Source organism: Labeo rohita, chromosome 9 (assembly GCF_022985175.1).
Source record: "Labeo rohita strain BAU-BD-2019 chromosome 9, IGBB_LRoh.1.0, whole genome shotgun sequence".
In the NCBI taxonomy this organism is placed as follows: Eukaryota; Metazoa; Chordata; class Actinopteri; order Cypriniformes; family Cyprinidae; genus Labeo; species Labeo rohita.
Genome location: NC_066877.1, coordinates 39,498,976 through 39,557,083, shown reverse-complemented (window position 1 = coordinate 39,557,083; position 58,108 = coordinate 39,498,976). Strand labels below are relative to the sequence as shown.

At 38.7% G+C, this 58,108-nt stretch overlaps 1 protein-coding gene across 2 annotated transcripts; it reads left to right on the top strand.

The window, feature by feature from the left end:
* The first annotated feature begins 17,928 nt into the window (after positions 1 to 17,928).
* Positions 17,929 to 40,561, top strand: kif5aa (kinesin family member 5A, a). 2 transcript variants are annotated; one of them, XM_051120163.1, is made up of 29 exons: positions 17,929 to 18,379; positions 18,908 to 18,995; positions 19,175 to 19,248; positions 20,591 to 20,695; positions 20,795 to 20,843; positions 20,928 to 20,983; positions 21,065 to 21,152; positions 21,610 to 21,734; positions 22,146 to 22,250; positions 22,337 to 22,485; positions 22,819 to 22,967; positions 24,769 to 24,983; positions 25,129 to 25,197; positions 25,911 to 26,117; positions 26,210 to 26,356; positions 27,477 to 27,665; positions 28,269 to 28,386; positions 29,146 to 29,204; positions 29,781 to 29,887; positions 29,996 to 30,097; positions 30,235 to 30,295; positions 33,586 to 33,657; positions 33,742 to 33,846; positions 36,533 to 36,749; positions 37,609 to 37,750; positions 37,830 to 37,894; positions 38,813 to 38,840; positions 39,520 to 39,607; positions 39,699 to 40,561. In XM_051120163.1, the coding sequence occupies exons 1-28, from the start codon at positions 18,251 to 18,253 to the stop codon at positions 39,596 to 39,598; spliced, it is 3,099 nt and encodes a 1,032-aa protein (XP_050976120.1). In that variant the 5' UTR covers positions 17,929 to 18,250; the 3' UTR covers positions 39,599 to 39,607; positions 39,699 to 40,561. The 2 variants fall into 2 exon arrangements, with proteins under 2 accessions (XP_050976120.1, XP_050976119.1); XM_051120162.1 differs by having other exon boundaries at positions 22,819 to 22,997.
* Positions 40,562 to 58,108: the final 17,547 nt, after the last annotated feature.

Here is a 58,108-nt window from a genome sequence, read left to right as displayed (position 1 = left end):
TTTTGCGGCCCTTTTTTTTTGGGTTTTTTTTGGTTATGGCCCCCCCCTTTTTGTTTAAAATTTGTTTTGGGGGGTTGTTTGGGGTTGGCCCCCGGGGGGGGTTTTGGGGCCCCGGGTTGTGGGTTTTTTAAAAATCCCCTTTGGGTTTGTTTTTTTGGGCATGATGGGTTTTATATGAGTCCCGCTTTTTCCCTTTTTTGTTTGGGGGGTTTTTGGGGGTTTTTCTTTTTTCCCCAGCAGTTTTTGCGTTTGGCTGTTTTTTGGGGGTTTGTTTTTTTAAATTAGGGGGGTACCCGGTAGGGGGCCCGTTTGGTTGACCAAAACTAAAAAAAAAAAAAGGTAAAATTAAACAAAAAAATTTCAAAAATGAAACAAAAAATTTAAAGATCAGGGCCTTTAAAAAAATTTCCCAAATTTGTTTTTGTTTTCCTTTTCATTAATTTTTGCACCCCATTAAAAACCCACTTTATAAACCCCCTTTTTTCAAAAAGTTTTTTTTTAATTTTTCCAAAAAAAGTGCCCACCCAGATCCAGTTGTAAAAGAAAGAAATTTTAGACACTGAACTTTGGAATTTCACAAAAGGTGGTGTGGCCGGGTGAACCCTAAATGGTTGGGAAAAGAACCCCTTTATCACTGAACATCTTGAAAAAAATTTTTATCACTGAATACCTGGGCCCCCCCAAAAAAAAAGCAAGATCCCCCCATTTTTGATCGAACGCCATGATTTGCTTATACCCCCCTTTTTAGACCTACCTTTTTTTTGCGTGTTTAAATTTTTCCCAATTTTTAAAATTTTTTTTAAACCCCTCCCCAGTTTGGGGAAAAAATTTTTGCCCCGTAGGAAGTTTTCCCTTTTTAATTACCCATTACCCCTATTTTTCCCAACCCAACTTTTTTCTAAAACCAAAAAAAGTATAATAAATTAAAAATAAAAGGTAAAAAATAAAAAAAAACCTTTAAAACTTTTCCTGGGTTAGGGGAATTTTTTTGAAAGGAAAAGGGTTTTTTTTGAAATATTGAAAAATTTAAACATAATATTCCCGAAAAGTTAGTTTTTAAAGGGGTTTTCTTTTTTGCCTAGAAAGGGAAAATGGAAAAATTAAATTTTTAAAAAAAGAACCCCAAAACTTTTTAATTTAATAAATTTCCCCCAAAAATGTTAATTCTATTTTTAAAAAATGATTAAAATAATTTTTAGAAATTCAGTTTTTTTTGGGTTTTCAAAAAGTCCCACTTTTGGGGAACTTTTTAGTGGCCCGTTTTATTAGACTGTGATACAATCTTTTTTACATTTCGTGCGAAGTTGTTAAATTTAATGGTTTTCAAAAGATACATTTTCAGACCCAAAGTTTTGGTGAAAAAAGGTCAGAACTCCTGTTATGATGTAGATTTTGAGGTGCGCCTTGTCATTACTTAATCTATTACTTCTTCCTACATAATTTGTAGCACAAACAGTGGCCAACATCTATTCAGGTGTCTTAGACCTTTCCAACGATATACAGTTTGTCATGATTAGTTTAGGATCTATTTGTGTCACGGTGAAGTAAACTTAGGCGTCCTGCTGAGGAGATGGGTGACAGTTTAATAAAAGTCTTTTTTTTTTTGAAAGTTTATTTGGTTAATTCTTTATCATACATTTGAATTAAGGGTTGGCCCTCTGCTTAACCATAAAACACCAGGGAAGCGGATGAGATAAAACATCATAAAACCACTCAGAAATCAATTAAAGTCAAATCTAACATCTGTTTTGATCTTTTGATTTACACAAACACTGTCATGTCACTCAGAGCTGACAGGACCTGGTGACATGGCAGTCAGAGTGACAGAGGGGTCATAAACACATAAATTCAGCCATAAATCTAATCATGTACACACTAGACATATGTCTACCTGTCCATCAACAATGACAGAGTCATATGTCCGGTCATAAATCCAGTCATAAATCAGGTCATAAATCATATTTGATACGTAAGGTGGATTGTAATACTACTCACATTATAACGCTATTGTCAAAGAATAGGCAACTGGATACCCGGCAAAACTGTCGGCGCTGACAGCAGCTGCAACACAGTGACAGATATTGACACATTGTTTTTCCAAATGGCAAATCAGCATTAGGAAGTGCACACATTTTTACCTCAACGGAATCAAGGTCATAATAAAATGGAATCAGACTACAATTTAACTTAAATTAAATAACTTTGCACATCGAAAAGACTAAACATGCAAGAAATCTTCAGCCACCATTGGATACCTTCTTTGGGCTGTCCGTGTGGACCTTACAGTATTAAGGAGGGGTTTTAAATAAAGTAGGGGTGGGCAACTTGCTCCTAAGTGCCAGTGTCCCTGCAGAGAAAAAAAATACCAACCTGTATTCTGGAAGACCTTGATTAGCTTGTTCAGGTTTGTTTGATTAGGGTTGGAGCTAAACTCTGCATGGACACTGGCCCTCCAGGATCAAGGCCCTACCCCCTGAAATAAAGTTTGTAAAATGAAAAACTACTTGTATTAATATTAAAACAGGATGAATACTTTCAGCAATTAAGAAATGTCATAGATTTATTAACCCTTTAACGGTCACCCCCATTTTGAACATAGACTTGAAAATGCCAAAACTTACATTTTTATAATTCATGAACGAAAACATTTTGTAATATGACTTTGATGTACATTTTCCATGGTAATGCAATGTCTGATTTTAAAATGGTTTTCAAAAGATACATTTTCAGACCCAAAGTTTTGTGAAAAAGGTCAGAACTCCTGTTATGATGTAGATTTTTGAGGTGCGCTCTTGTCATTACTTAATCTATTACTTTTCCTACATAATTTGTAGCACAAACAGTGGCCAAATATCTATTCAGGTGTCTTAGACCTTTCCAACGATATACAGTTTTGTCATGATTAGTTTAGGATCTATTTGTAATACGGTGAAGTAAACTTAGGCGTCCTGCTGAGGAGATGGGTGACAGTTTAATAAAAGTCTTTTTTTTTTTGAAAAGTTTATTTGGTTAATTCTTTATCATACATTTGAATCTTTGCGTTGGCCTCTGCTTATGGTGTTAGGGTTGTGTTAGGGGATTTGTGTCCTTGCACGTGGGGGGTAGATGTAGATGGGCCCCAGTAGGCTGGTATCTAAACATTAGCATATACCGTAGTGATCTTACAACAAACTGATCCTCTTGAGCTGGCAATACACACACATTTGGTCTGCCATTTTTTTTCAAAATCAAGATGAAACCCAAAACCCCAGACTGTTACCAAAAGGTCTGGAAGAAGCTACACCATAAAACACCAGGGAAGCGGATGAGATAAAACATCATAAAACCACTCAGAAATCCAATTAAAGTCAAATCTAACATCTGTTTTGATCTTTTGATTTACACAAACACTGTCATGTCACTCAGAGCTGACAGGACCCTGGTGACATGGCAGTCAGAGTGACAGAGGGGTCATAAACACATAAATTCAGCCATAAATCTAATCATGTACACACTAGACATATGTCTACCTGTCCATCAACAATGACAGAGTCATATGTCCGGTCATAAATCCAGTCATAAATCAGGTCATAAATCATATTTGATACGTAAGGTGGATTGTAATACTACTAATCTCTGTCACTGTACTTGTTCTCAAAAATGTTTTGGAACGACAACTTGAAAAAAGGTGCCCCAGTCATCAGTGACATGACCTGGAGACCACTTACACATTATAACGCTATTGTCAAAGAAGTAGGCAACTGGATACTCCGGCAAAACTGTCGGCTTGACAGCAGCTGCAACACAGTGACAGATATTGACACATTGTTTTTCCAAATGGCAAATCAGCATTAGGAAGTGCACACATTTCTTACTCAACGGAATCAAGGTCATAATAAAATGGAATCAGACTACAATTTAACTTAAATTAAATAACTTTGCACATCGAAAAGACTAAACATGCAAGAAATCTTCAGCCACCATTGGATACCTTCTTTGGGCCAATCGTGTGGACCTTACACAGTGATAAGGAGGGGTTTTAAATAAAGTAGGGGTGGGCAACCTTGCTCCTGAAGTGCCAGTGTCCCTGCAGAGAGAAAAAAAAAAAATACCAACCTGTATTCTGAAGACCTTGATTAGCTTGTTCAGGTTTGTTTGATTAGGGTTGGAGCTAAACTCTGCATGGACACTGGCCCTCCAGGATCAAGGTTCCCTACCCCTGAAATAAAGTTTGTAAATTATTTAAAGATAAAGAAATACATCCAAGAAACTCATTTGCACATCTTTTAATGCCTTTTAAAACATTCCAGCGATTGAACACAATAAAAGTAGAAGAACATATTATATGAGTTTCAGTTTCAGTTACCTTCTGTGTCATTGTCCACAAGCTTTGGTGACAGGACTTTGAAATAGCAAACAGGGAAAACAATAAAGGCATGACTTATTTTGCATCCAGCAAGCCAGCTCTTTTGAAGCTGTTGTCATAGCCTAGTAAATTTTTTATTAGAATAGGAAATAGCAAGGGCCCATAGAAAAATACTGTTGTATGTTTTTTTGCAGCTGGGCAGCTCAAGAACGCCAGACACACAAGTACTCTGGCTCTTTTGCCCCAAAGGCTGCCGAGGCATTGATGTTAGTACTTGTCTAACATCAAAGTTAGTTCACTAACTTTTGCTTTTAGTTTAAATTATTACTTGTCCTGCCAAAATTTTTACTGGCCCCACAGAAAAAAGTAATAAAATGAAATTAAATAAAATAGTTGTTGTTTTCATTGTTTCTGATAAATGTAACCTTTACAAATAAGGTTATGACACCAAAAAGTACTTAACTTTAATAACTTATTTAATTGTTAAATATTGTTAGGCAAGTGAACACACTATATAGTGCTCACTGTATAAATATGGATTTAACCCTTAGTTATTCAGTCAAGAGCAATTACAAATGCAAAAAAAGTTGATGTTTTCAAACAAAAAAGATTAAATATTCAATTTGGAAATTTTTATAAATGAAAAGACACTTTGAATGCGAAATTAAAACTTCCAGTGGGTGGCAGCAAGTCACTGTTAGTGAGTGAGTCACTGTGATTCAGCTGATTCAGTCAAACGGATGATATATTCAGGAGCGAAGCATTTGGCTGACTGAGTGAGTTGATTCAACCGATTCACTAAACAAATTCATTCAGTAGGAAACATTCTTGACTTTACTCAACAATTCTTCTCTTCCTCATCCAGCCTGTGATACTCTCTCCACATTGGTGGCGTGCCTCCGTCTGGAATTCGATTGGTGATTTCAATTATGAAATTTTATCGTATGCTTGGTGAACAGTTTTGGAGAATTTGATGTTTCCTCATTCAAAGAAATAGGAGTAGCACTTGCCTGCCCCAGAGGCGTTTCAAAGATGGCTGCTGAGTGAAATGACTTGCCTTAAAGGGACTTTGGGTTGAGTAATTAATTGTATACTTTCATTTTTGGGTGAACTAAATCTTTAAGTAAATTTGATATGTTTATTCACAATTTAACTTTAGTTTTACTGTAAATTGAGAAAAATATCAATGTTTTGGCAATTCTGTACCACAGTGGGATTGCAGTAATGTATTTCTGCATTAAGATTTTTTTATAGATAGTAGCATCAGTTATATGATTGAAGTCATTTATTTTTTGTGTTTATTGTAGTATAGTTGTATTTTTGTATAAATGACACCATTTTATTTATTCCTTTCAGAAAATGAGTACAGAATACAGTTCTCTGTCCAGGCTACCATCTTTGTACCATTTTGTTATCAGTTACTGTCCAATGAGCATACAGATCACTTATTAATATGTCATCCCCAGTACTTTTCCACAGTTGTTTATGAGTTTACATAATGCTTTCTTTCATTGTAGAAAACCACCTGCTAAACTGCTTTTCAAAAACTAATCATTTTCCGGGTACCCAAGGTTGCAAGGATACATTTTAGGATTTTAATAAGCTGTCCATGCATTATGTAGTTCTGCAATCTCATCCTGTGGCATCTCCCATCTCCAGTACTTCCTTCCAAATGCCCTATTCATAAGCACAGTCACGTAGGCCATGAGGCCTACACAGTTAGTTTGGCCTTGAGGCCTTAAAAATGCACCTGGCTCTCATATGAGATTAACTTACTTTAAGAAACATCCAAAGCATCTTGTACAATTGTTTTATATAGGCTCCATAAAATCTTTCATCACCATTAGGCCACGACTACCCATGGTATGCACTTTGGCTCAGGGCACAGTGGACAGACATACTGGCAAATCATGTCACCAGCACTGTTCTTTAAGTTGTGTTAAGTGAACGCAAATTTGGTTTCTCTGTTAGATTTGCAGAAGAACTTTCTCTCAGATGGGCTGCTGATGGTGCTCTTGCACTCTGGGTTTCTTTCAGACGCCATTGATTTTATGAAGCACTCAGATATCAGAGCACAAGAAGATTGCCAAATGTCCTCTGCAAACTTTAGTAACTAAAGTAACTAGTAACTAAAAGAAGACTCGGGATATATAATGCCGCACAGGAAGTTTTTGGTTTGAATTTCATTTTAATGGAAGGCCTCTATGCAGGGCCACATTAACACCACACTGGGCCCCAGAGCTATGAGGCCCCTCTGTGAATCTGGAACAGACTAATCATCTGGTTGCTTTTTACGTCATCTCTCCCTTCTTTTGTATGTCTGTGATACACATGATGACATGTTTTTGGCTCTCTCTTTACATTTTTATATTGTTGCTCTTATCCAGAGCTGTCATGTTTTGACAAAACTGCGGTCCTCTTTCTGCCCAGGTCATTATTATTAGTATCTACTGTGACGGAAATGTTATCTCCTTGCTTAGTCTCATTATCTCCAGCAGCAGTTGAATTCCGTGTTTCATTTTTCTGGTGATCTGTTGAGGAAAAGCATGCAAAAAAATGGACACATTAGCTGTTAGGTTAATCACAACCTGTCAACATTACTTGCTAATAACAAATAAAGCAGTGGGCGATGATCAAAATGCTATTTCATGATTCACGATACAAGTAATGTAATTTCTCAATAATGATATATCTCACAGTATAGTTATTTTAGCTTTAAATAAGATCCTATGAAGATTTTTGATGGCCCTGAAATTTCATAATTTTTATTACCAATTTCCATATCACAAAAACTCGAGTTTACTGAAGACAAGTAGACAGTCACAACAATTACAATAGAACAAAGACACTTAAGAAATCAACCTACTGGGAAAAAAATTTAAAGCATTGAAAAATAAAAATATTATATTGTATAAAGTAATCAAATGTACAAATACACTGCATAGTCTTCACTGTATAAGTCCATTCTTAACAGCAAAGGGCTACTGTCACTTTAAAACCTCACGATTTCATATACTAATAGTAATACACGTTTTGTCTTTAACTACTGACGTTCATTCCAGACACCACTGAACGACTGTGTTTACGTGGATACTCTGAAAGACAGGCATTTTTACACATAACTATATGTATTTGAAAGTTGGTAAAGAGGAGAAAAAGAACTCAAGTTAAGTTAGGCGCTGTGCTAGCAGCGTGTTTCATCTCAGCACATGTATTTAATAAAATAATTTCTCCCCTTCTGGGGACAGTTTAAAATCATTTGTATATAAACTACTGCTTAAAACGCGTTTAAATGATAAGCTAATCATAATGAGGCAACACGATATTTCAACCGGGTTATCGCCCTGATTCACCCACACCCCTTAAATGGACATATAGCGTTTGTTCAAACACAAAAAGCAATGTACATTATTCATGCATCAAGTTAATAATCAAACTAACCTAAACTCAAAGACACTGCGTTTTCAGTCCTCCGGTCCACTTGCTGTTCGTCAACTTCATCACCAGTTTTAGTAAAATATTCTGATAACTTTGGTAACTGTTGTTTCCTCTGTTGTTTTTCTTTTAATTTTTTTTTCATTTTTGAGCCCCACTCTCTCAATTTTTTTTTAAAGTAGATGACATTTTTACCTATCGAAGACTTCTTATCATTAACATTACCATTTACCATTACCATTACTAATAGGCCCATTTGCGGGTGGTTCAAGAGTTAAATACAGAATAAACGCATTTGACTGGTAAACCAAATTCAAACATGACGCTTTAATTACTAATGATAATGCATGTAATTTAGGCAAAGCTCCACTATGGCATGGTGGGGCGTTCGCGATCGGCACTACCAATGGCCTGTCAATCTGCTCTACAGCCATTCACGGGCCCCCTTCTCGCTCGGGCCCCGGGGCTTCAGCCCCGCCTAGCCCTATTGTTAATGTGACCTTGACTCTATGGTATGTATAAGATTTCAGATGCAAAACCAGCTAAAAGCCATCTCGGTCAAAAATGAGGTAATGATACTAAGTGAATGCTCCTGACACATAGTATATGTCCATCAAATACTTTTACTTCAAACTCGCTACATTTCAGCCTCAGCCCAAACAGAAGTACCAGTACTTACATAGAAACCTATACAAGGTAGCCAGAAAGAAATGCTTATTTTAAAGAAATCAAATGGATTTAGCTGGTTTTTCATCTGAACTCTTTGTTTATTTTTGTACTAGTACAATGTTTTCAAATGTATGCTGTTGTAGGTCACCCAGACAAACTCTGGTTTATCTAACTCCTTGCAAGTTAGGATGAGATGTCTAGGATGAGATGCACCCAGATTTATTACATCTTTTGCATTGTGTTAGAATAGAACAGAGTAGAATAGAATAGAATAGAATACAACAGAACTTTATTGTCATTGTTTAGGAACAACGAAATATGTGACCCTGGATCACAAAACCAGTCATAAGGGTCATTTTTTTTCAAAATTGAGATTTCATATATTCTTTTAAAGAAAGTCTTGTACATCTAGGATGGCCTGGGGTTCAGTAAATAATCAAAGACATTTTCATTTGTGTAAGCTATTCCTCCCTTAAGTTTTTTTAAATATATAAAACGTTTTGTTTTGTTTTCCCCCATATCAGAATTCAGAAGAACAGTTTTCCAGTGAGAACATGACTACATTCCTGAGTCTTGTGACAAATTGGGATCTCGCTTACAGAGACCAATCCACTTTGAATGTAAACTAAACGAGCCAATGCACATTAGCATGCAATGATTGCTGATCGCAGTGTGAGTATAAATAGGCAGCAGGTGCATACATCATATGAAAGCTGAATAAATAAGGCCAGGACAATATTTGGCAGATATACAACTATTTAAATATCAAAAAAATCTAAATATTGAGAAAATTGCCTTTAAAGTTCTTCAAATAATATTCTAAACAATGTATATGACTAATCAAAAATTAAGCTGATCTTTACTTAATTTCCTAATGATTTTTGCCATAAAAGAAAAATCAATAATAATCAATAATAATTTTTACCCATGGCTATTGCTACAAATAAACCCCAGTGATTTAAGACTGGTTTTGTGGTCCAGGGTTACATATAGTTTAGTAGCTCTTCAGATTAGCAGGTAACAAAACAATATAACAGTAATTATCAACAATGTTTACATGACAAGTAGACATACCAAACAGACAGCAACATTCAAGACAAAGGCATAAACATAATTATAAGAATAGACTTACACTGAGGTAGTGAGGCAGTAAGGTAGTGCGAAATATATAATGCAGTATAGAAATCTAATGGGGGGCGGGGGGGCGGGGGGATTATTACACGAGTCCTGAAAGGATGTGGAATTATGCATTTAAGCATCTACTTACCTGGTGAAAGAAGCGATTTTTCAGTCTGTTTGTTTTGTATTTAATTAGTCTGTATCTTCTCCCCAAAGGTTAAGGAGAGAACAGATGATGTCCAGGGTGATGGTATGGGCAGCGACGTACCAATGACATGCTCAGCTGCCTTCACTACCCGCTGCAGGTCCCTCCTGTTCTCTTTTGTACAGCTGGAGAACCACACCGTGCAGCAACAGGTTAGCGGGCTCTCTATGGCTGAACGGTAAAAGCCGGTCAGTAGGTTTTGAGTGAGCTGGGCGTGCTTTAGCTTCCTGAGGAAATAAAGTCTCTGTTGTGCCTCACTTGGTGCTGGTGTAGTATGGGGTTGTTTCCCTCTGGTGTTCTCACTGTTTCAGGATTGATGCTGCCAAAGAACATAGGACTTTGGGCAGACTTTTAAAGATGACCACACATTAATCCCAACAGCAAAGTGAAAATTATCCAAGTAGACAGAAAGCCCCACCTGTTTGCATTAAGGGACATCAGTCCAGGGGAACTTTAGTTTACACTCAAAGTGAATTGGTCTCTCGAAGCGAAATCCCAATTTGTCGGGCACTGACGTAACGTCTCCGTTCCCTTCTTCAGGGAACGAAGGTTACAGACATAACCGAGACGTTCTGAAGACAGCACAGTGTCTTTAGAAAATGTACATCATAAACAAGTTTCAGTCATGTAAAATGTGTCCTGAAGACTGAAGGCAAAGTAAAATTATAAATCAGAAGATTATGTGTATTGCATGTATTGTCATGCATTGTTTGTTCGCAATTGCCGTTCAAAACCAGTGGAAGATCAGGCAGAGCAAGGAAGAACTAGGATCTTGTCTTTGGCAACAATGTCTAATACAGCTCTGTGTCAGCAGATATCACAGGATGTTTGGAAGCTGTTAACTGTGATAAAGGATGATGACATCTCTGCTGCTGTGCGGAGTGACTTCTGCATTCTTGAGCTGGCCCAGTCTTTTTTCAATAAACATGGACAGGATCCCACCAAATACGACTTTATTCGACAGAAGCTCCGGGAAGCTGGAAGACTCCTATTGACCATGCAAAAAGAATTTTACAGACTTTGTAAGACTTGCTGTAAGACCTGAAAATTTTAAGGCGCTCATCCAGGCTGTCAGAAAGGTCTCTGGGTTTTATGAGGAAAAGCTCCCTTTCACAGAGGATGTACAACGTCTTCACCAGCATCTTGAAAAGGTTACTGGTTTAGCATCTGAGAAATGAAAAAGACACCATCAGCACAAGTGGCGGAGGAGAGGCTGCAAAGATGCAACTAAAAAGCTTCCTGGAGAGGGACACAGCTGCCCTACATAAGGATGTTGCTGCTGGCCTAACAAAGTTTGAACCAAAACTTTGTGCACACTTCAGTCAGGTGGAAATCAGGGGTAAATGAAGGATGTTCTGAAAGCATTTAAAGTGCAATAATACTAATTTATAATATTCTGTAAACGACATAAGTTAAAATAAGATTAAATATTAAATTTGAGATTAACTTTTTTAATTTTTAGCAATCAGTACTGGTAAGGACAAAGAGCACAGCAGGAGGGAAGTGTGTGAACAACCTGGGGGGTGTTTCATAAAACAAGTTCACCAAATAAGCCAGGCTTATTTCAGTTAGTCTGAATTATTGTTACTTGATTTGGCTCTAAATAAGTCAGACTAACTGAAATAAGCCTGGCTTATTTGGTAAACTTGTTTTATGAAACACCCCCCCTGGTAAAAGCACACAAACATTCACAAAAACATATCAGTAGAAATAACACGTTAAACATAAACAATACAAGACAAAGGAGCTGAGGGAGACATAGGGCTTAAATTTAAAATGCAGTTTAGATTGCTTTGGTGATAGTGATTTATAAGATTCTATAAACGCCATTAGTTCAAATAAGATTAAATATTAAATGTGAGATAAAATACTGTGAAATAATGAGAACTTTTCAGCTTTGACTTGGAACTTTTACTGAGCAAAGTTTGATAAGAAAGCAAAATGACTGTAAAGATTAACAAAACATAGATGGCTCACAGCAGGCCAATGTCACAGTGTACTTCCTCATCTCTCACGCTGCTGCTCAAGGGAAATGTAGTTCATTTGGATATATTTTGTTAATCTGCTTGTTTGAAGGTTTTGACATTATCTGAGGATATGACCTTGCAAAGTCCCCTCCTTGCTATGAACCTCTTTAATGCTAAAAGGTATTTCTCTGTACTTTGATTTGAGACTAGTTCCAAATGTATGGCCCTAGTGACCACACAAGTGAAGATGCTATGCAGGCTTTACTGGTACCATTTAGGGCTGCCACTAATGACTATTTTTATATCGATTAATCTATCAACTAATTTGTCAATTAATCGATTAATCTTAACAATTAATTTCCCACAGAAAATCAACTATTTTACTTAAGAACATTTTATTAAGCCTTTATTGTGAAACTGTGATCAACAGTTAGCATAACAAACCAAAAAAAAAAACGCTCTATTTAATTTTGCCTGCGTCAACTAACCGGCAAAATGCGCCACTTCCAGTATTTTGCCAGTTAGTTAAAATCAAATACATGAATACAATTGACAAATCGCAACAGCCCTAGTACCTTTACTGGTCTTCACCATGAGTGGCCCAGCACAAAAATCCACACCAGTGGTTTCAAATGGGGGAGATTCTTACTTACCTACTAAGAAGTAGAACAACAACAGAAACATGGTGAACAGCAAAATTATAGATTACTTTCACTAAAACACAGCAGAAAAAAAAACTATGCTGCAAATCCAATTATTTTTCTTACTATTTTACTATTAAGTTTTGATTATTGTAGACATTTTTAGTAGATAATAGTATAGATTTCAGGAAAACCCTGAACCGAAACTGTATTTTTTTGTCACATGGCCTCGCATGTATCTAAATGTACAAATATAATACATGTAAAAATGTTTTGTTTTGGTTTTTGTTCGGACCTCTGCTGGGAAAAAAATATAGAGGCTGTGCCTCTTGGAACTTTAATTGAATACCCCTGACTTGTATCAAAAAGAAATACTTTATTTGTATGGTTTTGTAATATCTGTGTCACATATTTCCTTATGTGTCATGGTAGATAGGACTCTTATTATAGAATCTGATTACAGAAAAACTGTTTTGAACATGGTAATGGATTAAAATATATAAGTAACAGGCTAGATGTACATTAACCTTACCTCTTAACACCTCTTTAAAAAAAAGCAGATCATCTATCATAGACAGTGTTGGGGGTAACACATTACAAGTAACGCAAGTTACGTAATAATATTACTTTTTCCAAGTAACTAGTAAAGTAACGCATTACTTTTTAATTGACAAGAAAATATCTGAGTTACTTTTTCAAATAAGTAACACCAGTTACTTTTTTTTTTTTACCCCATTTCTTGATTAAAAGCTCTCCTGTCCCTGTGTTGAGTAAGATGTTAAAAATCGGGAGTAAGATGTTACTTTAGTTCTAGAATAAATGTGAACATGCATTAATTCATCTCACAAAAAAAAAAACAAAACAAAAAAAAAAACAGATTCAGTATTCCTCAAAATGAATAAAAACAGCGAAATTCAACTCAGACTATGACGCAAACCTGCAATAATTAAATATGTTAAACAATACAAATATCCTTTATGTGTTTAATCCTATTTTATTAACCAGTGTCTTTGATGCCGACCATCAATGATCCAATTCATCCATACTAATAAGCTAAAATTACTAACATTTGTTTTCCTTTTTCATTGCTGAAGAGTTGACATTTTTTTCTTCTGTGGTCCACTGTACAGACGTGCATTTACTTTTCTCTAAGCCTGAGGCTTTTTGTGTGAAAAGGCTTTTACATTTGACAAAAATAGAACTTTTTATATTAAGAGCAAACAAGCAAGCCCTGCCCAGATTTAAAAAGTAACGCAAAAGTAACGCATTACTTTGCATAAAAAGTAACTAAGTAATGTAATTTGTTACTTTTTCTGGGAGTAACTCAATATTGTAATGCATTACTTTTAAAAGTAACTTTCCCCAACACTGATCATGGATAGATATGATCATAGATCATACATTTTATTTTGTCTATAGCCTATAAAATAGCTTAGAAATAGTAAGATTTCAATACATAAGAATTCTGAATGGGATTTTTTTTGTGAGCCATAAAATGACTTGAGACTCAACTCGGACTTATGACCAAAGACTCGAGACTTGACTCAGACTCCAGCGACAAAAACTTCAGACTTGACTCGGACTCCAAGTTAAAGACTTGTGAAGGTCTCTGCTTATCGCATTATAGTTCTTTACATCCACTGCGTTCTCAAAGCTCCGATCATTTGATAATACCTAGAATATCAAAATCAACTGGGGGCAGCAGATCCTTTTCTTATTTAGTGCCCAAACTCTAGAACAATCTACCTAACATTGTTCTGTCAAATCTAAATTAATGACACACCTCTTCAACCTGGCTTACACATAACACACTAACAGTGTTGGGGAGTAACTAGTTACATGTAACGGAATTACGTAATTGTAACAGTTACTGAGAAAACATATGTAATTAAATTAGCTACCTTTGATAATGTTAATGATTACAAAGGGGGTTATATCTGAATTTTCACATACACACACACAGCCACATACCGATTTAATTGACTTCTTTCATAAATTGCATTGACTGGTATAAAATGAGACACCGATGATTCTGGAGTTTAGGACACAGAATAAGACACATGCTTATTCATTAACTGTTTTCTTTCCTATTTGGGTTTATGCATTTTTTAAGATTTTTTTTCCAAGGCATTGTTAGATGCCAGTGTTTCCTGTCATAACTCAGTCATGACATTCCAAAGTATGTTATTCCCCAACAACAACTGGTGAGAGCTAATAACACAGACTCATCCGGGCAACTTAAGTTTGCGCTATAGGCTTAATAGTTTTTCTTGGTGGAAGCTTTGCGTTGTGTTAGCTAATAAAATATTAAATCTCAATTCAATAGTATGTGTAAAATTTCTTAATTCTGTCATCCTGGTATCGTGGCCTTGCTCTATTGTTTCATACAAACGCAGCTGCTGCTATTTTGTTTTGTACACTGTAATGGATTATAAGATAACTAACAAACTAGTACTGTATGTGCTAGTACTTAATTATTTATGTGGTGAAATTTGTAATAAAAGTGGTATGACTGCACTGTATTCCTTAAATGTCTGTCTAGTTTGAACTTGCCGCTGGCTAGTAACTGATTTCTTCATGGAAGATTTGCATTAAAATATTTTAACTCAGATCAGTGTTTCGTGTCTAATTATTTACTTTTGTGGCAAACAGCTGTGTAATAAGAGGGCTAATGTACATCCAGCCAGTTTTTATCACAAAATAAAGATGTATATTATCCCTTACTTGTTATAATCTTAATTCAAGTGATGAAGTCTGACAGTAATCAGTGTTGAGTGCTACTGTAAGGTTAACTCTGCCTGGTTTAAATGTTTCAAAATGATTAACAGTTGAAAATATTAGAAATTAAAAAAAAAAAAAAAAAAACAAAACAGTAATCAGTAATCAAATGTAATAAGTTACATTACTTTAATAAAGTAATTGAAAAGTTACACTGCTTATTACATTTTAAATAGAGTGACTTGTAATCTGTAACCTATTACATTTTCAAAGTAACCTTCCCAACACTGCACACCAACACATTTTTATTATTCAGATCCGTTAAAGGATTGTGTAAGTCAGGAGTCATTAGGTCAGCGAGAACCAGGACCACTTCCTATAACACCCGATGTACTTGTTACATCGGAAAAAGAATGCCATCTACATTAATGTTAGTCGGTTTCATTCTGATTCTGCGGTTACTGTAGACACCCAGATCCAGTCCGTATCCCATGGTCTTGTGTCGATGGCCATCTAAGTGACGAGGTCTTCGCTGGGGATCTGTTTCTAGGGCTCATCTAGTTGTCATGGACTCCGCTGACATTCAGGGCTGTAGAGGTCATCTCTAAGTGCTGATCCATCATCTGGACCAAACAAGTCCTCTGCACAATGTGACTTTGCTGTGGCCTGGAATTATGTGACCTGTATGTCGGCGCACTGCCCACAAGGCTTTCGTGCTGATATGATGGACTGACTTTAACTGAAAACTAAGTGTTTATATTGTCCTTCTGCATTACTGACACACTATTTTCCTGTTTAATACTGTACAGCTGCTTTGACCCAATCTGTATTGTTAAAAGTGCTATATAAATGTGATTTGACTTGACTTATGTATACAAACACACACACACACACACTACTAGTCAAAAGAGTTTTAATGCTTTTTAAAGAAGTCTCTTCTGCTCACCGAGCCTGCATTTATTTGATCCAAAATACAGCAAAAACAGTAATATTGTGAAACATTTTTACTATTTAAAATAACTACTTTCTATTTGCATATATTTTAAAATGTATTCCTGTGATCAAAGCTGAAGTTTCAGCATCATTACTCCAGTCTTCAGTGTCATATGATCCTTCAGAAATCACTCTAATATACTGATTTGCCATTCAAGAAACACTTGTTGTTGTTATCAATATTTAAAACAGCACATTTTTTAAAGAAATTATAGAAATTAATACTTTTATTTAGCAAGGATGCTTTAAACTGATCAAAAGTGATGATAAAGAAATTTATAACATTACAGAAGACTTCTATTTCAGATCAATGCTGTTCTTCTGAACATTCTATTCATCAAAGAAACCTGCTCAGCAGTTTTTAACACAACAACAACAACAACAATAATTATTAATAAAATCTTTTTTAAGAAGCAAAATAATATTAGAAAGATTTCTGAATGATCACGTGACTGGAGTAACAATGCTAAAATTACGCTTTGAAATAACAGGAATAAATTACATTTTAAAATATATTCAAAGAAAAAAACTTTTTTTTTGTATGTATTTCAAAATTGTTCAGTTTTTGCTGAACTTTGAATCAAATAAATGGAGGCTTGGTGAGCAGTAAAGACATAACAAATCTTACTGTTCAAAAACTGGCAAGCTCAACCACCCTACCAAAACCAGGTAATCAGACTGAACACTCAAGTATCACCTGCAGTAGTAATCAGCCAAAGCATCATAGTGAGAAGTTTAAACACACCAGTCTCTAATAGCCATTCAAAATAATTCAGCAACAAGCAAGAACAACTTAACATGTATTCCATTTTTGAAATTTTACAGAAAAATTGGTACACTCTGTGGTCTTCTGGTAGACTCTGTGCTTCAAGAACACATTTTTTATTATTATTTTTTATTTTTTTCTTAATTTCATTTGATAGTAACAAGTCTATTGTATTTACAGTACACATTTTATCTGTTAACACATTTCTACAAATCAAACCCAAGCATTTGTTTAATTAATTAATGAAAATTTTCGTCTAATAATAATTTGGATTTTACTCCTTGAAATCCAATGTCACTGTTGTGTCTTTTGAGAAACCTTTTTTTTTTCGCTCTCTAAATGAAGCTCAACATTCCTGCAACATTTTAAAATATTAATATAATATTGTAATTATTATATATTATACATAACATTATAATGGTATTAAATGTGTTTGTTTTGCATTAATTAATTTTTATTATTTATTGAATATTTGTATGTTACATATTTTCTCTTTATGTTATAGGTCTACAAGTGTAAATAGATTAAATTATTTTTGGCAATACATGCATGAGATTTTGTGTCAGTATGCTGGGGTCTGTTCTCCTATTGCAAGGGATGCAAAATATGTAGATGGAGAATATAAAAGGAGGCATTGTCCTCCAGAGGGCGCTGCAAGCCTCCTTTGCATAGCATTCAAATCTCGAGACAAATTTGATTTTAAGGATGATAATTCTACGATGAAAATTGTAATACTTTCTAGTCTGGCTGCTTGAGATTTAAATGGAAATCCGCCCTGTAGATCTTTATACAAATTAGAAAAAAATGCTCATCCAGTAATCGGCTGTGATTGGTCCATCCTGAGCAGCGCTGAGGAAAATCACAGGCACCACGTGACAGCGGGTCTCCCGTCTGCTTCAGCAGAGCAGATTATTTATAATTAATTATGATTTATATCTTAATAATAACACCGAGAACCCTGATGCGAGTGCATTTAAGTGAAACTAGACAGTAAAGAGTAAAAACAGTGAAATGGTCACGTAGAGCTGATGAGGCGCGGAGCCCCGCCCATCAGTACGAGCGGTCCAGCAGACACGCCCTGCCTCAGCATCCCTCATGACAACAGCCGCAGCAGCAGCATCCTCCTCCACCACAATCACATCACCGCCGGCGACACAAGCAGCTGCTACAGGGACAGCCTCCTAAACATCGCAAACAAGAAACCGAACGACTGCAAAATATAACACTAAATCCAAGGACTTCAGCAGCGTTTCAATCCAGACATTTGAGGCTTCGCCTGTATCGACGAGCAGACGCCATTTGCTTGAGTTCAGGCCATTACGCTACCGTCTTGTGTTTTGATATAAATATAGCGTTCTGTTTTAATAGAAATTCACATTATCGTACAGCATCATGACGGACGCAGTAGCTGAGTGTAATATTAAAGTGCTTTGTCGCTTCCGGCCTCTCAATCAGGCCGAGATCCTGCGCGGGGACAAATTTCTGCCAACCTTTCAAGGGGACGACACCGTCATCATCGGGGTAATAATGACGATTTATTATCATTAACTGTGATTACACCGAATTCAGCGGAAATATGCAGCTCGTTAGGTTAAACGGTGAAACGAATGATGGCGGTGATGCTGAGGAAACGGCTTGTGGCTGTGTCAGTATGACGTCAGCACATCTAGAGGCTCTAGGCCTCGTCATCTCATGCAGAAATATCATTCTCTCGTCTTGTTACTGTCATCTTCCTCAAGATAATCCTTCTTCATATATGTGGTGTGAGTGAGTGTGAATGAATGCAGGGAGTGGCTGATGATGGCTGAAGTGAAACAGCTGTTGGGGAGGGTGTTTTTTGATAAAGCTCAAAAAAAGTATAGATAAAGGTGATGTACGCATGCAGTTTGTAATGTTAAAACTTATATTGAATACAGTTCACTTCATAGTCCCATCTGTATGTCTCTGTGACGTGATTAGTGGCCTGATCAATACCTGAGACCAAACAATGACTTTTTGTTTTTCTTCATGACTCCTCCCTTTCTCTGTGTCCGTTTTATGGGTGTGCAGGGAAAACCGTATGTGTTCGACCGCGTGTTTCCCACCAACACCACCCAAGAGCAGGTGTACAACACCTGCGCCAAGCAGATCGTCAAAGGTCAGTGTGTGAAGCCCTGTATGCGCATGCATGACTCCACATTCAGCAGCGTGTCATATTTCATATTTTGGACTATAGCGGCATTGATTATGGTTTGAATTGTCAGGATAATGTTGGTCAGGTCCTCCTCAGAGGAATCAAATTCTCTGATGTTTAGCTGTGTGTTTGTTTGTGTGTAGATGTACTGGGAGGTTACAACGGCACCATCTTTGCCTATGGACAGACCTCTTCTGGAAAGACCCATACCATGGAGGTACAGTTATAGTTTAGATGAAATGCAGATTATACTTTTAAAACTTTTACATTTTTGCACAGTTATCTCATTTCATTGGCTGTAAATGACTAAGTCAAGCATTAGATGACTGATATCATCCATACACACTGTGTGCCAAAATGAGCATCAAATAGATTAAACGATAATGCATGAACAATACCCGACAATTTTACAGTGGATTTTTAAGTTCATTTTAGACTCGAGGCTTTACAGTCACAGTTTTTAACTGATTTCACTTCAGGACCCAAATTTTACATCAGACATCCGGTGGCAACCCTGTACTGTAGCAAAGTAATCTACTACTAATAAAAAAAGACTTATTTAACATAACACAAATGTGACCCTGGACCACAAAACCAGTCATAAGGGTAAATGTTTTGTCTATTTGGCTGAGATACAACTATTTGAAAATCTGGAATCTGAGGCAGGGGTGTTTCCTCCGCCGAGGCGAGGGAGACTGGTTATGATCAGCTGTGATTGGTTCATGCGATAAATTCCCGCCTCTTGTGTTGTGCACATTCGTGGATCAGTCTGAATGAACAATATAATGGCGTTAACTTGTTACTGCCTTGAGTTATTATTTGGGAATAAATGTAAAATGCTTAAAAACACCAACTTGATGAGATTAATATTTTAATAAATAGAATATTGATTGTATTGTTAATGTAAAAGTATAAAATATATGTTTTCTTTTTGTAAGTAATGTTTATTTAACCAAGAAAATGTGACTGTACATGAATTTACATTTGATTAAAAAAAAAAAAACTTTGAGGACTTTGCCTCCTCATTTCAGAAGACCGCACCACACTGATCTGAGGGTGTTTTTGATTTTTTTGATTTATTTACAGTAGGAAGTTCACAAAATTTCTTCATTGAACACTATCTTTACTCAATATCCTAATGATTTTTGGCAAAAAAAATATAATTTTGACCCATTCAGTGTATTGTTGGCTGTGTACAGTAGTCAGCATTTGAAGTGGATTAAAAAAAGTTCATTAAAAGTTGTCCTAAGATAAGAACAGGTATTGTTTTGGTTTTTGGACCACTTTGATGAAAGATTTTGATCTACTTCAAGCACTGACTACTGTAGTCCAGGGTCACAAATACAGTTACTTTCTACCATGAATTGGCAAAATAAAATTAATTTGTATAACAAATGTAATTAATCTACTAATTAATACAGAATAATTATACATTGAATAAAAAATGTAAATTTATTCTGCTATCCTAACTATCACGTGACTCCTTTGTATATTTAGAAGCACTGATGCAGTTTGATTAGATTTAATACTTTTTTGCTTGACTCTGATATCACTTCCAGGGCAACCTCCACGACCCGCAGCAGATGGGCATCATTCCCCGCATTGCAGAGGACATCTTCAATCATATCTTCTCCATGGATGAGAACCTGGAGTTCCACATCAAGGTACGCGAATGCAACAAACAAATCATTGAGTTATAAATCTGACCACACATGCTGCCAATGTATGGTGCTCTCAAAATAATCAGTGTTTGACTTTCTCAGGTGTCTTACTTTGAGATCTACATGGAGAAAATCCGGGATCTTCTGGATGGTTTGTAGAGAACAATAATAGTGCAGCGTACCAAATTGACTACAATGGTTTTTATGTTCCTCATTGTGTTTCTTTCCTCTTTAGTCACAAAGACCAACCTGTCTGTGCATGAGGATAAGAACCGCGTCCCTTACGTGAAGGTGATTTTTTCACAACCACCAGCAGCGTTTTTGTGAGAGTGTGAATAAATCAGCAGCTGTTTTGTGTTTGTGTGGTGTCAGGGCTGCACCGAGCGCTTCGTGTCCAGTCCTGAAGAGGTCATGGACGTCATCGACGAGGGAAAGTCCAACCGGCACGTCGCTGTCACCAGTGAGAGCTTTTGTCATTGTTCTCAAATTCAGCTAAACTTCATTCACTCAGAACAGTTCTTGTTAAATTAAAAAAAAAAAAAAAGTGTGATTACTATTACAGTCATGATACCTTCAACTCAGTTTGACAGTTTAGTTTACATTAAAACATCAGAGCAGAGTGGAGATCTTATGCTTGAAATGTACATTGTGTGTATATACATATACCATTCAAACGTTTGCTGTATGAGTTTGTTTTTTTTTTGTTGTTTTTAGTGTTTATACTTAACAAGACTGCAGAAATGCAGTACAAACTGTAATATTGTGAAATATTACAATTTAAAACAACTGTTTGTATTTGAATATATATTTAAAAAAACTTTTCTGTGATGAAAAAGCTGAATTTGTATGAATTATAATTGTATACTTGTATGATGAGTGTTTGAGAACGAACTGCAAATGAGATGTTCTGTTGTCAGATATGAATGAGCACAGCTCTCGCAGTCACAGCATCTTCCTGATCAACATCAAGCAGGAGCACGTGGAGACGGAGCAGAAACTCTGTGGAAAACTCTACCTGGTGGATCTGGCTGGCAGTGAGAAGGTCTTTTGTCTTTTGTTGTATAAAGTATCCAATCGTCATGTTTAAAGAGAGTTCACCCTTAATGAAAACTATTATTTACTACCCTTTATGATTTTTTTTTTTTTTTGGAAACACTGAATATTTTCAAGAACATTTGGTTGTAAACTAAGAGTTTTCCCTCAATAAGATGATAATTTGCTGCTTATTAATAGTTAGTAAGGAAGTTGTTAAGTTCAGGTATGGGGTAGGGTTAAGGATTCTAAAATATGGTCATGCAGAATTAAAGCATTAATTTGTAATTTTTTAAAGTATTAATAAACAGCCAATATGCTAGTAATATGCATGTTAGTAAAGAAATAACTAATAGTGAATAGTGTTCCCTAATCTAAAGCGTTAACATTAAGCTTGTTCCTGGTGTATTTTCACACGCAGGTCAGTAAGACCGGCGCGGCTGGAGCCGTTCTGGATGAAGCTAAAAACATCAACAAGTCTCTGTCTTCTCTCGGTAACGTCATCTCTGCTCTCGCCGAAGGAACCGTAAGTGCTCTCAAACGCACACGTATATGAACGTCCATATTTGTGTTTGCTTACGCCGAATGTCCGTCGTGTGTGTGTGTGAGCAGAAGACTCACGTGCCGTACCGTGACAGTAAGATGACCAGGATCCTGCAGGACTCTCTGGGAGGAAACTGCCGGACCACCATGTTCATCTGCTGCTCTCCCTCTAGCTTCAACGACGCCGAGACCAAATCCACCCTCATGTTTGGACAGCGGTAACTCCAGCACATACACACATACATGCACAACATTAGTACAAAAACATCACATCTAGGTCAAACAGTAATATTCATTATATTTCTTTGAGGGTTATTGTGAATTAGTTAGTCAAAATTGTTTTACCAAACAATTTGACAGCTTTACTTCTAATTATTAAACAGGAATATTTAAATGAAATTATAAACCTAAACTTTATAACAAAGTAAAATCAGATTAATAGAGTTAAGCACTTTTTTCACATTTAAAGTTTTAGAATTAATTGCAGAAAATTGTGGTGGAGAAGAAAAGAATGTTGATTTTTGAGACTGAGATCTGTGTTGGTGTTGTAGTGCTAAGACCATCAAGAACTCGGCCTCCATTAACCTGGAGCTCACAGCTGAGCAGTGGAAGAGGAAGTATGAGAAAGAGAAGGAGAAGAACAAGGGCTTGAGGGACACCATCCAGAGGCTGGAGCAGGAGCTGCGGCGCTGGCGCAGTGGTGAGCCTTTGCACTGCTCTGATGAGTCAAGTCAGTTTTATTTATATAGTGCTTTATACAATACGAATTGTTCAATGTGATAATTGTTTCCAAGTACCGGTATATCGAAATGAATGGTATTTAGTTTAAAATTATAAATATAATACATGAAATCAGCACGTAGTCTGACCCACTGCAGGGCTGGACGTTAACATTTTTTGCACATAGCACTGGTGCTACGGAGGTTGAAAGTTTTGTAGCACAGGCCAAACAGTTGTAGCACAAGTTAGGGGTGGGCGATTTTGGCAAAAATATCATATCACATTTTTTTTTCAGGATTATCATGATTCTTTGTCATGTTGGCTTTAATATTTACTAATAATTTCCCTATTGTAAAGCCTTTCAAGATAACACTATATAAAATAAAAATCTTTGTCATTTTTAATATTTGTAATTAGAGAATAAGAACAAAGATATACATTAAAAATACACATAATATACAAATAAAACAAATGGTGCTTCATTTTTCAGGTACAGTATTTTGAAGTTGAATGAACAAATGTTAAAATAAAACACTATATACAGTATATACATCAGTTATATTTTTTAAAGCAACTATTTTAAAGTTAATCAGTCATGACCAGTGAGTGATTTTTTATCCTCTGTTTTGTTGTTTTATTAACATTTAAAGAATAGTTTACCCAAAACTGACAATTCTGTCATAGTGTTTTATTTTTACACCATCATTTACTCACTCTCAAGTTGTTTTAAACCTGAATTAGTTTCTTCTGTTAAACATAAACGCTATGGTGAAGAATGCTGTTGCTGTTGGCTGCCATAGTATTTTCCCCTCTACTATCAAATGTGGACCAGCTACTGTTTAGTTACCCACATTATTCGCACATACATGTGCATTGTACAGCCCTGCACTGTAGAAGTCAATGATTTATAAGTGAACAAAAGAGTTTTAAAATCTATAAAATACTGCATAAGCAACCAATGCAAAACTCTGCATTATGTGTCTGCTGGAGTTTTATTTTTATTTTATTGATTATTATTTTTTATAAATATGTTTTATTGAACCATTATAAAAACATTGAAGTCATTAGCTTTTAGACGCTTTCCCTTTTGAAGGTTGTTGTTTTAGTAACTAAGGTCTTACTAGTTATCCATCTATGCAGGCCTTAAATTTGAATTTGAGTTTTAGAGTGTAAATTAGCATATCAGTGAAAGATTGGTCAGTATTTCCTGATCATGTCTTCTAAAGAAACCATATACAAGGTAAAAAGCAAAGGACCTAGTACTGAGCTTTGTGGCACTCTGTAACAAACTTGTGATTGATTTACCATTTATTCCCTTACCAAAACAAAGTAATAACAGTCAAGATACATAAGATTTAAACACAGTATCAGTCCAGAGATGCAGTTAAGGTCTATAATTGACTAATCCTCTTGGGTTGTGTTTTTAATGAGAACCTTAATAACTGCTGACTTAAAGGATTTTGGGCCATTTCCTAATTATAAATTGACAAGTAACACCACACAGTTTTATAAGTCCACATGATTTGTGCCGTTTGGGACACAGCTTTTCAAAAATGCTTCAATAAAATGTCTGTGAAGTTTTGAAGTGATACTTCAGTGACATCACATCCCTTCCTGATATCCTTACTCAAATATCAATTGAAAATCCTTACTAAAAAACTTAAACCAGCTTTAAGTCGTTTGCTGGTATTGTCCGGTTTAAGTTGACAAATATTGGTAAACATTACTGAGGTTTCACTGACGAGAGTAAACTGATGCAGTTGTGATGTTTTTTTCTATAGGAGAGAATGTTCCAGAGACGGAGCAGGCAGATGCTGATGTAGTGAAGCTGGACAGCAATGATGAGCCGTCTCTGGATAACGAGAGACCATCCGAGCGCCAGCGGGAGAGAGAGAGAGACTCTGACTCCTCCTCTATTGTGGTGCGGATCTCAGAGGAAGAGCGGCAGAAATATGAGGAAGAGATCCGCAAACTCTACCGACAGCTGGACGATAAGGTGAATTACTGAGATGCTGACACATTCAGACTAAATCAGCAAATGAACACTCAGTGTGCATCATGACTCATCTATCAGATCATGGATTACAGTATGCGTATACAAAACAAGATTGTATTGCTCTCACCTTGCGTGTGTTTTGTAGGATGATGAGATCAATCTTCAGTGTCAGCTGGTGGAGAAACTGAAGGAACAGATACTGGATCAGGATGAGGTCAGAGGTCACATTCAGATTGTCTTGTAGTGGCTGTGTTAATATGATACTTGTAAATGAACAGTGATTGCATATCCCAAAAACAGTTTAAATACAGGTGCTCAACCTACAACGCTATTGTAATGCTGTAATGGTTATATTAACCACATATGAGCATTAGAAAAATCTTTAAAGGGGATTTCTAATGCAATTTCATTGTTAAAGAATTGGATCCTTATGCTAAACATGGTCTTATGACTGAGTATTTCTGATCAAATTTTTCATAAAAACAAAGAGTTGCATAAATTTATTACACAGAAATATATGACCATAGACCACAAAACCAGTCATAAGGGTAATGTTTTTAATTCTGAAAGCTGAAAAAAGCTTTTCGTTGATGTATGGTTTATTAGGATAGAACAATATTTGGCCGAGATACCACTTTGAAAATCTGGAATCTTTATTGTGCAAAAAAATCTAAATACTGAGAAAATCACCCTTGAAGTTGTTCAAATGAGGTTCTTAGCAATGCATATTACTAATCAAAAATTAAGTTTTGATATATTTACAGTAGAAAATTTGTAAAATATCTTCATGGAACTTGATCTTCACAAATATACCCGTGCTACTTAAGACTGGTTTTGTGGTCCAGGGTCACATATATCAACAGAAATATATATGGTGAAGAATAAAAGTTTTGCCAGCTCATATTAATGACTTTCGTCACGTCGCAGTTGTTGGCGTCCACACGTGGAGATAGCGATAAGGTGCAGACGGAGCTGGGCCGCCTGCAGACGGAGAGCGAGAGCGCCAAAGCCGAAGTGCGGGAGGTTCTGCAGGCGCTGGAGGAGCTGGCGGTCAACTATGACCAGAAGAGTCAGGAGGTGGAGGAGAAGAACCTCCACAACAAACAGCTGGCCGAGCAGCTCAGCCTTAAGATGGTGACGTCCGCTGGTGTATTCTCACATTACGCGGTGATCGATGCAGTGAAACTTTAAGCGCAGAGTGTTTAACTGCTTCCGTTGCGTTCTAGGCAAATCTGATGGAGTTGGAGGCGGAGCTTGCTCAAATGCAAGAAGTGAGCTCACAGCAGAGGAAGCGCATCGCTGACGTGTTGAACGGGCTGATGAAGGACCTCAGCGAGTTCAGCACCATCGTCGGCAATGGAGAAATCAAGCTCGTAAGCCCAGAAAGTTCTCTGACATTATTTTTAGAGATTAGGAAAGGTTGTGCCATATTATAAATGTAATCACAAAAAATGTTGTTTAAATTTGCTTTATTTTTTTCAAATCCTATTTTTGATTGTAGCTAATTAAAATGTCTCCACAATCTGCTTTTTTTTGAAAGTAGACATAACAGAAGATAGATAAATAAATAATTATATAATAAAAATAAATCAATAAAATAAAAAATAACAGGGAGCGATCTGCTTTTGAAGAATTATTGTAGTATCATGCTACAACGCACATTATATCAGTTGAAGCTCTAAAGCCTCCGTCTTAATATACTGTACAACGCGGCATACATTCACATCAAATGTTACACTCACTGGAGACTGCGCTTATTTGCATGTGCTAATCAAATCATGCTAAAATTGTGAATTGTGGGTTGTTGTTTTTTTCTGAAGAACAATGGAGGTATTATAGTTTTGCCATATCACCCACTCCTACTTTTTTCCAATTTGTGTGACGTGCATCCTTTTCGGCTCGTTAAAAGTTAATCTTGCAGCCGCATTCTGGGTTAGTTGTGAAGGTTTGATAGAACTGGCAAGAAGACCTGCCAAAAGAACATTGCAGTAGTCCAGCCTGGACAGAACTAGAGCTTGAACAAGAGTTGTGAAGCATGTTCTGAAAGAAAGAGCCTGATTTTCCTGATGTTGAATAAAGCTAATCTGCAGGACCGGGCAGTTTTAGCAATGTGGTCTGAGAAAGTCAGCTGATCATCAATCACAACTCCAAGGTTTCTGGCTGTTTTTTTTTTAGGTGCCTAACAGGATGGTGAAATTGTGATGGTAGAGTTGAGTGTCGTCAGCATAGCAGTGATATGAAAAGCCGTGTTTCTGAATGACAGAACCTAGTGATGCCATGTAGACAGAGAAGAGAAGTTTATTTATTTCAGACATTTTGTGTTGTCTGTTTTAGTTCTGTTTAGATTTATGATTTACTACGAATATATTCTTGAAAAGAAGTGAGAATCAAATAAGGTCATGAAATATGGTAAATTCAGTTTCTAGTAGTTGCAGTGGTGTGTGTTTACTGTTACTGCAGTAATCTGTGTGTTGTGTTTGTTTGTGTGCGTAGCCGGTGGAGATCAGCGGTGCGATCGAGGAGGAGTTCACTGTGGCACGGCTGTACATCAGTAAGATCAAGTCGGAGGTGAAGTCGATGGTGAAGCGCTGCAGACAGCTGGAGAACATGCAGCTGGAGTGCCATCGCAAGATGGAGGAAACCAGCCGAGAGCTGTCCTCCTGCCAGCTGCTCATCTCACAGGTGTGTGTGTTTGTGTGTGTGGATCACTGAGCTCATACTGCTACTTCAGAGACCCTCTGCTCTCTTTTCAGCATATAGAAGCAACAATACAGCAATAAAGACTGTGGAATATAGGTTGCAACAAGTATTTAATAAGGGCTAGAAATAGCATAAAATAATTAATCATGATTAATCTCACTATTTAAATTATTTGGTACTAAATATATTTTCTTACATTCTGAAAGTAGTGTCTTCAGAATTAAAGCATTCAGCTTGTAACAAAACATGTTCTTTACATATTTCAAACCACATTCTTTTTTAACTTTCTTTTAGGTCTCTCATCATTTGCTAGTTATGATTATTTTGACACGCTGAACTAAGATTGCTCTTTTTTGAGTTTACATGCAGATATATCTCTGTCCACATAATGTTCAATCATTCATGATCATTAAGGAGTTTGACTCCATTTTCAGCATCCTACCAATATGCACACCATTACATGACATGAATCTTTCAGATGTTAGTGAGCTAGTACATGACCCAGATGTGGCCCACATCTGCTGCTGTGTATTCTTTATGATGCTGACTTTGTGTCTTCGTATCTTTGTGTGTGTCTCCGAGCAGCACGAGGCAAAGATTCGGTCTCTCACAGAATACATGCAGAACGTGGAGCAGAAAAAGAGGCAGCTGGAGGATAATTACGACGCTCTCAGTGAAGAGCTCTACATGCTGCAGAACTCAGGTAAGACAAACATACAGTTACACAGCTTATATTGGACAGGACAGAAGACCCAATCATAACACTTTAAAAATATTACTCTTTTGAAATTACTCTGATGATAATGCTAATTATGGCTGTCTGTACAGCTTGTAAAAACTTCAAGCTTTTTAAAATAATTAACATTTTTTAAACCTTTTTTTCATCATTTCTTCATTTTCTCTTCTAAAGATTCTTAGAAGGTACTGTGTGTATTTTTTTTTTTACTGTACTAAAGAATAAAAATACCATAATACATTTGCAGATATTTAGGAAACACATTTAGTTCACATACTCTTTTTTCCCTGAAAATCTGTGCTACAGCTAGTTATTCTTCTTTCAGATAAGTGTTCCATGTCGGAATGTCTGTGTTTGTTTTGGTCTGTGTGTCTCCGCCCACTGCCAATTTACCCAATAGGAGTTTGGCACCCCGGGTTGCCAGTTTGCAGAAAATACAGAGTATCGCAGCCATTAACAGTGTTTTATAAATACATTAACAGAATATTTTAAAGCCACATTTAACCGTCTGATTTTTACAGCTTTCACATTGTAGCAAAAATCTGCTAAATATTTTGACATTTCGTATCAAATGATCACAAATTTCACATCATGATAATTATTGATATTGACTGATGTGAAAAAAAAAATATTGTGATAAGTTTTTGACATATTGCCCAGCCCTACATCTTAAAGACGCTGCACTGTACTGCTATATTAATGATTATGTATATGTGTTTGTAACAGAGAGTCATGTGGCAGAACTGGATGGAGGAGAGAAGGCAGACAGAGAGGCTGATGGGAAAGTAAGTGGGAAAAAAAAATGGATTTATACAAAAACAGTCCTGTGATTTGTATAAAGAACACATAAACAAGAGGGATGTTGTACATGATGGGATCATGGGTTTATCTCGAGAACTGAGTTAGCCTTCTCTTCTATATATGGATTATAATTATTTATAATACAATTAATTTAAATTATTATTATATGAATTGACAATGAATATTAAACTTTGCATTTAAATTAATTTCATATGCATAGCCTATAAATAAGTTTTAATATATAAATCTTTTCTGTCTGCTGCAGCAACAGTGTTTATTCCTGCCTTTTAAATGCTTTTAAATTCATTTGATTTTTAATAATGACATCTCTCTTAATCTTTAGCAGAGAAGTGAATCAAACATTTATATCGAGCGTTGTGAGCCTGCTGTTAAACCAGTTTGGATTTGTTTGGTTTTGTCAACTCTAAACCTACTCTGACACTCAGAGTTTGTTCAGCTAGCTTCATACAACTGGCCACAGTCATACAGTCATTAGGAAGCTGTGACAAATGTGATTAGACTGTTGTCAGTGCAAGTGCATTTTTGTGTGTGTTTTGTAGAAGACCGCTGGTCGTCCAGCTCTCCACGCGGAGTCTCGTCAGACGCAGCTCAGCCACCTGCGGGATGAAATTAATGAGAAGCAGAGACACATCGACGACCTTACCGAGTCAGTCAGGCTAAAACTACTTCCTGTACAGATGAACAAGAAAGCCTTTTAGCATAATCACTGGATATTGTAAATGAGGTGCTAATGCTGTCACTGCATGTCTTGCAGTAAGAATCAGGCTCTGGAGCTGGAGCTGGCTCATGTGCGGTCCAGTCTCAGCAACCTGAAACTTCAGGATGACACCAAGAGCGCCTGCCTGGAGCAGCTGTCGTATGTTTTCTTCCACTACTGAACAAATACACAGAGACTGTAAATCAGCTGTTTGCATGATGGTGTTGTCAGTGTAAATGGAGGCTATAGTATGTAATGAATCTGTTTAGTGTGTGTTAACAGTGGTTTCTCATCAGGTTTCAGCAGGAGAGAAATGAGCAGTCTAAACAGGATCTTAAGCGCCTTGAGGAGACTGTTGTAAGTTTCTCATACACACGCTTTCTCTTATTCTACAGTTTTATTTCCCCTCTTTTTACATTGTTCTCATCTGAATTTCTGCACCATGTTATGATGTCATATTAGAGTGTTTATTTGAAACACATCTGTCCCTTTTGGATGTAACATTTCATACCACATGGATAAGCAGCATATATTTAAGCACAAATATTCGCATAATCCACAAACTATGTGGATCTGCATAACAGACAAGTATATGAAGTAGAGCTAGTCTAGTTTTGTGCTGAACTCCACTATAAACCCATTTATCAAAGTAATACTTTTCTGTATAGGGGTTTATAAATCAACGTAAAAAGTAAACTGCTGACCTGCATTTTCTATTCAGTAAAATCTTGGAAGTGAGGCTAGTTTCAGAAATCTGTTGAAAGACAATGTTGACAAAAATGTACAGATAATATACAGAGCTCGCAAAATTTCAAAATCCCTGGTAGCCCTTAGGGTAGGTACTCTTCAAATTTTGGTAGGCCGAAAATGTGTTTACCTAGCCCAAATAAAAAAAAAAGAGACAACATTTTTAAAATAAAAAAATCAGATAGGAGTCTAAATGCCAATCAAAAATATTTTCAATACACAAATATTAACAAATATGAAGGAAGGAATTTTATTTAACTATTTACATGGTATCTGTAGAATTAAAATGAGAATTAGAATTAATGAATTTAGGGCAATTTATGACCCATTTTAAGAGCTGCACAAGTAAAATGAACACAGTAAGAGTCGGGTTGGACAGTGTCTATGGTAACATATATAGTGTTAAGCTATAAAATGACATCAATTACAGTTCAGATACAGGTTTTCACAATAACAAAAATCTTACACAACAGCAATTCAGCCTTTAGACCATTTTTGTGAAAAGGGATTAATCAAGTATATAAATTATATTAATATAAAACGTATAAATATTACTGTCTTAATTGTTTAGATTTTTAGAAGGCACATTTCTTTCTCATTTACAACTCTATGTGTTTGCTGCGTAAAAAACATGGGTCGATATTTGCATTGATTTGACCATTAACCGCAGGAAAGGCTTATGGGAAATGCTAATTCATTCTCTGCCACAAGGTGGCGCTTTAGGAGCGTCTTAATATAGCAGTTTCCCCTTTAACGGCTGTACACAATGCCGTGGGAGACCTGTATTTAAGATAGCCCGTCGAGCAGGGCGTTGATACAATAGCCCAGGGACGTCAGGCTAGCAATTTTTCTGATGTACTCATCCCCTTGTCATCCAAGATGCTCATGTCTTTCTTTCTTCAGTCTTAAAGAAAGCTTTTTGAGGAAAACATTTCAGGAATTTTCTCCATATACTGGACTTCATTGGTGCCCCCGAGTTTGAACTACCAAAATACAGTTTAAATTCAGCTTCAAATGGCTCTAAATGATTCCAGCCGAGGAAGAAACGATCAGTCATTTTCTAAAAAAAAAAAAAAAAATTCTATACCTTTTAACGTCAAATTCTGGTCTTGTCTAGCTCTGCCATGCGCGTGCGTTCTCTGTGTAATCCGGGTCAATACAATTAGGGTATGTTGAAAAACTCTAATTTTCTTCAAACTTCAAAATCATCCTACATCGCAGCAGAAGTACTGATCGAGCGTTTACAAAGTGAACATGCAAAGAAGGTCAAACGCCCTTTACAAAAAAAGGTAAAACAGCGATGTAGGACGATTTTAAAGTTGGAGGAGAAAATGAGACGGGAGTTTTTCAACATACCCTAACTGTATTGACCCGGATTACACAGAGTACACATGCACATCGCAGAGCTAGACAAGACGAGCATTTGAGGTTAAAAATTATATAAATTCTTTTTTTTTTTTTCAGAAAATGACAGATCGGTTTGCTAGATAAGACCCTTCTTCCTCGGCTGTGAACATTTAGAGCCCTTTGAAGCTTTGTTTAAACTACATTTTAGACGTTCAAATTCGCAGGCACCATAGCAGTCCACTATATGGAGAAAATTCCTGAGATGTTTTCCTCAAAAAATACAATTTCTTTATGACTGAAGAAAGAAAGAAACAAACATCTTGGATGACAATGGGGTGAGTAGATTATCTGTACATTTTTGTTGTAGAAGTGAACTTCTCCTTCACGGTGTTTGGTTGTAACAGAATACAAGAAATGGCATTACATATTGCAAGTTGAAAGATATCATCACAAATGTCAAAAAAGTCATCGTCCTTGGTGTGAACGGGCATTTACTCGCTCAGTGTGGAAATGATTCACTCAATTTGCTTTTAGACCAATCACTGTCCAAAGTGCCTTTCCTATACTCCTTTCTTCCTGATTGTACTGAGAGACCTGATGTACACTTTTCCACAATGGGGTTGTCAGTTGGGCATCCTCTGTCATCAGTGTTTAGCTGACTGGCCTCAAATCATCTGCAGTACATACTCTATGTGTTCTGGCCTCCCAGAACCATCCCCCATTACTTGTTCATTTGGGAGACCAGCTGGGGCCTTTTCTCTTGAATAGGAGCCATGACTGCTCTGATCTGCCACACCCAATGATGGCCTGGTGCAGGGATCTCTACTGATCCCATTTCCCTCAGCAGTCTTACAGTGGATGTTGTTACAAATCTCCACTTGGCAGGTTTTTGCTCTCTGCCTCTAAATGTTTATAGGGCCATCTACACCGTCAGTCTTGTCCTCTGGTGCATTTGGAGCATTTTTTTACTTCCAAACACAGGATTTGATTTTTTCAGGGCCCTGAAAAATCTAGAGGATTTTTTTTTAAATGAACACAATCTGTCCCAGAAAGAGCAGAAAGACACCATTAAAATTTGTGAACAGACTCTCGTTGCTGAGGACAAGCTCACATATTTAAAGTCAACTTTAGTCAAGACATTCAAATTGAAATAGCAGGCAGAGCAGGCTGGAGTTACTTAGAAACTTTACCTTTGACTTATCATTACGTTTCTGTAGCAAAGCTAATTTCAGAGGATACAGGTGAAACATAGTAAAGGCTAAAAGTGTTTCCGAATAACCATCTTCATGTTTTTAAGGCTGTTTTCAAAGAACATACTCAATGTAGTAATGCAAAAATGTACATAACTAAGTTAAAACAACAGACCCAACTCTTGCAGTTATGTTGCTGCATGTGCTTTGGTGTAAAACAGAGCTTCAATATTCAGCACATGTTTTTATGACACTGGTGATTGTGAATCAATAGGGCCAAGTCCTGAAAATATTAATACAGTATGTTTGACTCTCATACTCTTGTTTGTGGTCTTATAGAGCTGTTTCTGTCTTGTGTCTTAGGCCCGTGAACTCCAGACCCTCCACAACCTGCGCAAGCTGTTCGTTCAAGACCTCACGACTCGGGTTAAAAAAGTCAGTTCCACATGTGAACATGGATATCTTGCTTCACAGATGTTCTGCTGTTGTATGTCTTTCTGACATGTTCTCCTCACACAGAGTACAGAAATTGGACCTGATGATAGTGGGGGGTCTAACACTCAGAAACAGAAGATTTCCTTTCTTGAGAACAACCTGGATCAGCTTACAAAGGTTCATAAACAGGTGAGGATGTGTATACTGTGCAGAATACATTTCTGTGTAAGTTCATTCTTAAATTGTTAATTAGGACAGTTTTTACAGGAATGGATTTACTTTTTTTTCTATTCAGCAAACTATTTACATGAATAACAGTTTGACCTTTCAAGAAGTGATTCACACAATGTTTAGTATTTCCAGTCTTTTGTTCCATTTTTTGTTTCAAAGTTCTAAAATAAAAATATTTACAAAAAGTAAATAATACAGATAATGTGCACAAGTATCACTGTATAGCTTTACAGAACAAACATCTACAGGGATCCTTCAAACAAAACTCCATAAGACTTTTGTTCATCTGTTGAACACAACTGAAGTTATTTTTAATATTCTTACATTTTTGCCAGTCATTGAAAGTCCAAAATTGTCCCAAGCTTCAAAAAGCTGCTATAGACGTTGTAAAAGTAATCTATGTGAATTGGTCTAATCCAAGTCTTTTGAAGAGACACAGCAGATGAACAGACTTAATCTAGGGTTTTATTCACATGAACAGTGATCGGCACACACAGATAGAGCTCATCAAATTCTCCTAAATGGCAAGTCAAACGAGCTGCATGATGCATGAGAACCATTGAGGTTTGTTCTGCTGTGTCTGGCTTTGGTGAGTTTCTACCTGTCGTAGATTTAAAACATGCAAGATCTTAATGTATACTTTTCTTCTTTTACATTGCCTTGTGAAAGAATTCATACCCCTTCATTTTTTCACATTTTAATATGTTGCGGCCTTACGTTAAACTGCTTTAAATTACTTTTTTCCCACATCAAGCTACACTCCATGCACTTTAAAATCTTTGCAAATGTATTAAACATAAAAAAACTTAAATAATTCCATTGCATAAGTATTCATTATCTGGGACAGTCGAGGGTATGATATTGATTGTAGATGTTACTACACTCCGAGTGGAGTTAACCTGCGGCAAATTCAATTGAATGGGTATGATTTGGAAAGGCACACGTGTCTTCATTAAAGGTCTAACAGCTGAAAATGCGTATCAGAGCAAAAACAAAGCCCTGAGGTCAAAAGAACTGCCTGTAGAGCTCAGAGACAGGATTTCATCAAACATCTGGGGAAGAGTTCAGAAACAAATTCTGCCACATTGAAGGTTCACAGAAGCATGTAGTCTCTGTTACCCTTAATGGAAGAAGTTTGAGACAACCCCGACTCTTCCTGGAGCTGGCCTCCTGGCCAAACTGAGCAGTTGATGGAGAAGGGCTTTGGTTACAGTGGTGACCAAGAACCTGATTGAGCTCCAGTTAATGGTCACTCTAGTTGAGCTCCATGATCATATATGCAGATGGGAGAAACTTACAGAAGGACAAACATTAAAAAGACTCTCTCATCTCCTCAGTGAAGACACATGAAAACGCACCTGGAATTTGCAGGTCTGATGAACCTCAATTCCAAGCATCATGTTTGAAGAAAACCAAGCTCTGCTCATCACCTGCAGAGCACCATCCCAAAAGTAAAGTGTAAAGTGTAGAAGAAAAGTTCAGTGCACCAAAATATTGAGATAGCCTTAGTGAAAAGCCAGTGCAGAGCATTCAGAGCCTCAGACTGGGCAGAAGGTTCACCTTCCTACAGAACAGTGAGCCTAAACACACAGCAAGAGTGGTTTATGAACAACTCTGTGAATGTCCTTGAGTGGCCCAGACTGGGCTTGAACCCAATTAACCTTTTTTGGAGAAATCTGAAAAATTCTGCCAGCCCCTATCCAACCACACAGAGCTTGAGAGGTGAAGTGGCGAGGAGAAGAATGGCAGATAATTGCCTAATGCAGATTGCCTAAAGCAAAGCTTGTTGCATCAACCCCAAAAAGACCTCCGCTTCAGCTAAATACTGAGTTAAGGGTATGATAATACCTATGCATTGTACTCATTTAATTTTTAATTTTCTTTTTTTAGAAAATTTATGAAGTTTCTGTTTTTGCTTTGTCATTATGGTGCATGGAGTGTAGATTGATGTGATCCAGTTATCACGTCAATGAATGCCGTATGAAACACATGGGAACATACAAATGACATGATTGACACTGATGTTTTTGACAGTGATGTGAATTATGCAAACTAGCAGAAAACAGGCAAATTTGTTTTAGGTAAAGTCTTTATTGACTAAATGTACTGACTGTATGACACATCATGATCAACACACATGTAAACAGTATACATGTACAGCTGTGGTGTTTTCATTTGTAACTTAAGTAAACATTAGTACAGTACAGTAAACCAAAAACCGTTATTTAGTGCAGATGGTCCTGATTCAGCACAACATGACATAATATGTAGATCTTGTGTGATATGACAGAGTTTCCAATCATAATTCTAATCTTCTTCCTGAACCCCTGCCCCCCTCTAAATTTTGTTGTAAGCCCTGATTTAAAATAAATAAATGAATAAATTCTTTCTGTGATTATAGGCATTATAAATCATTACACAGTGTCAGGCCATAAGTGTTTATTTTTCAGCTCTGTACCCTAAAAAACTAGCATCACCATGGCAAACATTAGTGCCGATTTACGTAGACAGATTTACACAGTTTTTTGTAGTTTTGAACAGAAACTGAGTATAAGCACTTTGCATTTCATAATACTGTGTCCTTTAATTTCTAATTGACGATAATTCTAGTTACTAATGGCCTGCTCTGCAAATGTGTGTGCAGCTGGTACGTGATAATGCAGATCTGCGCTGTGAGCTTCCGAAGCTGGAGAAGCGTCTTCGTTCTACGGCTGAGCGGGTTCGGGCGCTGGAGGCAGCACTGAAAGACGCTAAACAGGGCGCCATGAACGACCGCCGTCGGTACCAGCAGGAGGTGGAGCGCATCCGTGATGCCATGCGCCTGCGTTATCCCATGCGTCGCTCCAATGCAGCTCAGATCGGTACTGCGCCTTTGCTGAGTTTCTGTTTGTGTGAAATTTTACAATAACAGTTATGAGAGAAACTTATAACTTTATATGCAAACACTGTACAATAATATATATATATATATATATATATATATATACACTACCGTTCAAAAGTTTGGGGTCAGTACATTTTTGTTTCTTTTTTTTTTTTTTTTTTAAGAAATTAATACTTTTATTCACCAAGGATGTAATTAAAAGTTTATTAAAAGTTAATAATAATAATAATAATTGACATTGTTCTAAAATATTTATATTTTGAATAAACACTGTACTTTTTAAACTTGTTATTCATGAAAGAATCCTGAAAAAAAAATCACAGGTTCCAAAAAATATTTGGCAGCACAACTGTTGATATTATCCAACATTGATCATTCTAATAATAAATCCGCATATTAGAATGATTTCTGAAGGATCATGTGACACTTAACACTGGAGTAACAGCTGATAAAAATTCAGCTTTTCATCACAGGAATAAATTATATTTTAAAGTATGTTAAAATAAAAAACATTATTTTATATTGTAAAAACATTTTGCAATATTACTGTTTTTTTCTATATTTTTAATCAAATAAATGCAGCCTTGATGAGCATAAGAGACTTCCTTAAAGACTATTACAAGTCTTACTGACCCCAAACTTTTGAACGGTAGTGTATATATATGTATAGTAATAGTCTACAATTTCCTAAATTCTAAATCCTTCAATTAAGAAATAAATTCAATTATAATTTCAACCTTAGTTTTTACTGTGAGGCAGCTTTACAGAAGAAAATATCATTTCATTGCTCTGCTCAGTTTAGTTCAATATTGTTTTTTGTGTGTAACCTCTGACAGCTAAGCCAGTGAGACCTGGACACCATGTCGCAGCCACGTCTCCCACCAGCTTGTCGTCCACACGCGCGAGCAAACCTGCCACATCCTACAGCAACGCTCTCTTCCTGCAAGAGGAAAAAGCTGCGCTTCAGAAAACCAACACGTGAGTGTCTGTCCTCCCTGACAAGTTCCTGTCTGTCTGCTGACTTCTCCTCCTCTCATCTGCCATTTGTTTATTTCAGTGTTGGATACAGCACTGTGAGATCCATAGACATACTGAGCTCCTGTCCGCTCGACGTGGAGAACGGTAAGTGTGTGTTTGCTTTGACCGCACCGAAGCCATTCTACCACTCGAAATGCTACTGGTACTTGGCCAGGGGATCTGTGAGCCTCAGAAACAACCCTGGCAGTGGCGTAAATGATCACAGAGCTACATAAGCAGCTTACAAACAATCATGATGCATTTAGGTATTTATGACTGTAACAGTTTAACACCCAAAGTCATGTTTAAATGTTTATTGATCAATGTACTTCTAGTTGTCAATTTGATAGTTGTGAATCTTTATTCATTTTTCACATTTTTATTTCATTTTTACACCTATACTTAATTGAAAATCTCCAACATTAATAGCAGTGATTTTTTGTATTAAAAAAAATTCAACCAGCCCGCTGTTTTGAAGGACAACTGGACCTCAACTCTGCGAGACAGTGGCTCAGAGGACCAGAAATTAGGAGCTTATTATAGGAGATCTATATTTGTTTTGCATCAGTTTACCCAGGGATCTTGTCATTGTAAAATCTTTACCTGGTATAGACATATCTTTGGGCCTCTGGTCAGAGCCAGCAAGTTTAGGGAGCAGAAATAAGGAGAGCCATTATTTCAACCCCAAAACCAGTTTTTCTTAACCACCTTATTTTTCAGTGCTGAAGTAAGCTATTTTCTATGATTGTGCAAGACTTCCTAACCAGTAGCCACTACAGGTAAATAACTAGAGGGGAAAAAAAGTGCAGTAAATGTGAATACAAATAAATGATACAACAAATACCAGTTTGCAAATATACAGCAGCATATAGCAGACTGTTTGTGTTCATAGCTTGGAAGGGCATGACACATGAAGCCTTGCACATTTACATTACAAACACACACTATTACATAAAAAATACAGTGGATACAGCATATGTGTAGCAGCAGTAACCTTTTATTCTCTTTCTTTATGCTTTTCAGGAAATAGTACAGATATTAATGATAACAGGTAAGTGAACTCGATATGCATTGTGATGATATGTATTGACTAATTTGTGAATTGTCAGTTGAAGTCTGTACAGACAATTTTAATTGTAACATTTAGGTTTCCGTTAGCTTGTGTTCACTTGTGTGCACTTACACTAAGTCAAAAGTTTTAATGATTTTTAATGTTTTTTAAAGAATTCACTTCTGCTCATCAAGTCATTTATTTGATCCAAAATAATACAGCAAAAACAGTAACATTGTGGGTTTTTCCTACGTAAGTGCTTTCTATTTGAATATATTTTAAAATGTAATTTATTCCTGTGTTTTCAAAGCTGAATTTTTAGCATCATTACTCCAGTCTTCAGTGTCACATGATCCTTCAGAAATCACTCTAATATGCTGAAAAAACATCTATCATTATTATTATGTTGAAAACAGCAGAGTATAATTTTTTTTTTCAGGTTTCTTTGATGAATAAAATAAAATTATTAATTTCTATAATTTCTTTCCCCCCCAAAAAACAAAGTACTTTTAAATAGAAAGCAGTTATTTTAAATAGTAAAATTTCACAATATTACTGTTTTTGCCTTATACTGGATGAAATAAAAGCAGGCTTGGTGAGCAGAAGAGAATTTTTTAAAAACATTAAAGATCTTACTGTTCAAAAAAGTATGTTTCTGCTCACTGCCTCTGTGTTTCAGGAGTGACGTTCACTGTGGCAGCATGGTGGATGACGCTTCACGGATCTACATCATGCAACAGGAGACTGCAGCCAGTTAATCTTTTAATGTAAGCCAGCACATACGCATATAATGAGCTAAGAAACTGAGGTTTTCATCAGCGTGCTCTGCAGATTCTCATTTTGCCCTGCTTTCTCCAGATATTCCAGTTGTCTGCATGCAGCCGTCCAGCCCTCGCCATCTTCTTAGAGCTCCAGAACTTTCATTCCTAGACTTCTTGGCTCTGTACCGTCTTATATTGTATGGAATATATCGTTCTTGCAGAGTCATATCACGTATCCCGTCTCATGTATCTCACTGTTGCATGTTTGTCTGTTTAGTAAGAGAACAGCTCATAGATTGTAAATGAACCCTCACGTACAGTAGATATTTGAATACACACATCTGTATTGCTTGCATTATAATACAGGAGAGTACTAGAAATAACTTCCCTTTAGTCATGCTGAGCCTTAAAAGCAGACAGTTAAATATTGTGAATGTGTATGCGCAAATACACACTCCTAGATTCGCATATAACAGCGTGTGTGTAATCATGTAGATTTTGATACATATTATATTGAAGTACTGACTACCTCCAATTGTGAAAAAAACAACATTCTCAAATAATGTTTGATTTGCATTTTGTTTGATTTTGCATCAAAAGTGTTTGGGAAGACAAATTGCTGTGATATGTCAAGGGAACATATCATAGAGATTCACAGATGCTGCACTTCTAAAACGGCCCAAATCCTTCCATTATTCTGCCAAAGGCTCTGCCCAATCACGATTCTGATTTCTCTCATGAAATCCTGATCAGCCAGTCAGGATGACAGAATGACGAGCCGTGTGATCCTTCCCTGCAGGATCCCCTAAGCGCCACCAGTTGGTCTGTCAGACGAATGTGTGACTCCATTTTTTCCATTTCTTCAGTTCACTTTCAGGATGTCTTTAGACAGATACGCTTCACTTGTATGTTTAGCAAGACAATGGATGACTAAGGCCGTACAAACTGTATTATGATGAAGGTTCAATTATAGATTTAGTTAGCACTGAAATGTTCGCTTCTCACACTTCTTCCCAATTTCAAACCTGTCGTCACCACTAGAAGAGAAAATTTCACTTCAGAAACAGATGAAGAGCATTTGTGCAATAGGTCAGCTGATTTATTCAAGATATCTTTATTGAAGGTTGTTTTATGTGATATATGTACAGTGTGCTAGTTTGCTGGAAGCCAATCCAAAAAAATAAATGTAATTCCAAGAAAACTGTGATTGTGTGTCTGTTTGTGTGTATGTGTGTTAGATGTGCAAAAAACTTCTCTTCAATTCTATCAATGGACTTTGCTGACTTAAAGGAGAAGTCCACTTTCAGAATAAAATTGTACAGATAATGTAGTCACTCCCTTGTCATCCAAGATGTTCATGCCTTTCTTTCTTCAGTCGTAAAGAAAATGTTTTGAGGAAAACATTTCTGCATTTTTCTCCATGTAATGGACTGATATGGTGCCCTGAGTTTGAACTTCCCAAATGCAGTTTAAATGCGGCTTCAAAGAGCTCTAAACAATCCCAGCGAAGGAAGAAGGGTCTTATCTAGCAAAGCAATGTTTTTTTCATTTAAAAAATACAATACTTTTTAATCTCAAACGCTTGTCTTGTCTTGCTCTGCCTGAATCTGTGTATTCTGACTCAAGACAGTTAGGGTATGTCGAAAAATTCCAATCGTATTTTCTCCCTCAACTTCAAAAATCATTTCAAAATCATCCTACATCGCTGCAGAAGCACCGACCCAGTCTTTGCAAAGTGAACATGCAAAGAAGATCAAACACCCTTAACAAAAAAGGTAAAACAGCGATATAGGATGATTTTGAAGTTGAGGGAGAACATGAGATGGGAGTTTTTGGACATTTGTGATCGTTTGAAGACACATTTAAACTACATTTTTAATCTCAGTGCACCATGGAAGTCCACTATGTGGAGAAAAATGCTAAAATGTTTTACTCAAAAAACATAATTTCTTTACGACTGAAGAAAGATGAACATGGATGACAAGGGGTGAGTACATGAACTGTAAATTTTTGTTCTGGAAGTGGACTTCTCCTTTACGCTTCTTGACCTTAACCTCCCTCTCTCTGATGCTCTGCTCTTCTGACAGTGCCTATTTTTATTTGTTTGAGCCTTCTGATGAGTTCCTTTACTAGTATATGCTGCTTTTTGTTGACAAACTGCAAATGCTCACACATTTTGAATGAATATGGTAAGCAACTGTGGTCACCATATGAAATAATGTGGCAATAACGTAACAAGAATTCAATGTACTATTTCAAACATAATGTAGACTTAGTATAGGTCTTAAGGAGGCCTGTTTTACAAAATTAGCTGAACAAGCTCAGAGCAGGTTTAAAATAGACGAACAAATCAAACCCAATTTAGATCAGTTTAGGTCAACTTGGGGTTTGATCCAGGTTAAACACTTGTAATTTACTTGATGGTAAAGGTTTGAAGTATTTATTTAATCGGATATCCAATAATCAGTCCTGTCGGATTCTGTAATTGTAGATTTCAGTAAGTATGGAATTAGGCAAAATCTACATTATTTGAGGCACATTGTATTTTTTTTTTACACATTTTTACCAAAACATGTTAACTTGAGAGAGGGAGCAAAGCAAAATTAGTTAATTAAAATCCATAATTCAAACAAAATATATGTTCAAGTGTCCTGCCGCTGCATTGCAGTAAATAAGCATCTTATCTGCAGTCTACTTGGATCAACTAGACCCCACATGGGTAAACCTAGTCCTGAAGGCTTTGCTATGCCTTTGTTTTCATAGACTGCGAAAGTAATGACTGAAAAAAAAGGTTTGACCAATACAGGGCAGTCATTGTACACACAGTCAGGTCCATATATATTTGAACACTGACACAATTTTTATTATTTTAGCTGACCAAAACATTCAAATAAAGCAATAAGCCCCCCATGAAGCCTTGGTTTACAGTGAATTTACAACAGATAAAATGGTTATTCCATATATGTAGTAAGGTTTCAAAAAAAATAAAACAAAGCAAATAAAGTGTACTGATATAAATAAAAACAGTCTTCTTCCAGGAAACAATGTAGCTCCTCAGTAAGTAATTTGCAACAGCTTAAAACACAGCTCAGCCAATCAAAATCAAGGACCGGAACTATCCGTTTAATAATTACAGTTATATAATGAATTATGGGCTTAAAGTGCTCACTCTGAGCACTTTAAGCCTAAAATAAAGAATTACAGCTCTTTTCAAGGGACCGGAAGTAACTGTAAGTATTTGGAAGCGCTTGCTCTGAACCCTATCATACGGTCAAAGGAGCTCTGCATGCAAGTAAAACACACAACTGTTAGGTTTCAGAAACAAAAGAAATCCATCAGAAAGATAGCAGGAACATTAGAAGTGGCCAAGTCAACAGTTTGGTACATTCTGAGAAAAACACACACTGGTGAGCTCAGTAACATACAAAGGACTGGACGTCCACGGAGGACAACAGTGGTGGATGATTGGAGGATCCTCTCCATGGTAAAGAAAAAATGTTTCACAACATCCAGCCAAGTGAAGAACACTTTCCAGGAAGTAGTCATGTCACTGTCAAAGTCTACAATCAAGAAAACTTTACCAGAGCAAGCACAGGAGGTTCACCACAAAGTGCAAAATAGGCCAGATTAGACTTTGCCAAAAACATCTAAAAAAGCCAGACCACTTCTGGAAAAGCATTCTTTAGATGGCTGAAATGAAGATCAAGCTGTATCAGCATGACAGGAAGAAAAGTGTGGAAATAGCTTAGAACAGCTCATGATCAAAAGCATCATTTGTGAACCATGGTGAAGTAGTGTGATGGCACTAGTGTGCATGAGCGTGTGCATTAGTGTGCATGGCTTCCAGTGGCACTGGGTTACTGGTGTCTATTGACTGCAGCCAGATTAATTCTGAAGTGTATAGGGATATACTGTCTGCCCAGATTCAGTCAAATGGAGCAAAGTTGATTCGGCAACGTTTCATAGTACAAATGGACGATGGCCCAAAACATACAGCAAAAGCAACCCAGGAGTTTTTGAAGGTAAAAAAGTGGAATATTCTGCAATGGCTGAAGACAAAACTAAAGGCAGAAAGACCCACAAACAAATAACAACTAAAGTCAGCTGCAGTAAAGGCCTGGCAAAGCATCAAAAAGAAGGAAACTCAGTCTCTGGTGATGTCCATAAGTTCCATTCTTAAGGCAGTTATTGCAAAGGATTCTGTTCGACTTAAAGTGCCGCTGCACAAACCAATCTGTGTATGACAAAGGAAGGTGTCCCAGGATTTCCTGGTTGTGTTTCACACTCACTCATGCCATGGTTTGGGAACAGATCCAGACAGCCAAGTGCAGGATGCTAGATTTCCATGTACTTTGGCTGGATTTGGCAAATGCTTATGACTTTGGGGGTCACTATGCGGAACGGTATAACCATGCTACCATGCTGAGGGAAGTGAAAGCCAAGTACCAAGGTGAGCACTAAGTACCAGCTCCACCCAAGGTGAGGGAGCTGCCCCAATGACAACCAAGTGGCTGACAGTGACCTATCCACTTTGGCCAAAGGCATGAGCTGTACACCCAAGAACTTACCTGTTAAGGGTTGGTCTGTGTGAGCCTGACTCCCAGGCAGAGCTCAGGCTTGGAATCAGAAGCAAAGAGATTCCATTAAGGGGATATAGTCAATTGTCTAGGACAGCAATCTAGAACTCGGCTTATCACCTAGGGGCTTATCTTCAGCTCTCCATGACCTAGCTTAAGGAGCTGGCCAGGCAGGCCGTGGCATCAGCACCCTATTCAGAAGTATTGTCAAGGATACATAAGTGAAGTGTGGCCCAAGGCCTATCCAACTCAAGAAAGGGTACGAGGTTGAATGCGTAATCCCTACCATTTAGGATTTTAGAAAGAACTCAAGATGCTAGTGTGCATTTTTACCACAATGTGGATTTTAGAATGTGCCCAGCTAGCATGAGCACTTAGATACAGTTCACAATGCTCAACAAGGCTATTTCTGACAGGACTCGAGCCCCATGTGACTGTTGTAATCCAAGGAAGCAGTTTCCAGTAGGGGCCTGTCGATCAGTCAAGACATAGGTAGCACAGCCTGGACAGGCACCCCCTTAAAGCAACGCCATCAGGGTGTGAGGGAGCATGCCATTCTGGAGGTTACCTGAATAGAAAGACCAACAGGCCCTGGGTTGCAGTAATGTATCGGGCACTCAGCAACCAAGGAGACTATCTCCGTAGCACCTAGCGATTCAAATTCCAGCAAGCTTTCATCCAGGCCGAGTCCAGAATCAATTCGAAGAGACATCCAGCAGCAACCGGGGTCCTGTGACTAGCAGGGAGATACTGGTAGAGAACCCTGAAACACAGTAAGGACACACAAAATCAACCGTACATACTGTTACACAAGCCTAAAGCAGCTAACAAGATACTGGATTTTTGATAACAGAGAAAAAAGGATCGTACTCACCCACCATTGCTCCCCCGCATGGAATATATCCACAGATGAACTGGTAGAACTAGATTGAAGACCAAGTCCGGGCCATCAGTCAGGTCATTCTGTGCATAATAGAACACAGCCAAGAACATTGTAGATCCAGTAGAGAGACTGTCAGGAGATCAGAAGAGCCAGGAATGACATAAAACCTGACAAAAGTTAGGGGCGTGGACCATCCCCCAGCGTTACAGATGCCCTGAACCGGGACACCTGACAGGAAGGCCTTGGAGGCAGCCATGCCTCGGGTAGAGTGGTCTTTGACCCCCAAGGGAGAGTGAAGGCCCGAAGACTCATAGGCTAGAGTGATGGCATCCACGATCCAGCGGCTGAGGGTCTGCTTGGAAGCAGGGAGACCCCTCTTAGGGGGACCATAGCAAACAAACAACTGGTGCGCCTCTCTCCACATAGCAACTCTGTGGACGTATGTGTCCAGCGCTCTAACTGGACACATACAATTAAGCTTCTGCTGGTCCGGTTCCCGAAAGGGAAGAGGACAAAAGGCCAAAGGAGGGACCCGAATTTGTACCGGAGGCCTCAGCCTCAGTGCACCGCGGAGGAAACGTGTAAGAGGGGCGTGGTAGGCTGAAGGCTACTACGAGAAAACGGACCCCGTCCTGGCAAACTCTCTCCAGAACTCCCGAGAGCAGAGCGATCGGGGGAAAGACGTACAGACAAAGCTTTGGCCACGTCTGTACCATGGTATCAAGTCAAGTCAAGTCACCTTTATTTATATACCGCCTTTAACAATACAGAATTGTGACAAGGCGGCTGTACAGTATTAAATAGGAAACAGTACATCAACAATGCCAAAGGCAACAGTAAACACTCACTTTTTAGGTAAAGGTAGTTAATCAAAAACAATAAAATAAAAATGCAATATTGTGTTAAGAGAAAGTGTCCCCAACTAAGCAAGCCAGAGGCGACAGCGGCAAGGAACCAAAACTCCATCGGTGACAAATGGAGAAAAAACCTTGGGAGAAACCAGGCTCAGTCGGGGGGCCAGTTCTCCTCTGGCCAAAGTTCCCGTGGTCTTGCCGACAGCCATCTAGATGTGGTCTTCACTGTGGATCCATCTCTGGGGCTCATCTAGTTGATGTGGACTCCGCTGACATTCAGGGCTGTAGAGGTCGTCTCTAGGTGCTGATCCACCATCTGGGCTTGGTTCGGACTGGATCCGGGGGACTGCAGTGACCATCTGATCTGGATACGGACTGGATCTGGTGGTTAATGTGACCTCGGAATAAGAGAGAAACAGACTAATATTAGCGTAGATGCCATTCTTCTGACGATGCACTGAGCACATCGGGTGTTATGGGAAGTGTTCCCGGTTCCGGTTGACCTAATTAGTGCAGCCTAACAATCCTTTAACGGATTTGAATTATAAGAATATGTTGATTTGTTATGTGTAAGCAAGGTTAAAGAGATGGGTCTTTAATCTAGATTTAAACTGACAGAGTGTGTCTGCGTCCCGAACATTGTAGGGTAGATTGTTCCAGAGTTTGGGTGCTAAATAAGAAAAAGATCTGCCGCCCGCGGTTGATTTTGATATTCTCGGTATTATCAAATTGCCAGAGTTTTGAGAACGCAGCGGACGTGAGGGACTATAATGCGATAAGAGCTCACTCAGGTACTGGGGAGCTAAACCATTCAGGGCTTTATAAGTAATTAGCAAGATTTTAAAATCTATACGATGTTTAATAGGGAGCCAGTGCAGTGTAGACAGAACCGGGCTAATATGATCATACTTTTTGGTTCTAGTAAGAACTCTAGCTGCTGCATTTTGGACCAGCTGGAGTTTGTTTATTAAGCGAGCAGAACAACCACCCAATAAAGCATTACAATAATCTAACCGTGAGGTCATAAACGCATGAATTAATGTTTCAGCATTTGACATTGATAGCATAGGTCGTAGTTTAGATATATTTTTGAGATGGAAAAATGCAGTTTTGCAAATACTAGAGATGTGGTTTTCAAAGGAAAGATTACCATCAAATAGCACACCTAGGTTCCTAACTGATGACGAAGAATTGACAGAACAGCCATCAAGTATTAGACAGTGTTTTAGGTTATTACACGCTGAGGTTTTAGGCCCAATAACTAACACCTCTGTTTTTTCAGAATTTAGCAGTAAGAAATTACTTGTCATCCAATTTTTTTAACTCAACTACACAATCCATTAGTTTTTCAAATTGGTACGTTTCGCCAGGCCGCGAAGAAATATAGAGCTGGGTATCATCAGCATAGCAGTGAAAACTAACACCATATTTCCTGATGATATCACCCAAGGGTAACATGTAAAGCGTAAAGAGTAACGGCCCTAGTACTGAGCCTCGTGGTACTCCATACTGCACTTGAGATCGATATGATACCTCATCATTTACTGCCACGAATTGATGGCGGTCAGATAGATACGATTTGAACCATGCCAATGCACTACCACTAATGCCAACATAATTCTCAAGTCTATTCAAGAGAATGTTGTGGTCAACAGTATCAAACGCAGCACTAAGATCCAGTAGCACTAACAGAGAGATACAACCACGATCGGATGACAAGAGTAGATCATTTGTAACTCTAATAAGAGCAGTCTCAGTACTATGGTACGGTCTAAAACCTGACTGAAAATCCTCACAGATATCATATTTCTGTAGGAAGGAAGATAACTGTGAGGATACAACCTTTTCTAATATCTTCGACAGAAATGGGAGATTCGAGATAGGTCTGTAATTAGTTAATTCGTTGGGGTCAAGTTGTGGTTTTTTAATTAGAGGCTTAATAGCAGCCAGTTTGAAGGTTTTGGGGACATATCCTAATGACAGTGATGAATTAATAATATTTAGCAGAGGATCTATGAGATCTGGAAGCAAGTCTTTTAGTAGCCTAGATGGAATAGGGTCTAGCATACAAGTTGTTGGTTTAGATGATTTAACAAGTTTATACAATTCTTCCTGACCTATAGTAGAGAATGAGTTGAATTGTTCCCCAGGAGATCTACAGCGCACTATCTGATGCGATACTGTAATTGACGGCTGCATAGTGACAATTTTGTCTCTAATTGTATCGATCTTAGAAGTAAAGTAGTTCATGAAGTCATTACTGCTATGCTGATGGGCATAGTCAGTGCCTGTTAGTTTTATTAAATGTTTTATTAAATGTTAAATGTTAGTTTATTTTTTGTTAACTTAGCCACTGTATTGAATAAATACCTAGGGTTATGTTTGTTTTCTTCTAAAAGAGTCGAAAAGTAATCAGATCTGGCCGATTTTAACGCTTTTCTGTACGATAGGGTACATTCCCGCCAAGCAGTACGAAAAACCTCTAATTTTGTTTTCCTCCAGCTGCGCTCCATTTTCCGGGCTGCTCTCTTTAGGGCGTGAGTGTGCTCGTTTTACCACGCGGTCGGACTATTTTCCTTAATCTTCCTTAGGCGCAGAGGAGCGACCGTATCTAGAGTCCTGGAAAAGAGAGAGTCAATAGTTTCTGTTACATCATCAAGTTTTTCTGAGCTATTGGACATGCTGAGGAATTCAGATAAGTCAGGAAGATTACTTAGAAAGCAATCTTTTGTAGTAGAAGTGATGGTTCTACCATACTTGTAATAAGGAGTTGAATTTACAGTTTTAGTCATCTGGAGAATACACGAGACTAGATAATGATCAGAGATATCATAACTTTGCTGCAGAATCTCAACGGCATTGACATCAATTCCATGTGACAGTATTAAGTCTAGAGTATGATTTCGACAATGAGTGGAACCTGACACGTGTTGTCTAACTCCAATAGAATTTAGAATGTCTGTAAATGCAGCTGCCAGTGCATCATTTTCAATATCAACATGGATGTTAAAGTCACCTACTATTAAGACCTTATCTGTAGCCAACACCAGCTCAGTATAAAATCAGCGAATTCTTTAAGAAAATCTGTATGGTGCCCTGGTGGCCTGTATACAGTAGCAAGTACAAACGTCATAGGGGATTTATCATTAACACTTGTTTCTCTGGATAATGTTATATGAAGCACCATTACTACCTGTTTGCTACCATTTGACCCTGCCTGTACGACCATGTTTTTGTCTCGTCCCTTTAATAAAAGCTTGCAGATGGATCCGCTCGCCTCTCGTCTTTCACTCCCCGTTACAGAACAATCCGTCACAAAGGATCCAGCAGCTTTCACCCTGGACCTGAATGGACACTGAAACAGAATCCTTTTCAGGATCAAGATGGGACCACAGACACTTGAACAGTATATACGTGAGTTTCTGGCCATCGCCAATCATTCCATGAGCAGACTGTACCATTATAGAAATCTTTTGCGATGGTGTAAATTGAGCCTTTAAGGAACGATTGCTGAGACGAGAGGGTCCGCGTCAGGCTAATGCCATATGGACTTTGCTCTGTTGTGTGGGGCTCTCCGTTTTGCCGTGGGTGTCGCGGGAGGAGGAGCGCGACGCCACGGAACCACTGACCGCCTGGATCGCTCGTAGAAATGGCGGCCGTGAACATTTGCACGCGCGAAATGGCGACCTTCTGCGAATAGCGCTGCTCTAATGGTGGCGACAGCGGTGCCCTGTTCACAAGATGGCGGCCACGCCGGAGCGCTTTAAAGTTGGCGGCAACAGAGCAACAGAGCCTTGCACAATATGGCGGCGACTACGTGCCATCTCACCCATTTCAGCGGAGCCAGTGCGGTCACCAGATGGCGGCGACAATCGGAGCCCGTTCACAAAATGGCGGCGAAAACAGAGCTCCTGTCACGTCACAGCTGCTATACCAGAGCCAAGTAAAGGCAGCTGTGTTTCCTGAGTCAAGTCAAGTTTCCAAGTCAAGTTGCAGCTGTGTTTCCTGAGCCAAGTCAAGTTTCCAAGTCAAGTCAAGTTGCAGCTGTGTTTCCAGAGTCAAGTTAATTTACAGCTGCATTTCCTGAGTCAAGTCAAGTTTCCAAGTCAAGTCAAATTGTCAGCTGTGTTTCCTGTGTCAAGTCAAGTCAGAGCTATCGCTCCTGTCTCAAGCCGCACCACAAGGTTACAGCCATCCTTCCTGAGCCAAGCACTGTCAAGATGGCCATGACGCCCAGAGCCACTGCACAAAATGGCCACTGTCTTCTGTGGCGCTCCTTCACGCCAGCGGCTGCTACCCCAGGGTCAAGTCAAGCTCCAGGGTCAAGTCAAGCTTCACGAGTCCGGTCAAACAATGGAGTCAAATCAAACCAAAGCTGCTGTTGTTCTCTATGAGTCAAGCCAAGGATTGGCTGTTGTTCTCCATGAGTCAAGCCAAGACACAGCTGTTGTTCCCGCGCCGGTCAAGCTCATGTAGTGGCGGCTGTTCCCCACGAGTCAAGTCACGTCAATGCTGCAAAAGCAGAGCCTGAGTCATGCCACAGCTGTTCCCCCTGAGCCAAGTCATTACAGCTGCTGTTCATTTCCCGAGTCAAGTCAAGTTACAGCTGTGCCTCCTGAGCCAAGTCAAGCTACACTGTTGTTCCAGAGTCAAGTCAAGCTAAAGCTGTAGCTTCCAAGTCCAGTCAAGCTTCCAAGTCCAGTCAAGCTTCCAAGTCCAGCAACGTCAAGTCACAGTGTGTTTCACGAGTCAAGCAACGTCAAGGCCGTGGTTTCTGAGTCAAGCAAGGTCACAGCCGTGGTTCCTGAGTCAAGTAAAGTCACAGCTGATCTTCACAAGCCAGTTCAAGTCACCGCTGGTCTTCACGTGTCAGATCAAGTCACTGCTGATCTCCATGAGCCAAGTCAAGTCACCGCTGATCTCCATGAGTCAAATCAGGTCACTACTGATCTTCACAAGCCAAGTCAAGTCACTGCTGATCTCCAAAAGTCCAAGTCAAGTCACAGCTGATCTTCACGAATCAAGTCAAGTCACAGCCAATCTCCACGAACAAGTCAAACCACAGCTGATCTTCATGAGCTAAATGAAGTTATTGCTGCTGTTCCAGAGCCAAGTCACGTCCCACCTATCTGTCCAGAGCCTCACCATCTCTCATCCTGACCGCCCAGAGTCAAGTCACGTCTCGTCTGACCGCCCAGAGTCAAGTCACGTCTCGTCTGACTGCCCAGATTCAAGTCACATCATGTCTGCCAGTGTGATGGCGATCACTATTCTCAGTATGTGGGCCGCACACTACACTCCAAAGGTCACGTCTGTTCACAAGTCCGCCCGGAGGTCACGTCTGTTCACAAGACCGCCCTGGAGGTCACGTCTGTTCACAAGTCCGTCCCTGAGATCACATCTGTTCACAAGTCTGCTCCAGAGGTCCCGTCTGGTCTCAGGTCTGCTCTAGAGGTCCCGTCTGGTCTCAAGTCTGCTCCAGAGATCCCGTCTGGTCTCAAGTCTGCTCCAGAGGTCCTGTCTGGTTTCAAGTCTGCTCCAGAGGCCCCGTCTGACCACGAGTCAGCTCCAGAGGCCTTCCCTGTCGGAGAAGCCGTGCCAATGCCTCCTGAGGTGTCAGCTTCAGCTGTAGATCCTCCTAGGGAGGCGGCGTTCATCCTCAAACACTCTGCTTCTCCTTATTCTGTCTGCCTCCTCTGTCCCTGTTCTCCCCAGGTCCCAGTCTATTACATGGGTTCCTGCTCTGCCCTGGCGGCCTCCTGTGCCTCCTGCTGCGCCTCCTGCTCTGCCTCCAGCTCCACCCTGGAGGGCTCCTGCTGTGCCTCCTGCTCCGCCCTGGAGGGCTCCTGCTCTGCCTCCGGCTCCGCCCTGGAGGGCTCTTGCGCCTCCTGCTCTGCCTCCGGCTCCGCCCCCTGAGGGCTCCTGCGCCTCCTGCTCCGACCTGGAGGGCTACTGCTCTGTTGGTCCTGCCTCAATCACCGGGCCCTCCACATGGACCTGGTCCTCCAGCCCTCGCCCTGTCTCGCCCTCCTCCCCACCGCTCCCCTGGACTGTTGTTCCTGCTCGAGCATCTGGAAGCCGCTCCTTGGGGGGCTATGTCACGAATCTGGACGTGTTCCGCGGTCCGCTCACCACCAGATGTCACTCTCACCTTATCACACACTGACCTTTGCAGTCACCTGGGACTCCATCTCCCAGTATCCTCCAGCTGATTGCGTCAACCCGCCCACCTCAGTGGCCCAGAACTGTTTTGGTCTTTCCCCATGCTTCAGCCACGGATGGGGGGCTATGTTATGATTATTGTTCGCGTTCTGCGGACTGTGCCACCACCAGATGCCACTTCACCCTGTTCTCACACACTGACTGTTGTACCACCGGACTACATTCCCCATCAGCCATTGCACGTCACCCACGTCCTATCAGAGACACTATAAAAGCCCCGGGCCTTCCTGTCACTCACCGAGCATTGAATTGATTCTATCGTTCGCATGTGCTTCCCCTGCCTTTCCTGTGTTTTGTTTTCTCGTTGGAACTCCCGCCTGTCTTCGGACTACTCTTGCCTTGCTCTAGCCCTTTCGGATATCGTTCGCCGTTGGATTGACCTCGCCTGGATTTAGGATTTCTCTTGTCTCGCCGTCTATACACCTGTTTGCCGTTGTCTGACCCTGCCTGCTGACTTGTCTATGTCTCATCATTTACAAAAAGCGCTTTTGTAGAGAGGGGCCCATATTCAAAAGGCCAAGTTTTATCATTTGTTTCTCTGTATTATGTACATTTTTATTTGTTGAAATTGATTAGATTGTTACTCTTAAATTTTTGGACGTTTTTTGTATTGTCTGCTCGGGGAAAAGACACGTCTCTATAGAATATTTAGGTAAAAAGGGGGTCTCTATGTGCTGAGAATTAACTGATTTTGGTGATTTGAGGCGGCTAGGACTTTTGGATTAGCAGTCTGTCTGCTTCCCCCTGGGCCCCAGTTAGTCAAGGCAAACCTAAGACTATATGCCAATTACTAGAGAGAAGAGTGGCACCCCCCCTGGAGGAATAAGCCCATCTTTTTCAACAGGTCAGGTCTAAAAAACTTGCCCAATTGTCTATGAAACCTAGTTATTCTGGGGGGCCACTTGCATCCCGCCATTTAGTGACGCAGTCGCATGTTTCGCCCACGAACGAGGGAGGGGGGCAGAGAAATTACAGTGTCTACATTGTATTCGTTCACACACCTCAACATTATTTTTAGTGATCTCCATCAAGTCAACATAATTTTTGCCGCGGAATAATGATCTTACTGAATTTCGTTTTATTAGCCAGCACTTTTTAAATTTTTCCCAAAATGTCAGGGGCCTGGCCCCGGTAAACACTGGGCTATGGTGGCTTGTCTCTTTTTCCCCCGACAATAGAATCGCCAATAACGAGCCTTTGATCAGGTTTTTCAGTGGGGGCGTCACTGGTGGGGAGAATGTTTGAAATTCTGATTAAAAAGGAAGAGCGGTGTTTTGACCCCCGACTATGCTGTCTCACAGTCACCCAGTTGCCCTGCTGAAAAGGGGCGTTACCGGAACCGAACAATGTACGGGACTTCCTGAGCTAAGCATTCAAAGCCGTATCTGGGGCCCCCCTCACATTTCTTACTTTCCTCAAATTAAAGTTTGGATGCGTGTCTCTAGTTCTGAAATCTTCTCTGTCAGCCTAACTATTTCCCCCATTTATCACTTGTGAACCCCTCGCCGACAGAGTTTTTGAAAACCCATGCTATGACAGGTGGTGCAGGTTACCAGAAAAGGAGAAGAACCCATTACTCACCTTTTAGTTGTAGAATGTTTTCAACCCCCACCACTGTTGTTTGATGAATTTTGTGAAAAAAAAGCAGGGAGAAAGCAAAAAAACGGTTGTAGAGGCGGAAGAAAAGAAAAAGTGAAGGGCAAGTAACCGGCTAACACACTGCGGGGCACGCTGCACTCGGGTTGTAAAAAAAAAACGAGTGATCACCCGAGCTGGGAAAAAAGAAAGCGGTAGTAGACGTGAATAGGGCGTGAGGGGGAACAAAAATGGCAGGCTAACCGGCAAAGGGAAGCTAACGCACAGCAGGTGTTGCACTCGCAGTTATGGGAAATAAAAGCAACATCAGATTAGTTTGATGGATAATATCAGAAATCTGGGGGGAAAAAAGCTATTTTTTTTGGTTCCGTTAAAAAAATTTAAAGTAATAGTAAAAATAGAGATTTCTTCAGAAAAAAAAACTCCAGGGAGCTACAAACGCACACCACTCTGCCCACACCCAAATCTGCTCTATATAAAGTGAAATTGCACCCAAAAAAAAATTTAAATAAATAGTTTTTTTGTGACGGCAGTCACAAAATAAAACCCTTGTGTTTGGGTTTTGACAGAAACCTGGCTAAAATCAGATGATTAAAATTATTTTAAAAGAGTTCCTCCTCAATTACTGTTATAAACATGAGCCACGTCAAAAAAGGAAAAGGGGGGGTTTTTTTACAATTTATAGCAATTTTTTTATTTTTTCACAGAAAAGCGGTTTCAAGTATAACTCATTTGAAGTAATGGTGCTTCATATAACATTATCCAGGGGAAACAAGGTTGATAAACCCCTATGACATTTGTACTTGCTACTGTTTTTGGGCCAAAAAAGGGCACCTTTGGATTTTCTTCAAGAATTTGTTGATTTTATATCTGAGCTGGTGTTGGCTACAGATAAGGTCTTAATAGTAGGTGACTTTAACATCCATGTTGATATTGAAAATGATTGGCAGCTGCATTAAGGAATTCTAAATTTATTGGAGTTAGACAACACGTGTCAGGTCCCACTCATTGTCGAAATCATACCTAGACTTAATACTGTCTCAGGGAAATTTTGATGTCAATGCCGTTGAGATTTGCAAAAAAGTGATGATATTCCCGATAATCAGTCTCGGGGTATTCTCCAGTTTAACAAAAACTGTTTAACTCCTTATTAAAAGTAGGGGTAGAACCATACTTTATAAAAAAGAGCTTTCTAAGTAATCTTCCCGACTTAATCTAAATTTTCCTCAGCAGGGTTCCAATAGCTCAAAAAAAACTTGATGATTTTAAACAAAAACATTATTTTTTTCCAGGATTTCTAACCGGCCGTTTCCTCTGCGCCTAAGGAAGTTTAAAGGGAAAAATAGTCCCCCCCTTGGTAAAATTGGAAAGCACACTGCGCCCTAAAGAAAAACCCCCCGGAAAATGGGGCAGCTGGGGGAAAACAAAATTAGAGGTTTTTCGTACTGTTTCGGGGAATGTCCCCTTATCGTAAAAAAAGGCGTTAAAATCGGCCAGATCTGACTACTTTTCGACTCAGAAGAAAAAAAACATAACCCTAGGTATTTATTCAATACAGTGGCAAAGTTAAAAAAAAATAAAAAACCCAACAGGCATGCCCCATGCCCATCAGCATAGCAGTAATGACTTCATGAACTACTTTACTTTAAGATCGATAAAAATTTGAGACAAAATTGTCACTATGCACCCGGCAATTACAGTGTCGCATCAGATAGTCCCTTATGGATCCCCCTGGGGAACAATTAAACCATTCCTTCTACTATAGGTCGGGAAGAATTGTATAAACTTTTAAATCATCTAAACCAACAACTTGTATGTTAACCATTTTCCCACCCTATTTTTCTAAGAGATGCCCTTGATCCTTATAGATCCTCTGCTAAAATTATTAATTCATCACTGTCCGAGGAAAATGTCCCCAAAAACCCTTTAAACTCTGCATTTTGCCCCTAATTAAAAAAAAACCCCAACTTGACCCCAAAAAATTAACTTTTAAATTTCAGACCTATCTCGAATCTCCCCTTTCACAAAAAAATATTAGAAAAGGTTGTATCCTCAAAATTTTCTTCCTTCCTACAGAAATATGATATCTGGGGTTTTTAGTCCCGGTTTTAGACCGTACCATGGGGGCCCGAGACTGCTCTTATTAATTAACAAATTATTACTCTTGTCATCCGATCGTGGTTTTTCTCTGGGGCATTTGGGTCTTGGGGCTGCGTTTTATACTTTTACCCAAAATTTTTTAATAGACTTTGGGAGTTTTGTTGGCATTAGTGGTAGGGATTGGCATGGTTCAAATCTATCTATCTGACCGCCATCAATTTGGCAGTAAATGATGAGGGGGTTTATATTTATCTCAAGTAGTCTTTGGGGTACCCAAGGTCCCGATTTGGGGCCCTTACTCTTTACGTTTAAAAAGTTACCCTTTTGGGGGATATCATCAGGTAGGGGTTAGCTTTCACTGCTTTTGTTGGGTGATACCCAGCTCTATATTTCTTCGCGGCCTGGCAAACTTCCAATTTGAAAAAAAATGGATTTGTGTTGAGTTAAAAAAATTTGGGTGACAAGTAACTTACCTTTCTAAATTCTGAAAAAAAAAGGGGGTTAAATTATTGGGCCCCAAAACCCCAAGGAATCACCTAAAACACGTCTAATACTTTTATGGCTGTTCTGTCAATTTTCGCCCTCAGTTAGGGAAACCCAGGGTGCTATTTGATGGTAATCTTTCCTTTGAAAAACCCATCTCTAGGGATTTGCAAAACTGCATTTTTCCATCTCAAAAAAATATTTTAAACCACGACTATGCTCTCAATGTCAAATGCCGAAACATTAATTCATGCTTTTTGACCTCACTTTTGATTATTGTAATGCTTTTTGGGGGGGTTGTTCTGCTCGCTTTAAAAAACAAACTCCAGCTGGTCTTACTAAAAACCAAAAAATATGATCATATTAGCCCGGGGTTTTGCCCCACTTTCCTTGGGTCCCCCCCAAAACATCGAAAATTTTAAAATCCCCTAATTTTTCTTATAAAACGCTGAAATTTTAGCTCCCAGTACCTTTAGTACTCTTATCGATTTTTAGTCCCTCACGTCCGCTGCGTTTCAAAACTCTGGCAATTTGATAATACCGAGAATATCAAAAAACTACCGCGGGGGGCAAACTTTTTTTTTTTTAGCACCCAAACTCTGGGAAAAATCTCCCTACAATGTTCGGGGCGCAGAAACCCCCTGTCAGTTTAAATCTGGGTTAAAGACCCATCTCTTTTTAACCCCTTTCACACATAACAAATCCACATTCTTATAATTCAAACCGTTAAAAGGATTGTTAGGCTGCACTAATTAGGTCAACCGGAACCGGGAACACTTTCCCCCAAAACCCATGTCTCAGTGCATCGTGGGGAAAAAATGGATTTTACGCTAATATTAGTCTGTTTCTCTCTTTTCCGAGGGGCACATTAAAAACCAGATCCAGTCCGTATCCAGATCAGATGGTCACTGCAGTCCCCCGGATCCCAGTCCAACCCAGCCCAGATGGTGGTTCAAAACACCTAGGGGCGACCTCTACAGCCCTGAATGTCAGCGGAGTCCACATCAACTAGATGAGCCCCAGAGACGGATCCACATTAAAGACCACATCACCTAGACGGCTGTCGGCCCAAAACCACGGGAACTTTTGGGCCAAAGGGGAACTTGGCCCCCCCACTGAGCCCCGGTTTCTCCCAAAGTTTTTTTTTTCCATTTTTTCACCGATGGAGTTTTGGTTCCTTGCCGCCTTGCCCCTGGCTTTCTTGGGTTGGGGGCACTTTCTCTTAACACAATATTGCATTTTATTTTTTGTTTTTGATTAACTACCTTTACCTATAATGTTAGTGTTTAATGTTCCTTTTGGGATTTTTGATGTACTGTTTCCTATTTAATAGAACAGCCGCCTTGTCACAATTCTGTATTGTTAAAGGCGGGATATAAATAAAGGTGACTTGACTTGGGCTTGACGGCAGTGAAAAACCATAAAAAGGGCCCTATTAGGGGCAGTAAGTTATCACCCCCACAACACAGCCAAGACCAGATCTGCCACTTAAACTGATAATCACACTAAATGTGGTTTCTGCTTGAGTTCTGTAATGATCAACAGAACAATAGTAATTATCAGTCGGACATTTTTTGCCAATAGTTCCAGCTCCCCATAACATGTATTGGAAAGCTTCACAGACATGTTTGGAAAGCTTCAAGAATGTATTTAATCACTAATTATAATCACCAATATCACAGTTTACCCACCTGGACACCTGTGACAGGGTTGAGTGGGTTTTTGTGTTGAGTCTGGTTGCTGGTGGGATTGTTGGGGTCCCACAGCTGTAGGTGTTTTTATCTTGATATTC

What these genes read in the sequence shown, in the direction of transcription:
- kif5aa (XM_051120162.1), top strand. Translation starts at nt 18,251, where the DNA reads ATGACGGACGCAGTAGCTGAGTGTAATATTAAAGTGCTTTGTCGCTTC. An exon ending in CGCCAAGCAGATCGTCAAAG is followed by an intron (nt 18,996 to 19,174) that starts GTCAGTGTGTGA and finishes GTTTGTGTGTAG; the next exon opens with ATGTACTGGGAGGTTACAAC. An exon ending in GCCTGCCTGGAGCAGCTGTC is followed by an intron (nt 30,098 to 30,234) that starts GTATGTTTTCTT and finishes GTTTCTCATCAG; the next exon opens with GTTTCAGCAGGAGAGAAATG.